Source organism: Siphateles boraxobius, unplaced genomic scaffold, assembly GCF_051911475.1.
Source record: "Siphateles boraxobius isolate OS27281-9 unplaced genomic scaffold, OSU_SipBor_1 65, whole genome shotgun sequence".
Taxonomy (NCBI): Eukaryota; Metazoa; Chordata; class Actinopteri; order Cypriniformes; family Leuciscidae; genus Siphateles; species Siphateles boraxobius.
In genome coordinates, this window is record NW_027509192.1 from 4691127 (window position 1) to 4763215 (window position 72089).

The window sequence follows — 72089 nt, forward strand, 5'->3', positions numbered from 1 at the left end:
TGGCTCAACACAATGCCTTTTTTTCCCAGAATGCTGTGCATCTAAAAGGCTTTTATTGTTTAATGGTGCCATCCCCATGACGAAGAAGTCCCAATGGGGTTCTTTATCTCTCTATGGAAGCCTCTGCAGGCTTAACAGGCCAATTAGACACCAGCCAGTTTATTAATAAACACATCTGCAGGGAAGGTGGGCCCTGTCTTCTCACCACAGGTCTTAAGGAGCTGCCGCTGGATGCTGACAGTCCCCTGCTGAAACTGAGTACCGCCGTCCTTGCAGTTGCCCTTTAAACTGATCTTAGCCTGTTTGTCTTCTAGTGGAAATGATTAAGGCTTGTATTTGAGTTGAAAGCTGGGGAAATTTGGGTGCTCGAGACCCTGCCCTATTTCAAAATTAATCAAAAGTGTCCTTCTCAAACAAATATCAATGATAATATTGTAGTCAATAAAACAAAATGCATTTGATTATAATTAACATGACAAAACTACAAAACTAAAGTAGCCGAAATTCACGTTTATTTTACCATTTCTGTAAGTCTGAGGTGTCGTTGCTATAACACATTGCTATGGGTTGCGTCACTTGCGTCAAGTTGCGTGTGTCTTGCTTCGGTCTTGACTGACGGGATCAGTCTCCATTTTCGAGGGTCTAAAACTTCGGAGTAGTGTGTGGACGGCAGGCATAACCATGGCAAAGTTATGCGTTTTAAAATGAAAATGCACTCGTGTGAACGTAGGTATCCCACAGTCTGCTCAGGAACCGATGCTCTCGAGCCAAATATGCTTTTTTTCAGTGAGTATATGGCTCGACGGCAGGAAAAAAATAAACCAAATAATTTTTAAACCTTTTTTTTTTCAATAATAAATGTGTCGATTCAATTAAAAATACACGTATCAAATATCACATAATTAATTGAAGCATGTTTACATGTGTGTCATGTATAATACACCGACCCATTGTCTTCTGGCACAAAAAGTTCAAATTTCAGTGGAGCGGTAATTTTCCGGTCTGAAAATTTCATGGACAGACGAATTTACATTTATAAAGCGATCCGAATCTGCGTCTTTGTACTAATGGATGTTAATTGATTACAAAGCACTGCACAAAACCAGCACCAAAAGTAGCATTAACCCTCTGGGGTCTGAAAACGTGCCGGCGCGTTTTGCTCGATTTTTTTCACATAGCAGCAAAATAAACCTAAAATACTCTGTCATTTTTGGTCATACAGACTTAAGAAATATGAAAAAATTAACTGTTAAATTTCTACTTTTTTATGTGTCCAATTACAATCGAAATAAAACATTCTGTTTTTGTAAAATAAAGAAAATTAACATGGTGTGCTTTTTGGCTCTCTGTCACAGTGAGTTTTTTTTTTTTTTTGAGCACATCTCTAAACTTGAACAAAACTCAGCAACTACTGTTCACCCAGGCATGAGCAATATATCTTTATAATCATTTAAGTTTGTACTTTTAAATGATCTAATTCATAACAAAAACAAATATTCTCTGTTTATGTAATCTATATGAAAAGAGAGAGATGTCAGTCGCTCTCATTTAATCTCATTATCTTTTAATGTGACACGCCCACGGAGAGCGCATGCTATTCAAACGCAAATGATCTGAAGCAACACATGCAAACGTGTAAACGCCCATCAGATGAGATCAGCACACCAAATTTATTCAGATTACAGTACTGTACGTTGTCTTGCAAGGCTGTGAGGAATAATCCTGGGAAATGTACCTCAGAAGTGCTGGTTTAAATTAATTTCGAGAAGCAACGCATCCATCTGAGAAGTACGTATTTTTTTTAATTATTGTTCTAATCGCGATATCCTAGTGTATGTAAACCGCAAAAAGACGGTTTAAATATGAATCGCGTCTGTGTGTGAATGAATGAACTGGACAGCTTTTACCAAACTATATTGCTATACTGAGATGAGTGAAAATCGACTGAAATATGTTGAAATAAAATGTCTTTGTATTAGCAATGTATTAAACTGCAAATTAGTATTTATATGCCCTAATATAGGCTATCATAAAAACAACAAACGATATGCCTATGTTACAGATGAAATATGAAAGACAACATTTCGTTGACTAGTTTTGGATAGATTATAACGTTTTTACTGTAAAATAGACTACTGCCACATCAAATAAGCTTTTGTTCACCAATCTCTGCTCAAATGTTAAATATATTAGGCTATGTTTGTTTTGTCAAAAATAAAGTCATTAACTAAGATGTTATTATAGTGTTTGTTCCAATGTAGGCTTTATTCAGACTAATGAATCCTTAACTTTGAAATACGTATGATAAAATGTATACTTTAGTTTTTAGAAAGAAATATTACACTTGAAATAAGAAATATTTTAATTGTTGCTGTAATTGTAACCTTTTTAATAAAATAGCAAAGAATATACTTACAAGGTAGATGTAAACAAAATCTTAAAAGATCAATATAAGCCTTCTCTTCAAATTATTTTTATTGTGTTTTATTAGTGACAAATTTGGGGAGAGGACACATATCCAAAACTTTCTGAAAATACAGTATGAGAATTAACTACACAATTACTAGAAATTATCACCTTGGATATTATACAATTTGCAAGCAAAAATACAAGTGGAAAAATACTATTTTTTTCTAGATGTTTCCAACTGTGAACCAATTGTGTAGTATATATATATATATATATATATATATATATATATATATATATATATATATATATATATTCTTTTGTCCTTGTATTCTTTCTTGTGGCTCAGTGACACCTGTGAAAGGCTCATTATGCAGGCTCATTAAGCAGGTATTTTGTCTTGTCAGGTGTAAATCAGACCATTATACATGAGTCACGCCCATTTCGCATATTGCCTTTCCAAACAAAAAGTGTTTTACAAAATTTAAATCAATGTATTGTTGTATGTGAATGATTGGCAGGATGATTTTCAGATCATTTTGAAGCAAAAATTCTAGGCGAGGACATCCATTAGTCAAAAGTCTTGTGGACACATATTTAGTATGTGTTTTGTGGCCTTATTTCAGAAACTTTAAAGGAGAACTCCAGGCAATTTTTAAGTTAATCTTGATCGTTAGACCTTTGTGAGTACTGACTATAGAAAAAAAAACGAACCGGATTGGTGATTGCTACGCGGAGCTGCGACCGCGAATGCCCAGAGCTCCCACTCAGCTAAAACGGCAGCTATGGGGGCATGGACATAAAGAGCGTTTTTGAGCCTCTTAACAGACACAAAATGCAATTAAAATGTCTGTCCAACATGAACAGGGACCCTACATGTGAACAAGATGCGTTTAGCAACTTAGCCATTGTTTCAACTCACCTAAATAGTCTTTTAGACGGCAAGCTGTAGTCTCGCGCTGCAGTCCCGTGCTGTAGCCGGAAAAGGTAAACAATGTCCAGGTGGGAGGAGCGTTGATCATGTGCGACGAGTTATGATCAGAGTTGCTTACAAGTGAAGAAGAAATGGTTCGTGTTTGTGCCTTTCCGAATTGTGGCAACCTAATGCGAAAATATAAGAGCTTAAATTTTCATCGTCTTCCTTTCCATGACCTCGAGATTCTGCAGTTGTGGCTAGTTGTACTTCAACTTGATGTGCAAACTCCCGTAGAAGTACTACGCGCTAAAGATTACCGCATTTGCAGTGAACACTTTGACAAGGATGACTACACACACTCAACACAGCGGGGCGGTTTGAAGAAAAATGCCATTCCATGTACGAAGACTCGTCACACATGATCAACGCTCCTCCCACCTGGACATTGTTTACCTTTTCCGGCTACAGCACGGGACTGCAGCGCGAGACTACAGCTTGCCGTCTAAAAGACTATTTAGGTGAGTTGAAACAATGGCTAAGTTGCTAAACGCATCTTGTTCACATGTAGGGTCCCTGTTCATGTTGGACAGACATTTTAATTGCATTTTGTGTCTGTTAATAGGCTCAAAAACGCTCTTTATGTCCATGCCCCCATAGCTGCCGTTTTAGCTGAGTGGGAGCTCTGGGCATTCGCGGTCGCAGCTCCGCGTAGCAAGCACCAATCCGGTTCGTTTTTTTTTCTATAGTCAGTACTCACAAAGCTCTAACGATCAAGATTAACTTAAAAATTGCCCGGAGTTCTCCTTTAAGTTTTAGTTTTTTCAATAACCATGCATAAACAATATTCTCTCAAAAATACAAACATGTACATACATGTTGCTCACATATTATGGTAGCCCTGTTTGTGCTAAATAGAGTGTAATGACAACTTTAACATTAATATGTTTATACAACTAAAAAAAGCACAAATGTCAGAGCATGTCAGAACACCTCCAGGTCCCAGAAAACACCTTAGACCCCAGAGGGTTAATGGTAAGTATAGTATTCAAGTCACTTGTATTTAGTCTATATTGATACACCGTCTACCATTTGATCAAACTATCATCAGTTTGTTAAATGAAGCCCAGGCCTACAGGCCTATTATGTGAAGTGTAGGCTGACAAAAACACGCGAAATGGTGACTTTATTGTTTTCACATTGTTTATAATTTTGCAGCAATAGTATAATAGTACAGTACTACTGGTCAAAAAAATTGCACACACATTACTTTTTCTTTTTTTTTTAAAGAAGTTCCTTATGCACATCAAGCCTGCATTTATTTTTATCAAAAATACAAACAAAAATTATTACAATTTAAACAATGCTCAATATCAAAAATACGTAAAACGTTATACGTTTAAAATAAGACACAGGAATGGCGTCGGCCATCTTGTCTGAGGACTCTGGAACGGCGGTGGCCATCTTGGCCAAGGGTTCATGGGCTGGAGCCGATGTGGGTACTGCCCACAAACTCAAAATCGCTGTGGCGACTATGATGAGTGCTGTCTTTTCCAGAACTGACTCAGGTTCGACAGGCTTGACGTATATTCATGCAAAAATTCATATGACTCATATCGTAGTTAAGGTTAGTTCCTCATTAGTACATGTCTTAACTCATCATTAGTTCATAGTAAAGTAATTATTAAGACATATACTAATGAGGAACTAACCTTAACTACGATATGAGTCATATGAATTTCTGCATGAATATACCATCTTAACTTCACATTAGTACATGCTTTTTAATTAATGCATTAATTCACATTTCGGGGTAAACTAAATCAAACTTAGTTCCTCATTAGTACATGTCTTAACTCATCTTTAGTTCATAGTAAAGTAATTATTAATTCAGGTATTAGTACATGATTATTAATGTACTATTATTGTAAAGTGTTACCCAAGACAAGGGGAACACAAGACAGGAATCATGACAATAGTAAATGTAAACCATGGTAAACAAAGTGAAGTCATTTTCAAAGCTGCAATGACACAGATCATAATACAGACTAAACAATAACATTAAAATCACAAGCTTAGCCCTTACCTGACAAGCAAGAAGCGGATTTATTTCCCTGTAATCAAATAAGCACTGGGTCTACTTTGACCCCACTGACAGTTCCTGACAAAAATGTTGCCAAAGGTTGGAAAAAAGAAAAAAATATTTAATGATCATCATCAATCAAAGAGCAACCAAAGAGAGTGTTTTAGACAACCCAGAAATGTCAAAGTGTTCTTCAGTTCTGGAGCTGCAGCAGGGAGGTCGGGATTTTAAAATATCGGCAAGCTATTGGTTTTCTAATGAGGTGCATGTGAGAAAGTTGCTAAGGAAAATAGAACATTTCTTATGAAGGCAAATGGTAATCTATCATATGAACACAAATCTATCATATGACAGGGGCAAGGTGCCATTAGCAAAGTGGACTAAAGCTACAGTGAAAAAGTTGGATAGGATCTGGTACCTGTAGCCATATTTGATGTTACTCTTTATTATTTAATGTATTGGAAACTATTTAATGTATACTGTCATAACTACATGATTGCTATATACACTTGGACGGCTAGTCACTAAGTGCATTTACATGCATTTTAAAAGTTAGATTTCTATCTTTTAAAATGTCATGTAGACACTACTTCAGCTAAAATTAGTCTGTTTTTTGCTAAGTTGAACTAGCAGACCAACGTAAAGTGATTGTAGCTCAACTTTGCTCAGCATGTATACACAAAATAGTTGATCACGCTTTGGTGTCTTCATGTATAATTGGACAGAGACGATTATAACAGCACATGTAAACACACTTACAGTCGGAAATCTCATTGGTTATCAACACATCTCACTTGCATGAATTTGTCACATTACAAATGGTCGCCAACTACTCTACCATTGACAGTGAATGTCAGGTCGGATTGTCAGAATGAACGCCCCTACTGAAGTATTATACCTACCCAAAATGTCTATGAGACAATTGAGAAACTTCTCCTTATGAAAGAACATTCACTTAGTTGAAACAAACCAATTCCATTCTTTAACAAACCCTGAACTAAAGGTTTCCTCTTGTTCACAGTGGACACAGAGCATAGCATGCGAGACAAATTGAATCTGCACAAATGCCAGTTGCTTCCTGCTGGCACGTTTGCCCCATCAGCACTCCTCTTGGTTTTTATCCTGTCTCGCACGACTCAACTCTCAAATACACGTAGCAAAACACTCCCTTTTCAGCGACTACCATGGTGTGACAATCCTGGGCACGGTTTGTTGGCACTGGAGGCCATCCAACCCGTATCACTGACTGCCGCAGACAAAAACAACAGAGTGCCGTGGAGTGAGGGGTGTCACTTCCTGTCAGAAGGCCAGGAGAGAAGAGCATGGAGACTGTATAGATGTCAGGAATGTGTGTAAACAGATAAAAATGGCTGTTATGCTACTCAGAAGAGGTCTAGGGAGCAAAGCGTACTACTGTTCAAGTAAACTGCTAAGATGCCATAGGCCATTTAGCACTGCGGTAAAAACAATGCTGTCAACCTGGATTGCACTGATGGAAATCATAGCCACTCAGGTAGTTGACTAAGTAATGAAGCCTATAACTGGGACAATTTGACTGATTTGCACCTAAGCTCTCATTTTCTTTTCTTTTTCTTTTCTTATTTTTTCTTTTTTATATATAAATAGTTGTATGCCACAACATCTGCCACCTTGTATTCTGAAAGTTTGGATTTCAGAGATATTCTTAATCTACTTGTAAAAAGTCTCACAGCTTCCTGTCCAAAAATATAAATATCATTATTTGAAATGCTTTGTGAAAAGAGCTCACGCCTTGTGTTACAACTCGATTGTGTCATAATATTTGGTCTGTGCACTGGACCTTGCAGTGGAAATGGTCTAATATACATACCTCTGTATATTTTGTTCCCTTTCGAAATGGAACTCTATGCTGTATGTTTTAGTCAAAACAACACTGACATGATGAAAAAAGTAAACTATTTATGTTAATGTATTTCAGTAACATTTTACAATAACATTTCATTTGTTAACATTAGGTAATGTATTAACGAACATGAAAAAACCACGAGAAATACATTTGCTACTGTATTTGTTAATCTTTGTTAGTTAGTTTTATTAACGTTAGTTAATACAAAATCGTTAGTTCATGTTAGTTCACAGTGCAGTAACTAATGTACAAATACAACTTTTGATTTTAATAAGGTATTAGTAAATGTTGAAACTAACATTAACAAAGATTAATTAATGCAGTAGAAGTTGAGTTCATTATTAGTTCACCATGTTAACTAATGTTAACTAATGAAACCTTATGGTAAAGAGTTACCTTTATTTCTTCATTATGTTTTATTGTTTACTTGATTAATTACTTGGAAAAGCTTAAAACACTGTTTAACTTAGGGAGACATGCCATTGGTTTTAAATACATTTACCTTTAAATTTAAAGTAAAATACTGGCAGCAGTACTTCCAACCATTTACTGAAATTTTACAGTTTCAACACAGTTTTTCCATTTTACAGCTGTGCTGTAATTAAATATGTACCTATATTTAACTTTTTAAAATAATGGATCGTTTTCATTCCAACAAAATTCATTCATAATTGTTCCATGTCCCTTTCTGTTTATATCAATACACCAGTAGGTGTTTTTTGCTTCCAATTTGTCTATAAAAAATAACATCTGGGTTTTTAGACAAATCTGTTGTGTCGTTCACAACAGAACAATTGTGAACAATTTGTTAATATAAAAGATTTGTTCAAAAACACACTGTTTAAAGATATCCCTCACAATTGAAACAGTACTAGCTGAATTTAATTTTAGCTTGTGGGCTCTCAGTCCTGCTGCCAGGTTGTTTTGAGCCAATCACTCGAGCTGTGTGAATGCCATGTGACTAATTACATTCTAGCCTGGGGAAAACATCATGACAGTGCTGATTGGCCACAAGAACACACACAACCTCAGGCCCTTTATGAGCAACCATCCTGAGCTGTAACAACAAATGCAACATTAAGGTAAAAATATCCATTAATTGCTTAATGGATAAAATGGATAAAAGCAAGAATAATTAAACATTTATTGTGATTTAGAAATATCTATAGCAATTTAGAAACAATTATATAATTTAGTTTGTTAGAATACATGTCTACTGTTGAATGATGAAAGATGCCTTTTTTTGCAGCCAAATGGTGTAGTTACAGCATATACCAGCAGGGGCTAATGAGTTAATGCTAACCAGCTAAACCTTGATGACAACCCTACTGCATCCCAATGATGGATATGAGAGGAATTTGTCCTGGGCTTCAATCACAGCTCTCATTGTAGTGCCTTCATGTAGATCAACACTGCCTCCCAGGGAATCCGGAGGAACTGCAGAACAAAGCTTCTCTCTCTTTCTATCCCTTGTGGTGAACTGCACAGGGAGAAGTCACAGAGCGACATGCTGAGCAAGAGAGAGTGAGAAAGAGTCATGAATCAGCACCCGGGCCAGGCGTTCACACGGGAAACCTTCAAAGACAAGCCAATGAAGGGATATGACTGCAAGTGCTTACTGAACTTATGATGTTCTTTAGATCTGTATTTCAATAACACACAGAAACAGAGAGAGTAATAACTGAGACAGATTAAGAGAGAGATGGATCAATATGGAAAAGGCTGTCGTATGGATTGTTTGGTGGCCTAATTAAATCAAATTTTATATGTTTTTTTCTTTGCATGACCGTGTTTATGGGGTGCATTATAACATGTCTCCGTGTTTTTTTTTTTAAGCCTTATTTTTCATAAATTTCACCTTTGTTGTAAGTCGCTTTCTCCTCTGTCATTTGAACGACCGGTTGACTTCCTGATTCTATGAAACCACTCCCTCAGAAACAGGCAATGGGCTCAGATTGGTTAGTTGGGCCGCTGTGTTGCAATTGGCTAAACTGCGTGGCGGAAACTTCACGCCCATTACCTTTACAGGCGAAAGCTGCATGTGCTCCGATCAAATGTAAATAATGGTGTCAATACTGCGTATCAGCTTGAGCCAGAATCGGACCCAGAAAGCGGCAATGAAAAGAGTCAAGCAGAACCTCCCCAAACACGGCTCTTACAAAACGTTTCTGAATGGTACATTTTTGAATCATTATTATTATTCTATTCTACTATTAATATATAAGAATTTCGATATGCTTTTACTTGAAAATGCTACTGCTGCTTGTTAGCTTTTGAGATACGGTTTTCTCCTGATTAAATGTTTAATATAACTGAATAAATGACTGATTAATACCGTTTTTTAAAGTTATTGTTTTGTCGATATAATGAACAACCGTTTATCTATTCACAAAACTTAGTTTACTATGTGTATCGTTTTCTTTAGGTGTACATGTGGCAACTGTGTTAAAAATGCCAACAGAACGTGAAAACATCTGATAACAGCAGCTGAAGTTTGCTGTTGCGATTACATATAATTTTTTGAACTTTATACACGTTTGTCTTATACACATAAAATAGCAAAGAACTAACTAGCTACAAACAGCGTTGGCATTGGTTTACGTTCTTGATCAAATCGAAAAATTACGTCATAAAGTATATACATGGAAAATACATTTACAAAATTAGTACATAATTACAAATTCAGGTCCAAAATGTTTGTACGCGTTTGTCATAGACACACGAAATAGCATAACTAAGTGACTAAAGCCAGCACGGGCATTTGTTTACGTCCTTGATAAAAACTAAAGCATTACGTCTAAAATTACAGATGCAAATACATTTAAAATGATTAAGTCTTACTTACTGGCTGTGGCCCAACAACTGTTGCCTCTGGTTTTAAAGTTGGAACTGATTCATGCTTCAGTAACAGTTTGTTGTTGAATCCGGCATTGAATTTGTGGAGATTCTGGAAGCTGTTTTCCGTAAAATGCGCAGCACAGAGAGCTAAATTACGATTGTAATTTTCAGGAACATAATCAAACATAAATTGTAGCCATTGTTGACGAACTACAGCGTCCGTAGGAAGCCCGAACACAGAAGACCTGACAGCTGGGTGAAAATAACACACTTTCGACGGCATGGCTACTGCTCTCCACTATAACTCTTCCTCTTCGACAAAGCAGCAGAAATTTGGCCACGCTCCCTTATTTGAATATTCCAGAGGGAGGGTTGATTATGGGTTAATTACGTATAAAACCTGGGAGTATTTCGTTGTAGTCCCATTCGAGTCGTTTTTGTAGGCATTAAACTTCCTGATTTTTAAAAGACGATATCTCTGCTTACGTTGAACTTTCAGCGCAGAAACTTTGCACATACTGTTCATGCACCAATAACAACATTACACACTATTTGAAATGAAAAAAGTGAAATCGCAATCAACCACCCTTTTAAGAATCTTAAGTTTATTATCTTAAGTTAAGATGGATACTCGGGGTGGTGGCATGGCCTGACGAGATCAGTCATAGGAGAATGTGAAAAAAATGGGTTTCAAATGTTCTTTCAATCATTTTGCAATCAGAAACAAAAACATTTAGACAAAATAAATGGCTATACTGTCAAATTCACTTCCTTCTTCGTCTGTGTCTTCACTACACTTCCCAGAATCCCCTGTCATCATCACCTGCACCTGTGACTCATCACCCTCATCATCATCATCACCGTCACCTGTTGTCCTTGTCATTATCTGTGTATTTAAGTTCCCCTCTCACTCCTTTTCATTGCTGGTTATTGTTTGAGCACACGCTCACTGTTTCGTGTTCTTGAATAAACTTCTGCTATTTAGTATCTTCGCCTGATCTTCGTCTTCTTCCACCCGGTGACGTTACATATACACTGTATTTGTGAGACTTTTTCACCAAAAGAATATTCTGTCATAGTTTATTTAAATATATTAAAATATATATTTAAAATAAATCAATAATATTTTTACACATGTATTATTTTGTCTGAATTGTTTAAAGAGTCTTTTTCATCAAACTTGTCGTAATCGACATTGACACAAATGCTTTTGTGTCCAGTGGTGGAAATGTAAAGTAGTACTAATACTTTTTTACGTTACTTAAGTACATTTTTCGCGTATCTGTACTTTACTGAAGTATAATCAATAGTGCATACTTTTGACTTTTACTTCGTTACATTTTACATCAATTATTTTACTTTCTACTCCACTACATTTCTACAACGTTTCGTTTCATTTTCTGATCAGTTTTACCCCTGCCAAAACGTCTTCCTGACCGTCCGTCCGTTGCACGTTTCTCACCAAGTTTGGTTGCCATAGATATTAGTGAATCCGGTTCGTGAACGAATCGTTCTTCTGAACCGGTTCTTTTTAGTGAACCAGTCGAACCAGTACATTGAATCGGACTGAATCGTTCGAAACAGTTCTCGTCTTGCGTCAGCGCTGATCCACAAGTTACTAAAGTTACTTACTTTCAGACATGCCTGACAGTCCCTCTGACTCGAAATAAACCAATATCCCGGATTATATTTTACCCCAGTGAATCCAAAAGTTCACTGAGACTTGTTGTGCTGAGAGAACACGAGCAGCTGATACGTATGAGCATGCACGCACAGGTACAGCAGTTCTCGGATCACCAGTACAGAACCGAGAACTGTGTATTTTGGACGTGTTTGACATAGAACCAGATGAGCTGAGCATGTTATGCAAGTACTTTTACTTTTAATACTTAAAGTACATTTAAAATCAGGTACTTTTTACTTAAGTAGGGTTGTCATTGTGGTACTTTTACTTTTACTAAACCGTCCCTGGTTATTTGTACATTTACTTAAGTACTGAGATTCAGTACTTCCTCCACCACTGGTTGCGTCACGTTTAGTCTTTTATTTTGAAGTTTAATTACAGTCATGGTTCCTGGGGTGTATTCCAGAAAGCAAGGTTAACTTACCGTCAGATAAACCTTGAACTCTTGGTTGGATAACCCCAAACTTGCTTACTCTGGGTATGTCGGTTCCAAAACACCTATGTTGAGTTAGTTTAAATCAACCTCCTATTGGTAACCCAGAGTTACTGCGTGCGCACGGCGAGTACATAAAGACATTTTCAATGGATCGCCGATTTCAGGAGTCACCATGGAAACCAAGGGAGAAAAAAAGCGAGCTACATACGATACTTCGGTGAAACTGAGTTGGAGGTTTTAATGCTTGCTTATGAAGACTATAAGCCCATTATAACAAAAAAAAAAATAACAAAAAAAAAAAGCAATACTGCTGCATCAGCAAAAGAAAGTTGGCTTGGCAAATAATAATGGACAGAGTAAATGCGTGAGTTTAGAAAATTATAAATGGGGTATTTTCCCCTGGTGAGTCACAAAATATGGGAAAATACCCCATTTATAATTTGTGACGCAAAAATTCTTTGGGGGCATGTAGTAAAAATAGACAAGTATTTACTTGTTGGCCTCCATACATTTCTTAATATTACAGTAGTAATGCGCATAATTGGCTAGTTATATGTTGGCTTCTTGTTTTATCAGGTGTAATCCTTCTGGAGCCAGAAGAAGTGTAAGCCAAGTCAAAATGAAACACAAAGACATTCTCCAGCAAGGTAATATTTTCTAAACTTACTAAACTTCTTACTGACGCCATGTAATTTAGTATTAAATGTAATTTAGTTTTCTATGTAGCCAATAGAAAGAAGGCTGAGGCCAGTAAAACAGGTGGGGGTCCACCTCCCCCTCCCCTCACCCCAGCTGAGGAGCTGGCACTGTCCCTTAATAAAGGGCGACCTGTGGTTGATGGGATTCCAGGGGGCAGTTCGTCAGACTCAGCTACCAAGACAAGTAGCTTAGTAAAATGTAGGTGTACCATATTAATACTTATGTTTATTAATAATATTTATGTTTACATACTGTTTTTGTCAGTGTTTTAATAAAGAAAATCATCAACACTGTCACCATTTTAAAAAGGCATTTTGAATTCATTTTACAGTCATTGATTCACTTGTGCAGTATGCATCCTGCTTTGACTGCATATACTGTATACTGTAATCGTATTACTAGTACTTAGATGTTCCTAATGTCCTTCTTTATTAATTGTATTTGTTTAAGAATATACATTGAGTATTGAATATGCATGATTATCTTATTGGTTTAATTATCTTGCAGTTGCTGATGGCCACATTGTATTGTTGGATCCTCATGCAACTCTGTCACAGTTGTAAGTGATTATTGTCTTTAGGTTTCTGTTTGCTAGACCAAGCATCCCTCCTTATTTTCACTGTAGGATGATGATGAAGAGACCACTTCTGCTGTGACAGAAACAGAAAATGTGGGGAGGTCCATAGAGGTATGATGCATACAATGCATTCCCCCTTTTTTACATAAGAGAATAAATAAATTGTCATTTTACAGAATATGGCAGGAGATTTTAATACAGATGAGGGTCCATCTACCTCCACACAAAATCTTAGCAGTGTAAGAAATGTTCTGCAGTTCTCCTTCCTCATTTAAATATTTGGTCTGTGTTTGTATTAAAGACTTTTTCAGTCTTTCTAGTTGCCTGCCATAAAACTGTATAAGGTCCACCTTCAAAAGCAAATCAGAAAAAGTGACATGGAGATGGACCTTATACAGCTTCAAATGGAGAAGAAAAGGATTAACCTAAAAAAGGCCAGACTTGAAATTGAATTGCTGGAGCACCAACTTAAGGTGGGAAACATATGTGAACATTAATCTGTCATTTGTTGTTGAATGAAATCTAAAGCAATAAATACAAATGTATTTTGTTACAGGAAATAAAGAAACAATGAACAACACTTGACTGTTAACTGGTTTTAATTAAAGTGATTTTGGCAAATCATGTCTCATACCACCCTGCTATCTCTTTGGTCTACCGGGTTCACTGGGTTCCTCTTGGCCACATATTACCTAGTTAGTGGGGACCAGTAATGAGGGTGATTTAATTGTTTAAACACCCAAACATTTACCACCCAAAAAATCTATTGTCACCTGCACATTGATGCTATGGATTGACTTCCTATTAACATAGTCTCCTTCATTGACTGAAGGAGCTTTAATGGGAATGTGGGTTCCATCAATGCACCCAATCACATTTGGGAACCCTGAAATTGAAAGTTATATAATTAGAAACATTTAAAATTATTGTGACTGTATAAAGTAGGGTTAGATTAAGTAGTGCTATGTAACTAAAATGGTCAGGGCACGCCATGTTCTGTCACCTCTCTGAAACAAACTAACTCTGGAACATAACCTCTTCCGGAGCAGGTTAAGTTCAGAGAGGGAGTTGCTATGACTACTAACATACCCTGAAAGTTACCTCCGTTTTTGGAACCGAAAGTTGAGGTTATCCGCTTACTTACTCTTAAACATACCCGGGTATGTCACATAACCTGCTTTCTGGAATAGACCCCTGTTTGTCTTGTGATTCCTTGCCCTCATGTGTCCATGTCATGTGCTTCCCTAGTCTCATGTGTAATGTTCTGACTGATTCCCTTGGTTCATTTGTCACTTTCTTATTGGTTTATTAGTGATGCACCTACTGTATTACACTGGTTGCCAGCAGCAGTTGTCGTCGTCATCTTGTCTAGCTTCATCTTTGTTACCCGCTGTTGTTTAGTTTTAGTTCATGTTTCAAATCAGGTCTTTGTTTATTTTGTATTTTGTTCATATTTTATTTAAAATAAACTGCACATGGGTTCTCATTTCAACTTTCCTTCAGTTGAAATTTGTTACATGTTAATACAACTTGCTGAACCCTGAATATTCCTGTTATAGATTTACATGCTAATGGTAACTGCAGGTAAGCATTTTTATTTATTTTATTTATGTTTAGTCAATATGAATTGGTTGAAATTCGATTTCTATACCCATGGTCAACAACCTCTGTTGAGAATATTCAATGATGGTTGAGGTAAAGAGAGGTTCTCTTTTTCTGTAGCTCTCGTGATTGTGTGAAGCTAGTGTCTAATTCGTAGGGAGAGTGGCATACTTAAAACATTGTATCGGGTTATGGTTAAATTCTTGTTCCTGACTCTCTCTGACCTTAAAGGTGCTCTAAGCGATGTTGGCAGACGTCACTTCTTGTTGACGTTTAAAGTATTGTCAAACAAAACGGAGGCTAGCTAGACCCTCCCTCCTCCTCATCCGCGCACTAACCCCCCAAACCCTTCTTATCGGTTATTGGCTGGAACAGTTTGTTATGTTTCGTGGTGTGGATTAGCCCAGTTTGTTTTTGTTGCCGTTTTTGGAGCCTGGGGTATCTGCAAAGAATGTGTTTTTTACAGTGTGTTCAGGGGAGAGGCAGCTAGCGGATAGTGAGGATATGTTTGCTGTATGTGACCAAAAAATGTTTTGGCCTAAAAAATGTGTGACATTAAAGAGCACCTTTTGAGCTCTAATCTCCCCTTTAGCTCAACATGTTCATCTGAGGCTTTGACCCGGGGGATATACTTCGGGAGGGATCAAATCCAGGGATCAAATTGATTGGGACACTTTTTGCCATTGAAATGTCTGGGGAAAAGTGTCCCAATCAACCTGAATTCACCCTACATGGGCCTCTACACCTGACCACTTTATGTTAATAGGTTTGTTTACATTGTTACATTTATACTTGGTCGCCTAAATGTCTCTGAGCAAAACAATTTATATAAATTATAAATTTGCTTATCCCTTGCTATGTAACAAAAGCAACAGATATGAGCTGTTTTTTATATCAGCTAATTTCAAGATCAGGGGATTAGGAGAGAGTGACATAAGCACTGGTAACATACTTAGTCTCAATTCTTTTAATGAAGATGTGTTTTTGAGCATCTGCGACTTAAATCTTATTTGCGGCAGTTTGCGCGTTGGTTTATTGAAGAGATACTGAGGTGCTACTCTGCGGCTATGCCTGTTGCAGTAGCGCTGTCATATCTGGCTATAACGTCATGTAGCCTATAACATGCTCTCAAAATGATGTTTTATTAACAAAGTTCGGGAGGAGCACGTTCAGATAATTAAACCTAATTAAACACACGTGGAGCACATTCAGATAATCAAACCTAATTAGACAAGAGTGGTGCTTAATCAATGAGTTAATCGCTGTGTATATATACAGCAAACTAACCTCCGTTCATTGACAGTTTAACAGCATCCCTCCACCACCCCATCTCCTCACTTATAGTCCTAATACTCTTACAACAATGGGGGGAGTACTCTGGGTTCGGGCAAAATTCCGAGCTCGGAGCCCTCCCCCCGGCACGCCAAATACGCATAATCTTTACTCTGTTTAATTGATGTAAGTGTGAACTCGTGAATGTTTATTTATCTTTTTACATTTTGGGAGGAGTAAAATTGACACGTGGTTTCAACAACAGATGCATTTACACTTGTCTCGTTTTGTCTGGAATACATCCCTTACCACCTTCTGAAGTGGTTTTAGTGATCAGATTTAAATGCATCTCAAAGCGTTTCGGTTGGGCATTTAGGTCTTTTCACAATCGGATCGATAGATATCTGATCAGAGAAAACAAAAAGGCCCTATGAGAAGAAAATGGTAAAATGTTACCTGAAAATGTTTCCCAGTGTCTATAAGATTCACCCATCACTGTAAACACTAATGCTCAAAATAATCAATTCAAGGTGGTAAATTCAAGGAAAACTTAAATTATGCAAAGTAATTCAAATTGGCTTTAGTATTTAGACCTTTCTGTTTATTTTGAGTTCACAAAACTGACACATTTTAAGTAATTGTATTTATTGAATGAATTGTTTCTTTGTTTTGAGTTTTATTAACTAAGTTTCATTTAATTTAGACAAACTTAAATTTAACTGGAACTGGGCTGGGAATTATATTCCCCAGCATTCTTTTTAACGACTTACTAATGACTAATTTAGACGATGTTCTATTATGTGGGGGTTTTGGGGTAACCATCATTATGACGAGTGGAGTATGAGCCTGAGATCAGATGTTAAATGTTCTGTTTTGTCATATGCATTCAGCAATTGCAATGCTAATGCCATCAAAGCATTGTTTTACCAATAAGCAAGTTAGAATTTACTGAGTCAGCTAGTTAAACCTAGCCAAATTTCCATTACAAAAATATTTGTTGAGATTACATGGTAATTTAAAGTTAATGAATTACCTTATTCAAATATTTAAAGAGTAAAATGAATGAGAACAAAATAAAAATCTTCCAGTTCTGTTAGCTTGAATTTTGAACTTTGAATTTCTTAACTTTAAAGTCCCCCTGTCAATAATCTTTTTGAAATTTTATCACCAAAATTACATATTTAAAAGTTTTTTTCCTGTGATGTTTTTTCTTCATGCCTTAAAATAGCTTGAATGTAACTACACCCTTGTTTCATTTAGTATATGTGGATCAATGAATATGCAAATAAGCCCCACCTCCACTCACTCACTCACACCAGCTCAGAGATCCATGCGCTCAGCTTACAGAGGTAAACGCTGCACAATGGTATCTCTCTTTCCAAACGTCGGACACGTAGCGGTAATTAATATGATTAGCCTTTTGCTTGACTACGTTATCAAATGTGTTGCTAATGTTACACAAACGATGTTCCAGTTCACCATCTCAGAGTCAGACAGCTGCCTTCTAACATTAAGCATAGTTCATCATCAGTGGTGGTAAGTAACGAAGTAGAAATACTTCGTTACTTTACTTAAGTATTTTTTTCGGGGATCTGTACTTTACTTGAGTGTGTTTTATTTGCATCTACTTTTACTCTTACTCCACTACAATATTAAAGACAAAGTTTACTTTTTACTCCGTTACATTTCCCCATGCCTGCTCCAAGTATTTATCACACTGGCTTTCCAAACCAATGAAAAACTTGGTTTTATTTTGAAAAAAAGAATACGCAAGCTCTTTGCCAGCATACGCTCATATAGCAGTCAGTTCGCCATTGTGGAAGATGACCGCAGAAAGAGGTGAAGGTGCAGCTCGTGACCTTGCTTGATTCTCGCGAAGCAAATAGGACATTGACACCGACAGACAAGACAGATTAGGTTACTTCTGATATGAAACAAATTCTCAGCTCTCAGATTCTGTCAATTTTATTACGAAATTTAAACAATAAATACCGTTTTGGAGCTTTTAAATGTGACGTGACAGATAGCTAGCGCCTGCTATGGGGTGCCATTAATCTCTTTACTACTAGTTAATTGTAAATAAACACAAATGAACAATAATAGGTAGCCTATGTTGAAAGATACAGTACAACTTACCGAAATGTATATACCTTATACATAATATCAATAAATCAGTGTTTTTCAACCTCGGAAAGAGGTCAATAAAACAGCTGGAGAACAATATGTCACATAACGTTACATTTACCTCAGGAAAAAAAACAAAAACATTTAATGACCATAGCATGTTAGTTGGCTAGAAAAATTAGTATTTTATAATATATTTAATATTAGTATAAATTAGTATTTTGTTAAATGTGCACTATATATGTATTATATTTTTACTTATATCATTAAGATATTATATAGTTGTTATTATAATAAAAATCACATGTATTTTTAACATGTAATAATACCAGCTGACAGCCAAGGTGCTTCATTGTCTCTTATGATTGCAAATCTAACAAATTCTTAATTGCAGTATCTAATAATTTGTTCAATTAAAACATTGCATATCACTCCCAAAACAATTTATCTCTTTAATTATTTATATTTACAGTTTGAATATTTACTTTTTACTTTCGGTACTTAAGTACGTTTTAAAATGGATACTTTTGTACTTTTACTCAAGTGATGTTTGAATGGAGGACTTTCTACTTTTAGTCATTTTTTATTTAGGTATATATACTTTTACTCGAGTATAATTTTTGAGTACTTTTACCACCCCTGTTCATCATAGCATTGTAATATACATCATACACCCACTATATTGCTAAATCTACACGATTTTTCACATCAACAGAAAAATATACCAAGATATAACCTGGCTTCTCTTGAGATTGCACTGCTCCGGTTAATGATATGCTAAAGCCCTCTGGCACATTGACGTGATTGGTTACATGGTAGTTTGTGAAACACCAGCTATTTCAAACCATGTCTTTAGATCATTGCAGTTTTAAAGAGAAAATAGCCATGTGGTTGACATGAATTTGCACATGGTTTGTCTTAAAGCATATTAAAAACAACAGACATATAAACAACATTAAAAACTTCCACCACAGGCGGACTTAAATTTTTATGTAACTGATTACCTCAGATTTGAGTTCTGCCAACTTATTCGGGTTTACAGTGGACTAAACCGTCAACATGTTAAATCTGAGTTGATGTGTTTTTGTATGCAAGTGTCTTTGTGTGAAGCACTTTTGTGTGTGTAGTATTTTTATGATGCGTAAATGTGCTTGTTTCATCAGAGACACTTCATAGCCTGCATTATTTATCTAGGTCTCGGGCGTATGCTTCTCCGTGCTGATTTCCCAGTGACATTTCAAGAAAGAGAAGGAAATAAAGAGAGATACCGAGGGACAAATAGTAAGAGAAAGCTAAAGAAGCAACAAATCACTCTAACACGAGCAAAGCCTCTGCAGATGCAGTCCAACCAGATCAGGTGGATGTGGCAGATGCAGCAGGCGTCTGGATCAGCAACGTCTTTCTGACAGACACCTGACAGAGCACATGAAAACATGCTATTGACTCAAGCTTAATGTACTAAACATGTCATACAGCAGCCATCAAAATGCACATTTACACATACACATTTTCTCCCTGAAACGACAGGTAAACACATATACTTTTGCTCAAACACTCACAGATGATGTTGTGAGAGGTAAGAGGTAAGTTGTCAGTCTATGATTCTACCTCAGGAAAAAAAATTGATTTGAACTCAGAGGTTGCTGAACGTCTTGGCCCCACTCTTTCCGTAACTCACACGCGCCCTCACTCACATGCTTCCTCGTTCTCCCTCTTTCATCTGTCAGAGCTAATGAACAGATGTTGCAGGGCTGTTGAATGTAGGATGATGGACTGTGCCTCTGGCGGCCGAAGCCAGCTGGGGAAGGAGAGAGAGAGAGAGCGAGAGAGTTTTATGATTTTTCAGCCATCCAAACCATATAAAAATGTGAAAAGGCGGATCCTTGAAACAGTTGCACCATTTTTGTGTGCGGTCATGTATATTTAAAGGGACAGTGCACCAAAAATTTTCATTGCATTTTTACCTTCATGTCATTCCAAACTCGATTGACTTTTTTTCATTCTGTGTGTACACACTAGAGGGCTGCATTGGGATTGAGTCCCGCCGGGTCCCGCGGGACCCAACGCAAATCTCGCGGGAGCGGGCGGTTTGAACTTTGCTGCGGGCGGGAATGGGCGGGAAAAAAAAAAACCCTGCGGGATCGGGAGGTTGCCTAACGACATGATGGAGATGTCAATGATGTGGAAAAGAACCTCAAACTGGGTATTTACAGCACAAAACCTGAGCAAGGCAAGTCTGACATTTACTATTCATCTTCCTGATCAGTGCATCAGAATACATGCAGGCCAGGGAAACGAAACCAACAAACCCATGAATCTCTTTAATAATAGCAATACAAATATGCGTTTTTTTCCTGCGGGACGGGAGAAGACACAAAGTCAGTGCATCTCTATTATTGTACGGGAATAAATTCTCCGAGTTTTGCGGGAGCGGGCGGGAGTGGACATACATATTGCGGGAGCGGGCGGGAGTGTAACACATACGTTGCGGGAGCGGGCGGTAATGGTCAGAAATTCGGCGGGCGCGGGCGGGAGCGGGATGAAGAAAACAGTCCCGCGCAGGACTCTAGTACACACAACTTTACTGTAGAAGAATATTCTGTCCACTTTTTTCATATTTTGAACTTTTTCATGCAAATGAAAGTGAATGTGGACTGTCAGACTCCAAAATTCACTATAAAAGAGCATAAAAGTAGTAGATTCGATACGTTTTCCAAGTCTTGTGAAGTCATACAATAGCTTTGCATGAGAAACAGACCAAATCTGAAGTAGTAAGTAGTAGTAACCAGTGAAAAACGTCCACTCAACTGTAGTTTTAGATTAAAATTTGGTGCTATTGACCTCAATGAAGTTTGCTCACAAGACACAAAAGAACCAATCATCCGTGGTTAAAATTGTCTCACAAATAAATTGTTTGGATTCAGAAGGCTTGCAATATAGCCTATGAATCCTGTGGACTAGTTTAATGTGGCTTTTTTGGACAATTTGGTGTTACATTTGCAGTCTTCATTCACTTTCATTGTATGCCAAAAAAACAGTTAGGATATTCTTTAAAACATTTTAAACATGTATATACAAATTTAAGGAAATAAATAAAAAATGTAGAAAAATGTGCGTCAAAATAAACGTCTAAAAAAAAAGCTAGAAAAACCAAGCAAGGAGAGCAGAGCATTAAGTTACCTGAGGAAAAATCCTAATTCACCCCATCATTTCAGCCACTGTGCTCCATCTCTCCTTCTGGTGGTGTGCTCCATCACGACCCGTTCCCTGCTCTTTCTCCAGGGGAAGGTGGACCACCGCCAGCCGCCCCATCGTCAGAGAGGTCAAGAGAATGCAAGAACCTGCGCTGTCTGCTCAGGTTCAGCTGGGACAAATGTTCTCGCACCCTGTGCTACTTCAAAAATGCACTAGAAGCATGTTCAGAGATCACTGACCCTGCCAGTTTTCCTTGACCCCCATCGGCTCAGATCTTGTTAGCTCCATATATCCTTGCTCCGAAACGCCTCATTTATATTTTGCACATGAAAGCGCAATCGTGCCAAAGTCGTTCCTATTTCCTCCATCGTAGAGTACAGGGAAAAACATATCTCTGGAAATGAAATGAAAACAGATTGAGATGTTGTAAACTTGTGGTTTTGTTGCATTTGTCATTACGAGCATGGTTTCTTCTCAGGGCCTTCTTGCCGCTGAGAGGTCAGTTCAATTAGTTCTCACTCTCGAGATCTCAAGAAGAGTTTCTGCTGAGCTCTGGGATTGACACATTTTGTGGATGTGTTGATTTTCACACACGTCACACACCCATAATCAAATGTTCCAACACCCACACTTCCAATCTGGCTTTCTGTTATGTTCCATGAAATGACTAACTACCTACGAATTCTCTATTTATGTATGTATTTACTTATGTGTGTATTCATTTATTTGTTTTATAGTTGTTACTCACTTCCTGCTATTGCTTACTTCCAGCAAAGCTTTCCTTTTAAAGAGTCAAAATAAAATCAAAATTGACCTTATTTACCTTTCTGCTCACACTGCTGATTCGATTGTGAATGATTCAGCAGTGCCTGTTACTCCAAAGAAAGAAATGTCTTTGTAATTGTTCTTCAAAATGCAATAATTTTCTCCGCCTTTAAAAAGGCTTTTCTCTTTGGGTAATGTCTGAAAGTTTTGATTTTGTAACCCCGCCCATCTTGTAGAACATAAACCATGCCCATTTAGCTATACTGAACTGACATGGAACACCCATCAATTCACATGTTCCAACTGATTCCAGAGAGATGTCTTACCTATGTTTTTTCTTGTTAAACTACTGATATTGAAATGTCACATAGCAGAAATAAATGGGTTGTCCATGTTACGTTGGGTTTAAAGGCATTGTTTTTGAATGATGCTGTGCAGTTGTGTTGTAGAGGGTATTTGCTATGACTTTGACTTCTAAGGTTGTCTGGTTCTGATTGATCATTTATAATTTGATCCATTCATCACTGTGGTCTGGTGAGTTTGTGATATAGGACAAAGCCATCGTGAGACATCCAGTATAGCACCGGTGTGGTTGTGACTTCCTTGCAGAGAGTGAAAGAAATGGATCAGTAGAGGACAAAAACTGTTCATCTAATACTTCCCCCATGTCGGCATATTAAAGTCAACATGAACTCAAAATTGACCATAATTGCTTACATAATACATGCTCTTGGTGTTATTGCGCACAATTCGTCAATTCAGATTATTCTAAAGTGAAAAAAAAACATTTGTCAATAAAATAAAAGGTAATAAAATAAAAGGTTTTGCTAGTTTTGTCTAGTTAGCCATCTGTGGACAAAAAACATATTTCTCTATTGACAGCCATTTTTAAAAAAAAGCTGTGTATTGATATACTGTTTTAATACACTGTTTCACTCGGAAATATTAGGGATGCTCAATGAATTACATGTGCAGTTGTCCAACATTCATTTGATTGTTTCACAACAATTAAAAAGTCAAACTAAAGAGTTAAACATCATCTTCAGCAAATCTCAAAATGTATATCAATTTATTTACTGTAAATTATAATGTTGTGATGCCTAAATGCGTGTGTATTTAAAAATATTAATTTCAGTTTTTAGTGTTTTATGTTTGATTTATTTTGACAGTGTAACTTGCTTTTTTTCTGAGTGAAAACGGTTTCTTCACAAAAAAAAAAAATTCAGTGTGCAATTTATCGTTTATTGGCCATTGCATGAAATTAAGCTTATTAGTATAAGGCCATGATTTTGAAATCATGCATCCCTGGGTTATATGTCAGATTTTGAAACTTTAACACAACTTTGTGTACTGGCATGATGAGACTTCACCTGCTAGTGTATCTCTCTCTCTGAAAGAGAGGATTATATAAACTGCAGGTTAAGCTACATGGTGCTGATCAGAGATCAGTATATTGAGACAGTTCAAGCATTACTTACCTCCTCCTTTCCCTCTCAAGTCTCCAGAATATAAGAGGAACTTGACAGAGGGGAGTTTGTTCATGTCCCTAATTCCCAATTCAATATGAAATGCAATTGCTTTGTTTCGCATAGGGGTCCCAGGTTACCCATCCTCTCGCATCTGCAGGAAGGGTTTAGATGGACCCCTTCCCTTACTGTCAAAGGTAGAGACGGGGGAATAGATGTGGGAATGTTGGGGGCAAGGTGGGCCGCTCTGGTATGGTGGCAAAGCCGGAATCCAGGTCAGGTGTCTGGAAAACACAATCTGTCTCATAGCAACAGGGTTTGCTTACAGGGACTGGCCATGCACTTCAGATAAAATACCCTCCCTTTGCAACCTTAATGTTTCTCTCTGCCATTTTGCAACCTTTGGAGAACTTTAAAGGTCTGGGATAGAGGTCAGATTGAATGTATATCCTTCACTGAGGTAAACACTGAAGATTGTTTATGGATGGGTCAAACATAGTATGCTGGTCACAGAAATGTCATTCATATTTTGAAGAATTGAAACTGTAACTAAAACGGAAGAATTGAAAACTGTAAGCCAGTAGTCTTCTGTTCAGAAGGTCATGAATTGAGAACTACTTAACCAAGGCAGCCATCCACTGAGGACATCTACACAAAATGACCTAGTTTTTAGGTCTGTTACGGTCTTTTGTCCTCAGAGAGTATTAGGGTAATAAAACAATAGTACTCATCTGTCAGATTAATTCAAATCAGACCAACGTATTACTCAAAATCTTCTACCGCAAGTTTTCTTCCATTTCTTCTCCTTTTCAGCACTTTCAATGAACAGGGTACAAGGAACATAAACTAAAAAATTTTTTTTTAAATGTAACGAACGATCAGTGAAAAAAATATGCTTAAAGGTGCAGTAAACGATTTCTTAGAAATGCTGTTGAAAGTGGATCCGACTGAGCACCAAACCACACTTGTGGCCAATCAGCATGAGGGGTCTGTCCATTCATGATGGGGGAGGAGACAGAGCAAGAGAGATATTTGAAGAAAGATTGTAGAAAGAGAGTTAAGAGCTGAGAGACATTAACAAAAGAGAAAAGTTCAGAAGAATATCACTGGAAAAATAAGGGTTATGATCAGGTAAAAGCTTAAGGACTGGTGTTAATAGTAGAAAAGCTTTCCATCACTGAAGAGACTTAAGCGAGAAGGCCTGAAAAAGGACGCCGAGGTTCTATAGTTAGAGGTTCTATAACATTAAAGTTTTGAGTATCATTGTTTTTCTGGTGCTCATGTGCTCCTGGCAACTATTAACAAACTCTTGCTTGTACATACACTTGTGTACTGTATATTTATATATATATATATATATATATATATATATATTCCTAGTCATTTGTTCGTCATCTTCGCTTTATTTTTCGCAAAGTGTTATTTTGCTTCGCTTCAGCTATGATAAGGAAGCATCTACTCTTGCATCACATGTGTGTGCATTTGGGGGCTGAGCAATGAATTGTGTGTTTGTTTTGGATGATTTCAAATATCAACAGTGTTTCGCTTGCTGCACCTGGTTAATTAATAACCTCATTATGTCAAAATAACTATTAAATCAGTTGTTTTATTTTACCAATTTTACCATTTTACCACTCTTACCAAAATTTGGGACATTTTTATTATAAAAGGCTGATATTTTGGGACAGATGACAGAGATCACTAATGCGCTGATGCAAAAAAAAAGACATTGGATGGCATTGGACACCAATGTGTATAGTATTTGTGGAAAGCATCTTTTCTCTTTATTTTACCTTGTTGGCAAAATCTATACATTTCTCTCTCCATGTTTATAGACACGAATGAAGAAAACCAATATGATTTTGTCATCAACATTCAGAGAATATACATTTTCTTCTCCTTATTGAAAATAAATCTAGCTTTTGTCAGTTGTTCAATTTGTGGCCATAGGATCCCATGAAACTTGTGTTTTGTCCATTCGTTGAATAACCTAGCTTTTGTCTGTCGTTACTTTTGTATCTGGAAATGTACAACAAGGCATGTCTCTACAATACATCTATATTTGCACAGTTCAGGTGAACATGACACAACAAAAACTGAATCTACACTTACAGATACATTTGCATATTGTCTGGTCATGTTCAGGTCATGGAACCATCCACAGTCATTTGTGTTTTCCATTCAATGTCTAAAAGTTACATCCGTTTGAAAAATTGTAGACCTTGGGATGTGGCTGAAAAGAAAGCTCTCACCTAAATCACTGTAATCGGCGCGACTCCACAAGAACAGGCTTGGTTTAATGACGTGTGAGTATCACAGAGAGGATGTCTCTTGAAATAAGACGACAACATCTCAGAATGCATTAGCAAGGTAGAGAGAATATGAGGTGCTAATAAAATATTTATAGGTGCATGCAAACAAACTGAGACGTACAGACAATAACCCCCTCCTGCTTCTTAACTTTTAGCTGTGCTCTCAAAGGGCACATCACTGATAAGACTTTGGAGAGCGCTAATTCTTCCTGACAGAATATGCCATCGAGCTATTTTTTTCCTATTTTTGCTCCTCTGACCCTGATTATCGTCATTACCGCCCATGCAGCTGACAAGGAGACCTTAAGGGATATCATTTTATATTAAACCATGTATGGCAGGAGCCTAGATATTTTACAATTAAATCCTTGAGAATGTGAATGAAGTTGAGAATTCAGGAGTTGAAGTATCTCAGCTGTAAGAGTTAAAATGTAATTATATTAAAATATATAATGAAAATTATTATATTATCATTATTTTTTACAAAAAAAATAATATTTTTATTGAACAAAATCTGTTTAAGATATTGCCAAATATATATAATTGTAAGGCCAACTGACAACATTGTAGCACGTGAAAATAATACGTTTATGACAGAAAAAAAACCCTGTTTAGTTAGCTTTGCTTGGCAGTAATTATATCAGCAATACATAGAGCAATGCAATTTAATATTGATTTATTTCTTCTGTGGAGCATAAAAAGTCACTTTTTGCTGTCATATTTGAGCTAAACGCAACAGCAGAGGACAGTTTTGTTCATTAATTAACAAGTTAAATCTTGCCTTTTCACACACATCTATCGTACAATTTTAGAAGATTCGTAATATCGCGCACAAGTCATAAAGACCAAATATTTTTTGGTGATTTGGAGTTTGAAGTCCTCAATCATTTTTTGACAGAGGCTTAAAAAGTATTTTTTTAAATACAGTTGATTAACAAGAAGATGAGTAAATGATGACAGAATGATAACTTTTCAGTAAACAATTCCTTAAGGAAACAGTTTATTTATACAATGATTATATTCCTCATTTTGACCAACAGAAATGCAGCTTGAAGTCCTGAAGATCACATATAATTGGTTACAATTCCCATTTTTCTGAGTTGTCTAGTTATGTCCAATGATACTGTCTTGCTCCCGAAGGAAAAAGTTGAACTTTTAATGAACAAACTCATTAAAACAGCAATGGCTATTTTCAGAAATATCCCATTTGGACTCTCTTGCACCAGATTGAAGCGCTTTTCAATTGCACACAGAAGTCCTCTGACGTGCCTGAGAGTTTTCACGGCCTGCTCTAAAACCACATCATTAAAGCAAGAGCTTCCCACCGGAAGGGAAGGAAACCCCTCTGGACGGTGGCATGGGTCCAGCTCACCAGGGGTGACCGGATTATCTCCCGAGTTCCCACATGTCCAGATGTGTCCAGCTGAGAAGGGGCAAGCTCAGATGTGAGGGCTTCGAAATCTTCCAGCGCTGCCAAGAATTTTCGAGTGAGCACAAATGTGCTATCTCCTTAGCTGCGAGGCTTATTTGTGGCACACAGATTGTCATTTCCTCCATTCAGCTGTCACATAAAACAAGGAAATGTAATTGGAAAGGGAAAAGATATTTGTCCACCCACCACAGCAAAAAAATAGATGTAATTAAACACACTTTAATAACATATAATTATCCCATTATGGCTACAATATACCTGTCATGCTCCGATCAGGGACAATTTTGCTTCTTTAGCGCTTCTGATGCATAAATAGTCAGCCTTCAGGGTGAAAGTCAGTCTTTCACAAATTAATTTATGAAAAGCAACAGTAATTTCTGGAAACATCGTTCAAAATGAATGCTTTGTTTATACTATGCTGTGAAAAAATATGTGCACCACATGAAAAGTTGAAAGAACTTTTAATTACTATTAACTTAGTAACATATCGATACTAGTACTTTATTCTGAAAGTATTGATGGATAAAGGTGATACAATTTAACTAATCAAACAAGAAAATATGAGTTATTTAAAAAATATCTACAGAATCTTCAGTGGAAAAAAATTAATACACCCCTAGATTTAGGAACTGTGCCCTTTGGCAGAAATAAAAACATCTTGTAGGAGTTTCTTTTAATTGTCCATCTGCCTCAGGCCCTGTTTACACCTGGTATTAAGATGTATTTTGGTCGATCGAATCACAAGTAGACGAGGGAGACACATTCCCGTTTACACCTGGTGTTTCAATCCGTGTGAGTGCGTGTTAGAATTCAGGAATGGTGAGAGAACATTCTGCTTGGTATGTTTTTCATCTTCAAACCAAACTTGGGACTCCAGCCAACAAAGTTTAAATCCCGTCTGGGAAGCACGCATCCCATAATGTTAACTCATTAAGTCAGTATGCGGAGAGTAGGCGGTCTTTTTTGGCTGTTCAAACACATTCGATCACATGAGCGTTTACACGAAAACAATCCAGTCTAATGCGTTTTCGGTTACCTTTCGAAGTGGTCGAAAGAGGACAAGCTCCAAATGTTTTAGACCCGTTTACACCTGTATTTAGCTTCTCCCTCTTGTGGTCCGATCGATCAAAACGCATCTTAATACCATGTGTAAACAGGGCCTCATATTAACTAAACAAAATGTTAGCCTCTACAAATGTCAGCCATTAGCCCAATTTTGACACTGAGATCTAGAATTTGACTTGGCCATTGCAAATCCCTCCATATTTTTCTTCAGAGATATTCCTTCATGGATTCGCTTGCATGGATTTTGGTTAATTGCATGTCAAATGTCCAAATTTCAGTTTCAAAACCTTTACACATAGCCTCACATCCTCAATACCCCTTTGGTACAAGCAGCAAAACATCCCTAAACCATAAAATATGCACCACCTCGCCTCACAGTTGGTATGTTATCACTTTCTAAATGGTGCATCTGATTCTAAATGTATGGGTGAACTAAGTATTTCCAACAAAAGAAAAAATACAAAAAACGTTTTTGTTAATTTAAGCAGATTACAAAATGTACATTCTAGGTGTAATTAGTTCAATTATATTGCTTTTTCTGTAATAGCATTGGTAAAATTCAATTACTCTTATCATGGGTTATGCTAACTTTTTCCACAGCACTACATACGTCTAAGGTTTGGCTTCCTTTAGTTCGGAACAGACTGAAGGAAAGCAGTTCATCGGGGTGATGAGGACAGACACCAGAGGTCAACGTCTCAGCCGCCCAGCTTGATTGCTGGACACTTTCTTCACTTGGAAGGACAACTGGGGTCAGGATTTGAACATCAAAAGAGCAAGCTGTGCTTGCCATCGTGTCCCATGGATGTCAGATGTGCAATTCCCAATTAGCCGTCAGAGCTGTCAGAAGTGATCACAGATGCCCCATTTTGCGGACCGTGGAAGCTATACTCATCGTCTAGCTGGAGTCACTGTGTTTGTACAGTGGTTCAAATAATTCCATGCCATTCTGGGACTTTGACCTATTGGATATTGAATAAGAGCTGGCTTTTGCTTCCTTTTCCTCTCTGCTAGAAATTCACAAAGAGTCTTCTTCAAAGCAGAAATGATTTCTTCTTAATTTCCTGCTGTATCAAATGTTGAGTCGATTGTATGTCTAGACAGCACGATATACATCATCGATTCTTGCGCATGATATCCATCATGTTCCCAAACAGGTGAACATGTTTCCTTGACCGAATCTGGCATGCTTGTGCAATTATAGATCAACAGATGAGCGGTTCTTCGTCATGCCACCTAAGGCCAAGAACATACTTTAAGCAAGCACACAAATGTAGATGCAACATTTCAGACTTGAGTCAGCAAAAAATCAGACTGAAAGAGCAAGAGACTTGATGAAGGGTTGTTCTGACTTGGGCAGTAACCATTACCAGTACCATAACTGCATAGCAAGAGCTGTGAACCAATTATTTTAAATGCCACAAGTTAATTTAGGCATCACAATATTATAATGTACAGTATGAGTACTGAGATTTGCTTAATATTACATTTATCATTGTTGTTAAATTATTAGTTTTAATAATTAACTTTAAGAGAGCAGAGCATTGGATGATGGTGCAGATATTCTAAATGTAAATATTGGTGAAATGAGCATGCATAATTAAATAAAAATTGATAAATTAAAATGTATTGTCTAAGCAATTAGCATTAACATATTGCCTATATTCAAACATAATTTATGAAGAACTGCCAGTAGTTCAATGTTACTCATCACATCAAAACTTCCTCTTTTCTTCAAAAAGAAAATGAAGGAATTGAGGGAAATGAAAGAGAGATAAACAAGTGTTGATTCAAAATATGATTTACCTGGTTATTCATCTGCAAAATTAGGTATCACACCATCTCCTTTGCTGCAGCTGTGTAGTGATGCACAGAGGACACAAAGAGAGAGAGAGAGAGAGAGAGAGAGAGAGAGAGAGAGAGAGAGAGAGAGAGAGAGAGAGAGAGAGAGATTTGAAGTTCACAGGTCCCATCAACAAATTTTTACCAGCATCCCATCAGCGGCCAAACGCTTCTGCAATGTCAGCACATTCATGCTTGATGTCTCTTTCTCCTCCTCTGTCTCTCATCTGTGTGTCTTTCACCCTGTCACTCCATGCAATTATGTGCATCCGTGCAATGAGAGAGAAAAATATGGAAACCGACACATACAGTGCAGCAGGGCTGGAAACATATGCAGTTGCATTGCTGAGTTTGTTTAGTCGATATTGTCCTTAGAGACTGAGCTGTTGAAGTCACCTACTTCTCAAAGAGTTCATGAAGGAGATTTTCTCCTTTCTTGTCACCACAATATCCTCAACGTCTATTTTTCAGCATTCTGCACCTTTAAGGAGTGTTGTTTCATTTCCAGATTTAATTCCAGCTTCCCCACCTGGGAAACTAATGAGGTGTCTTTAAATTAAATTATTGCAACAGCTGCAATATGTTTTCTGCAGGTAGATGTGCTTATATAATGAGTTTGTTTTGAGCCTGGCTGCTTGTGTTATTGTTCAGTGCTCGGGACGTGTCAAAGGTTGCTTCCGGGAGTTGAAGGTTACAATTACAGCCGAGACATGTACGACCTTCTCATGCATTATTTTAAAAGATGTTCTCATATGTTAAACGTTTGAAAAAGAGTGCATTTTTTAAGGACTAGTTTATTCAAAAATTCTCTCATTATTTACTCATCTTATTGTTTTTTTCAAACCTGCTTAACATCAGAAGTCAGGCAGAATATTCATCCTGCTCTTTCCAATACAATGCAAGTCATTTTCTCATTTCATGGCTCTCAAATCTCATTTGCGGTCATGTATAATCAAATAATGCATTAAGATGCATTGCACCAGCTTGATTCCAAATGTCACTGGTTCTTACAAGGGATACACCAATATTAAAATTCTGGCCAATAACGATACGGTTAATTATTTTCATGTTATGGTCGAATCATTTTAATATCTCTCCTATTCAATTTTTCAAATATTGTGTGGACATAAATTAAAATTAAAACATAAAAATTAAAAGTTGTAAATTAAGGCAACAACATTAAAATGTACAGTTAAAAAATTGATATTCATTTTGAGGTTTTCTAAAGAAAACATTTAATTGTGTTATTAAATTATTAGTGTTTTTGGTTACATTTTTATGATGCTTTTTTGAAAGTTTTGGAAATTCACTGTCATTGGAAAAGAGTTTCAGGTAAACATTTTCTTTTGTGTTCCACTGAAGAAAGAAAACCATATTTTGGAGTGACCGGAGGGTGAGAAAATAATGAAAGATTTATTCATGAATTATTCAGTGAAACATCTGATAGATTCACCTACATATAAACATCTCAAAAACATCACATTGCTTTAGCAATACATAGTAGAACAAATGCTCTCAGAATCACATTGTCAAGATATAAAGTTGTTGCCGTTTTAAAAGAGAAAACCCTGGGAACAGTTTCCATGTGAATCTTCTGTCAGATCACTAACAACTGACTATGCTTCTGCTTTACGAATATATCGCTCAAAACTATTCCAACAAATCTGACTTCCTATAGCGATTCAGAACTAATAGCAAATGGATTCATTGGAGCTGAAGGCAGAGGCTGAAACACATTGTGTTTATTGTGCAATTTTTACGCGAAAATTAGTTTTTACATGCATATGATACGTGCTTATTGCGTGTAATACACACGCCTCCCACAACACTAATCCTAAGCAAACGTATAATACATACGATACAATACAATACAATACTTATCCAACTTATCCATTCGTATCATATTCACGTAAAAACATAATTATTTTCGCGTATAAATTGCACGATAAACACAATGCGTGCTATAGAGATGCATTTAGTGTGACCGGGTTGCTAGACCAGTCATCTCCTTGGTGGGACGAGTGTAAAAATGCTTCTCCAGAACAAGCAGCTGCCTTGTATGCCTCAAAAGGGGGTAAACATAATCATTTACAGTAATGACACTCATTCGAAAAACTCTCCCTGTGTATTACAGCCACAGGAACTGGATTAGAGCCACTGAGCCACAAACACTTAGAACAGAAGCATATTCAGTAATGATAAATGTGCGTTTAACGGGTAATTATTCACAAGTGAGCTGCTACACCTCAGTAGGGCTTGTTTGGGAAATGAAGCCAGGCCTTGCGGTGTGATACGGCATTTTCTCTATCTGTCTCTCTCCATCCTTGTCTTTCTCTCTTTCACTTGCTCTCTATCTCTCTCTTTTTCCCTATGTTTCAGTGTGTATGTTCAGAATGGAATCTTAGCATACTCCTGTATAAACTGCAGGGCTAGACATTAAAGCTTGTCCGGGACAAGTGGATTTTTTAGAGAGAAGATTTTTTTACTTGCCCAACCAGATGTCAATAACAACAAAATTACTAGGGAATCACCAAACCATGAGAATGATTCTGATTTTATTTCATTTAGTGTAATAGGAGGCGATTGATAGTGGATAATATAATGTACTGACAGTGACATGGTTGCGCTTTTAAGGCTCGCGCAGCCTCTCAAGGAGGAATCGAAACAAATAAGTGCAGCACACACAAAGAAATTCAGTTAACATACCGCGTGGGAAAAATCTAAATGTGGAGCTTTTATGTTTATTACTTACTCAGCAACATTACATGACCAAGAGTGATGTTTTCCTGAATACAATCACAATTGAAAATTTAATATTAGTTAGTATTAAAGTTACTTACATTTTAGATGCAATATTGACTGTTTTGTTCTATTTCAGCAGTAAAAAATTGTTTCAAACAAAGATCACAGAAGAACTATAGCACATCTCACAGCAACACTCAATTGCAACAACAAATTGTGTTTCAATTGAACGCAATGGTTAAGTCAAAGATTCAATGACCCATTCATAAACAACTGCCTCATTTTTGAATCAATGACTAAGTCAATAAGATGGCCACTTCTTATTTTTAGGATTAAAAAAATATTTAAAATTATCCCACAACATTATTTAATGTGCAGTTGTACGGTTTCTGTGTAGGTGATTTAATTTGACAGCATAGTGTCTTATTATTGTGATTTAATTCATTGATCAAATTTAACAATTTGAAATGAAAGATGAAGCACACACTTAATAAGATTAGGGAAAACATGCCCCTTATAAGGGTAAAAAAGCTTACAAGGCTTACTGTTGAGCCCGGGACTGTATTCTGTCTGCTATAATTAAAATAGTATGTGTAACATCGTTTCTAATACGAAGAAGAACAAAATATTGCATTATAGTATATTATATACTGTTTCATGAGTTTATAATTTTCACCTTTCAAAGCTCTTAAATGTCACTGGTTCTTACGTGGCATACACCTAATAACAATAAGCTGTTTATTATTTAGTTGATTATTGCATTGTGGGAGCAGTTTCCCATGCAGTGTGTTCTAGTTGTATAATGCACATGTTGGCAGATATAGTAAGTCATTCAAGTAGTCCATACAGGAAATGTGCATACTGTCCACAATATACACACTGCGAAAATAGAGCAAGCAGTATTGCTTTTTCAAACATACCTGTATCTCTCCAAGTCACCGTCTCACTGAGTCTTCTCTTCTGTACTCCATCTCTCAGCCAGTGTCTATTGATCTCTGGCCCAGGGATTCTCAGCAGGATGGATGACACTCAGCCGCAATAATGACAACCATTTCTTGTCCCATTCTGCCCGTGCTAAGCGTCACGTTGAGAAGCGAGAGAACAGGGGAGCTAAGAGATACAGATAGACAGAAAGAGCACTAGATGAAAGTGTCACCGAAATGAAAGCTTACTCCATTATCAGGTTACACCAACATTCACTCGGGCAGCTTAATCTCTCCCGAACGGGGGATGTGTTTTACTGTCTACACACCCTGGAAAGGGGAGGAAAGCTTTATCTACAGGTCGAGCTCAGGTGGGGTTCACATAAAGGTCAGGATCAACTTCAGCCAGGCGGACAGTCATAAGAAACATTCAACAGACAAAAAGAGTGACTATTCGGTTAGAACTGCAGCTGCCGAAGCTGTGTGCACTGTGAACGTCCGTTTATTGCTGTTATCAATATTATACAATTCTAGAAGTTCAAATGATTCCCAATTTGTGCACACTACACCAGAAACCAGAGAGAACACTGTGTTTATCACTCCTATAATAATCAGCAGACCCCATTTTCATACTGTAGCCTACATGTATGTATATTGTGAGCAGATGTAAGTACACAGTACATCTGCAAGATTTATCATGTCCTTCTGTGACCCTGAACTGTAAATTTCTAGATAAAAATCCAAACAAACAGTTTTTAAGTATTGGATTTGGGAGTGTGCACCTGCCACTAGCGTCCATGAGGCATCAGAGTGATGTGATGTTAGCAGGGTTATTCGGAGGTTACCCGAGCATAGTCAAATTCAGCTGCACTTTTCTCCATAAGCGACCTTGCTAAACCGCACACCATACTTTGCCGTCACATGATCATATAGCATTGAAAGGAATGGGAATGTGGCTTGCCAGATCAATTTGGAGATGTTTATGGGTTTTTTATCATATGACACGTTATAAAATTATAGGTGGCAGGATAATTCAGGTGCATTTCTCCTGAATTACTGTAAATGAATTATGCATGAATGTGTCATGGCAATAACAGATGAGAGAGAATAACTAAATGTCAGCAGACAAATGTTTTGTCCTTTAAGATTTTTTTTTTAAATTTAACGTTTAAGGTGGTATAAACACTGCTTTAAGTGAAAGATCGTACTCTTGAAAGCTCAAGGACTCTTCTGGCAGGCGAAATTGTTTCAGTCCAAGTGCATTGTGGGATAGAACAGGGTTGACATTACTTGAAATATGGCATTGCTGGGATTGTGTTCACTCGACTCACATAGCTGTGGTTGTTCTTGGATATATTGCCTGAGCTTTACAAATAAAACTAAATTACTACTTCTCTTTTTCCTCCAAAGTCAACATAACATTACACACACTTGGTACTTTCCTCAATTCTCCAGTAACCTTGTTCAAAAGAAAATAATCAAAAACTAATAATTTGCTTAATAATATGGCCCTGAAATCTTTCTTTTTAGGATGATGTAACAAAGGTATTTTTCTTTAACAATAATTACAGTAATTTTAAGCAACTGTCATAACATGATCTGGCCCAGCCAGCAATTTTGTATAATGCAGTCAAGTTCCTCTCTAACTTTTTTCTTGCCATATATGCTGTTTCACTCAATATGGTCTCATGAGAAGTTAAAATAATTCACATGAAAAATAACAAAACCCAAACCTAAACCAAACCATAAAGAAACACTAAAAGACATATTTTATGAACCATAAGTCGTACAGTATAATACAATTTTGCCATTATTTATGAATTATTGAGAGAACTTTCAATGCCTCCAATTATATAAGCAAAATGGGTTGAGAATAAAATTTTATATTGACTTTGAGAAGATTTTACGCCTAAATTATTATTGTTATCTGAAATGGAAGCATAATTTCAGTCTTGTCATTTAGCTAATTTCACACTAACTTACAACAACACTAATGTTCAACAGTGTGTCCCAACCTGCAGCCACACATATCCCTATACACAGCAGAATGTGCAATTATGTTGTAATACAGAAATTTTACAAATTGGAACAGGCACATCAGCATAATAATGCAGTGTTATACCCATATGCCGAGAGGCAGCATGCGAGACAGCACCATAGAGGGATGATAACAACACCAATGAAACGACGTGGAATTTATGATTACTTACTCAACAAGCCACAACATTAAACTTTGAGGACAAATCACTGAATTATGAATAATTTGGATGTAAGCGATGCATATGGTCTCAATGTGCACTGATTCTGGCTGACAGGACTCTCTTGGTTTATTTAGATAAGTACAAAAGTTTTGACGAAAAATACAAAACATGCCGTGTTTCTCTAACATTAAAGAATGGAGAGGGAATTCAATGATAGATGGAAACAAAACTATGTTATGTAACTGGATGTCAAGATAAATTTGGTTTTCATGTTACCAAATCTCTTTTGAGTTTGATTTGTTGCATCTTCTCCTTGAGAACATTTCTAATGCACAGACATTTACTCAAAAGAAGGATGAAACATGTACCATCTATCCTTTATTAAGATCATTTCTTTTCCCCAATGATTTTGCGAGAGACTAGCCCTTTATAACAAGTGTATTGTCTGTATTCTTATTCCATAGTCAGCATTAAAATCTGCTGGCTAGGCACAGGTAAACAGAGCTCTTAATTCTGAGTGTGTGTATGATTGATGACCGTAGAGCCTGCTAGGTCGGAAAGCCATCCTGGTGTGTCATGCAATGAGACAAGTCGATCTACAAAGATGTATAGAAACCTTCCTTTGTATCGGACAGTTGTCGTTACTGAGAATTGGCTGTCGATCGGAGTTAAACCAAGACTGGGCAACATTTATATTTCAACGTGATATCTAGAATATCTTAAAAATGTCCATCCTAATTTTTGCATTCACACTTTCATGTATCTTTCCATTCATATAGTAATACATTATGAACATCAGTCATCATGGTGCGTACCTCGTGTTACTCCAGCAGCATTTTTATTCATTATTTTCAACAAATTTGAGATAGACAATGTAATACAGAGGATATTAATGGAAAACATAAACTGCACTGAAGCCATTTGTTTAGGAGACTCGCATCGATTTGATACATGTAGCAATTCATTTGTAGCAATTCATTTGAATTAATGTAGCGATTCTTTTCAACAGTATGTAGAGAAATGTAGCAATTCTTTTTGAGAAATGTAGCGATTCATTTGAAGAAATGTATTGATTCTTCTTGAGAAATGTTTAAATTCTTTGAGAAATATAGCGAGTATTTTCAAGAAATGTAGCGATTCATTTGAAGAAATGTAGTGAGTCTTTTCGATTATATGTTTTAAATTATTTTCAAGATTGTAATTATACATTTATTACAGTTTAATTATGCATTTATTAGAGTGTAATTATTCATATATTAAAGTTTAATTATACATGTATTAGAGTGTAATTATACATGTATTACAGTTTAATTATTAATATATTACAGGGTAACAAACTGCACTGAAGCCATTTGTTTAGGAGACTCACATCGATTTGATACATGTAACAATTCATTTGTAGCAATTCATTTGAATTAATGTAGCGATTCTTTTCAACAGTATGTAGAGAAATGTAGCAATTCTTTTTGAACAATGTAGCGATTCTTCCCAAGAAATGTAGCGATTCTTCCCACGAAATGTAGCGATTCTTTTTGAGAAATGTAGCGATTCATTTGAAGAAATGTATTGATTCTTCTTGAGAAATGTTTAAATTCTTTGAGAAATATAGCGAGTATTTTCAAGAAATGTAGCGATTCATTTGAAGAAATGTAGTGAGTCTTTTCGATTATATGTTTTAAATTATTTTCAAGATTGTAATTATACATTTATTACAGTTTAATTATGCATTTATTAGAGTGTAATTATTCATATATTAAAGTTTAATTATACATGTATTAGAGTGTAATTATACATGTATTACAGTTTAATTATTAATATATTACAGGGTAACAAACTGCACTGAAGCCATTTGTTTAGGAGACTCACATCGATTTGATACATGTAACAATTCATTTGTAGCAATTCATTTGAATTAATGTAGCGATTCTTTTCAACAGTATGTAGAGAAATGTAGCAATTCTTTTTGAACAATGTAGCGATTCTTCCCAAGAAATGTAGCGATTCTTCCCACGAAATGTAGCGATTCTTTTTGAGAAATGTAGCGATTCATTTGAAGAAATGTAGCGATTCTTTTTTTTTTTTAGATGTAGCAAATCATTTGAAGAAATGTAGCAACTCTGAGATATGTAGCGATTCTTTTTTAGAAATATAGCGATTCATCTGAAGAAATATAACGATTCTTTTTAAAAAATATAGCGATTCTTTTTAGAAATGTAGCGATTCATTTGAAGAAATGTAGCAATTCATTTGAATGAATATAGAGATGAAATTGAATAAATGTAGCGTTTCTTTTTAAGGAATATGGCGATTCATTTGAATTAATGTAGCGATTCATTTGAACAAATGATCCGCTTGCAGAGCTTCAGTTAACACCACAGTGGATTAAGGATTTTATTATGTGTAGCAGAAATACAAAAAAGCACAAAATCATTTAAATATCCAGTAAAGACTGCAGGGAGCAGCGGTAAGGATGTATTTGTGAACTCTTTGTGTTCTGGGTCATTTCTGTCATACTTTGGTCCGAATTTTAGTTTCTTAGTTGAGGCAGAAGGCCCTTTCGAGTTTCCTGAAAAAAACAATGAGTCTTCAGGGATGAGGTTGCTGTGGTAACATCGCTTCATCAACTCTAACATTTGAACCTTTGAGGCAGTTTCATTATTGGCGGTCACTCCAGTTATTTTGATGTTTTAAGTAAATCTGACAATGTGGTTTTGTTATTAAGCTCTCTGGTGCACAGAGGGTACAGAATCCTGAAGAAAGATATGGTCTTATGATTAAACACAAAAGTACAAAGTTTGTTTGTTATGACATTGACATCACTTTGCCATTGATTTACGATAACAGACAGTCCAGCTTTATTATTAAGTTCTGTTTATTATTAGCATTACCGTGTATTGTTCCTGTCAATAAATAGTGTGCAATTATTCTAAGATAAATTTTTAGCAAAGCATTCGATAAGTTCCTATTTAAAACGATTTTGTCATAGATTTATTAACATTACGATTAGAAAAGAATGATCACATGATCCTTCAGAAATCATTCAAATGCATTCTCAAAAAGAATCAATCATAATCATTTGATTGAAAAAAAATAATAATTTCTTCAAATGAATCAATACAAAATAAGAAACATTTCTTATTATTGTCTATGTTGAAAACATTTTTTGCAGAAACCGGGATACACTACCATTCAAAAATGCAATTAAACAAAATTATTTAAGATTTCACAATGCTGTTCTTTTGAACTTTTTTCATCATGAAAATATCATGGTTCCTACAAAAATATATAAACAGCAAAAATTGTTTTTAGCATTTGATAATAAGAACCATTGTTGATAATTGAGCAGCAAATCAGCATATTGCAATGATTTCTGAAGCATCATGGGACACTGAAGACTGGAGTAATGATGCTGATAATTCAGCTTTGCCATCACAGGGATGAATTACATTTCAAAATATATTAGAAAGCAGTTGTTTAATAAGATTTCACAGTATATTTGTATTGTATTTTCGATCAACAAAATGCAGCCTTAATCGGTGAGAATAAGAGACTTCTTTCAAAAACATGAAAACTTTTGACCAGTGATGTTAATTGATGACATTACCGTTTTAATTAGAAATCTCAAGGTCATTACATCACATAGCATAGTTAGTATATAACCATTTATTATGGATCCTTTCTAACTATAGTCATTTGACAAAAAAAATGCAGTTTGCTGTATTACGAGGTGTGACACATCTTACCCCACTCTCTCCATAAGGGCAGAGGGTGGGGGGACAAAATTGTCTTTTGCAGAAGACGGCAATGGTTCCTGGCCTCTCTGAAGCTCAATGCCAATATGGTGAAGCTAAAAAGATGAGGAGGACAGAGACTTAAACTCATCTCAGAATGAGTAAAAACCAATTAATGAGTCATTCGTTTCACATTTACTAAGCTCCAGTCACCCCACCTACACACTGTTCATGTGTGTGTCTCCAGGAGACAGCCAAACATGAGAACACATTTGTCTTGATGTTATTTTAAGATTAATGGGACATTAAATGAAGTCCACTTTAATAAAACCACAATACCAAATTAAAAACTGCAATGCTCTATAACACTATAAAAATGAACAAGGACCTCAAGGCTAATTGCACTTTACACTAAATGACAAATATTACATCCACTGATCAAGCAAATGGGTGAAAAGACATTGTGGAGCATTTTATGGACGAGCAGTAAATAAATCAATGCTTGTTTTTTTACAAAACTCAAGCTGTGCATTGTTCATATCAAGCTCTTTTAGCCACCGGAGACAAATTGGCTTTTCCATGCCTCTCCCCCTTCCCATCAGTTTCATATTAGTATCAGCTGGCTAAGAGAATTGCATCTGAACTTCCAGTTCACCTTGTTACTTCTGCTTATCCCAGCCTTCCTCGTTTTCTCAGCTTCCACATTGCTTCCTCTGAACTTCAATCTGATCAAATAAGGGAGGAAATAAGAGAGACCGTCTCCAGCGGCAGAGGTATAGCATCGGCAGCGAAATGCTTTTTGAAGAGCAACTGCGTGAGAGATGCTCTGTGGCATTTTCTCGTCTGACCCCGCCGTGACCTTTATTCACATGAAGACTCCATTTTGATTACTTTTTTGGGGGTTATCTTGCGCTCTGTCATCTTGGTTGCCTGTACCCTTTATAACTGCGCTGATTGTGTTTGCCAATTTGTTGCCAGAAGGTTAGCTGTGATAAAAGTATAAAATAAAATAATTCCTGTATGTTTTTTTTTCATAATAAAACATCTCGGTTATGTATGTAACCCTCATTCCCTGAGTAAGGAACGGAGACGATACGTTGTGACGACTAATGGGGTTTCGCTTAGAAAGGCTATCAACTTCGAGTATTACAAAACGAGCCAATGGCAAGGAAATGCCCCACCTCTTGGGTATATAAGGAACGCAGTTATGTTTCCAGCGGTACACGGTGGTGATGGCGCAATGGATAAGACACATGCCTTTGGTGTGAGAGACCCGGGTTTGAATCCACTGTGAGACACCAATGTGTCCCTGAGCAAGACACTTAACCCCTAGTTGCTCCAGAGGCGTGCGACCTCTGACATGTCTAGCAATTGTAAGTCGCTTTGGATAAAAGCGTCAGCTAAATGAATGAATGTAAATGTACATCGGAATTGGCAGGGAGACGTAACGTCTCTGTTCCCTATTCAGGGAACGAGTATGTACATATGTAACTACGACATTGTGACGACTAATGGGGTTCCCAGTCTAATCACGCCACCTCGGCTGTCTTCCAGTGCCATGGGTAAGTCTGAGCTCCCTGTTGTGAGACTAGCACTGACGAAAGACTCCTACTTAACACAGGAATACCAAGGTACACTGTGAATTATATCTCAGAGGAGATATGCAACGCAATGCCTACCCAAAGGGAGGACTTAAAATACACATATGGCCCGAGAGGGGGTAACATATAGAGAAACACTGGAGCATCCAGCCCGTAGTGTGGAATCTTTCAACTCCAGGGGTGGGAAGGCGGCTTTCCAAGGGAAAGACACATGCTCGATACACACGTGGGGGTCGCCCAGGGGGATAACCTTGCACATGGAGGCACCTAGCCAACGCGTAAGCTGCCGCAGGCATAGACTCTGGCGTTGACGTCAGCAGTGCTGGAGGAACTCAGGGAAAATCACCTGAGGAGAATATCGCACATATCCAGTCCGAGGAGTGGAATGGGGAGCAAGCGATGACAACGAGCCACTATTACCGGCCACTGGGGGTGAGTACATGAGAGGACACTGGCTCTACTCGGAGATTGTAGAATCTGGCGAATGTGTTGGGTGTCGCCCAGCCTGCAGCTCTGCAGATGTCTGTTAGCGAGGCGCCATGCGCTAGAGCCCAAGAAGAAGCTACACTCCGGCTGGAGTGGGCAGTCACACCAAGGGGGCAAGGTCGAGCTTGCTGCTGGTATTACAAAGCAATGGCGTCCACTATCCAGTGTGACAGCCTTTGCTTGGAGAGAGCCTTTCCCTTCAGCTTCCCATCATAACAGACAAAGAGCTGGTCTGAGGTCCTGAAAGCACGGAGGGCACGTACTGGACAGAACAGTGCCAAGGCTGGGTCTGCCTCCTCCAGAGGCAGTAAACATCATCAGAGAAGAGAAGAGATGTTGCTACAAGAGGGAGGGGAAGTTATTATTATTAAAGATCACAAGGTCACATGAATTAAAAACATGACTTGCACAGATAAAGTATTTATAATAAATACTGCAATTTTTAATTTTGAAATATTTCAAAGAATTGTCCATTTTGATTTCATTGTGACTTTCTATAAATCGATTAAAATATATATTCAGGTAATTGAATGCTATTAATAATCACAATTTAAAAGTTAAATGTTTGGCCATTGTGGTTATTTTCGTTTTGTTGTCACAGGTTCGCCATTGTTAACTGTATTTAAACTTTGTAAGTTTTCAAATAAACATAAACAATACATTTGTAATATGGCCTGAGTCATAGGTCTCAGAGAATCAGAGATTTGTGAAAATCAAACAGTGAACTTTAAAATAGCTTCTAAAGCCATTTTATGAAAGTTGCTCCATTGAATCCAATGTAATATGGTGAACATATTTAATGTAACATTTTCTGCTTGTGTTTAAAGGAAAAATTCACCCAAAAACTGACACTTTGACGCTTCAAAAAGTTCATAAAGAGATTGTGAAACTAATCCATATGAATTGAATGGTTTAGTCCAAACTTTCTGAAGAGACTCGATCGCTTTATACGATGAACAGATTTAATTTAGTCTTTTATTCACATCAAAGTCTTACAGGTTTGGAACGACATGAGGGTGAGTAATTAATGACAGAATTTTCATTTTTGGGTGAACTAACCCTTTAATGTGTGTTAATGACTGATTGAAGCAGACAGTCGTTTCTATTTATAGGTGTGCCTTCTATAATCTTTCTCGTTTCGCTAACTAAAATTCAACATGATTTTTCCAGTTCATTAGAACCAAGGAATAAAGATCTGCTTGTGACAACAAAGGAAATAACAGATTATATCTCCCAGTCTATTTCCCTCATCCACATTGTTTAAATGTGCACAGCTCGAGTAAAGCTGACATTGAAATCCATGTATGCTGACAAACTTGGGGAGCAGAGAGATGGTCTCTGTGCATATATTCTCTTGCTGATAGGCAGATGTATAATTGTATGTACAGTCACCATCTGGCTGTGGCGATAGTCTGAGGCAGAGCAAAAGGTTTGTTCAGAGCCTGCTGTTCTGCCAGACCACAATTCCTTCATATCTAATGCATCTTGCTGTTTTTCTCTCTGGCCCTATATCTTTATCATTGGCATGCTTTCAATAGTATGTATTGTGCACCTCAGGTTTTTCCTGTATAATTTGGACTTTTCGAAATCATGCCATATAATTGCTATAATTCAGTGCCAAAATATCTATTGTTCACACCTCCTCAAGAAACACAGGATATTGAGTGCCTTGGGCATTTTTCATTTTCAAACTTTTTACCATACCTTAATTTATTTTTAAAATTAAATTTATATAATTTATTTATTTTAAAATTCCTCATATAGATGTTGTTTTACCCTTGTCCCAGGCTTTCAATCTTAAAATATGAAATTCATCATAAACATCATACATATTTTTTTTATCTTTAATAATCCAGATGAACAATGAAACAATCACATCATTTACAAAACTATGTAATGATTTATATCACAATTCAGCATGTAATTTCCATCGTAATTTTTGTCTCAATCAGTTTCAATTCAAACTGTTACTTTATCGAATTATGGTAAAGGGTGAAAATATTGTTTTATTATGTGTGAATTTAGGATACTTAAAATGTTAGCTATGAAATGATGCTCAGCGAGGTAAAACTGTTGGTAATTTTATTCCAAAAATATTTAAAATGTAATGTAATTTCCACCATAGATATCTATTTTGAGGTCAGGTGGGAATGACATTTGCTGTTCAATATTTAAAAAACTGCACAAATAATTAACACAATTATTCTGTGCAGCATGTGTATACAGAATGTTGGTTATTCTTGGTGGAAAGATAAACTCTTAAATAAACTAAGAGTGTGTTAAAAATGTCAAAAGTGCTCATAGTAAAAGAAACACCCTTCTAAGTAGAGCTTCCATATCGATAGATCTGAAATCTCAGCACTTGATCTGTTTTCAAATGGAGTGGTTAAAAAAAAGTGGATTGGGTTTTAGACTCTCCATTCTCCTTCCTGAACACCAGCCAAGATGTGGCAGCCTTTAAGACGGTGGTTTTATCAATACACCCCTCTCAAATCCACCTCTCCCCTCACAAAGCTTCTCTCCCCAGACTCCAGCTGTAATAAACCACCAAAAAAAGGAGATTCAATCCACACCATTAAAGAATCTGGGTGGATAGCGTTTGTATGGACGTGCAGGGGGGTTTTACACTGAAGGAAATGCTGTGAGAAATTTGTGTCTGGAACTGTGTGTATTTATGCGTGTTTGGATTGTTGGGTTCAGCAAAGGGCTTTTATGTTCTTGAGTTGCTATTAGTTGCTAACAATACTGGAATTTCCAACTTCGATAAGATACCTTGAAAAATATAGATATTCGATACCATTTACGAATCCATTGGGTAACTGCTATATATACTGCCATACAGATAATTTGTTATTATCTCATAATTGTTTGATAATTCGGGTAATTTTGTTGCAATAGCTTACACACCGCTTACGCACATGGATGTTTTATTTGAATCATTGAACTAGATACTTACAAAAAAAGTAAACAGTCAGTGATAAAATTAGAACAAATAAACAAATTGCAAAAATAGCACAAATAAATACAATGGAATAAAAAGACATAACATATGAGGAGGAGGCGGAGACTCTCAGAAGAATGAAGGAGAAATCACTCAAAATGGCAGCTGTTGGAAGTCAACACTATTACTATTGCGTCGTTTACACTTCATAAATGATACTTCAAATCGTGCAACTAAATGAGGACATACTTTTCAACGTGATTAAAAATACAGAATCCCACAACAACTCAACAACAAAAATTTATGAATTTGACATTGAAATAAACATAGCTTTAAGTTTATCAGGAGGGTCTAACAGTATGTTCACGTAAGAAATATTACAGAAATGATAGTAATCAAATGTAAAATAAATCTGGATAGTTTTCATTGTAAAACATAAATACAATTAAATTTTCAAAAGTTATTCAGTCTTTTGTTCTTTGATTAAAATGACAGTCAGCAGCAGGAATATTAGACTGCTGTCACTTTAAGAGCTTATGCACGGATCCTGTTACACAACATACGATTTCTCTCAACTATTTACATTCTAAAACTGACTGTATTTACCTGAATACTCGGCAATAAGGACATTTTGACATAATTTTGAATGTATTTGACCGTTCAAGCACAATAAGTCACAAAAAAAGAAAAATTTTACTAACTTTACTCATTCCCACAAACCTGTGGGAATTAGTAAAGTTATGCGCAATACAATTATACTATTCAACTGGAGCAAATGAGGCAGGTGTGTGCCAATTTGTCGTTGGAGAGAAGAGAGAGTGAGAACTGGTATCGGTATATTACTGCAGAAAATTAAAAAAAAATGTATTGGAACTGTTTCAGATATATAAATACTGCGGGCTAAATACAATTTTCTGCAGTAATGATACATATCGAAATGTCGATATTTTGACAACACTAGTTGCTACTGTAAATTGTATTTTTGGAGATTAATCTTTTTTTTCTTTTTTTTTTTTTTTTTTTTTTTACATACTCTTCAAACCAGTGAGTTGGTTTCTGGATTCTTTAAAGAACTGCTCTGAATCCAAATAAGTTAAGCTTTATCAAGAGATTTTGAGTCAATTACTACAAAAAATAATGTTTCCCTCATTAAAATAGAGGTTACAGCAGGGCACTTATAATTGGTGATATGTTAAAATAAGCACAGTGAACTTTGAATGTAGCAACATGATTTAAATGCGTGCTATCGTGAGCCTAGTGTGATACAGTGTGAATCACTTTGTGACCTTGTCTATGCAGAGTTTTATTGAATATTTCCAACACCTGGCGTGTGTGTGTGTGTGTGTGTGTGTGTGTGTGTGTGTGTGTGTGTGTGTGTGTGTGTGTGTGTGTGTGTGTGTGTGTGTGTGTGTGTGTGTGTGTGTGTGTGTGTGTGTGTGTGTGTGTGTGTGTGTGTGCGCGTGCGCGCGCGCGTGCGTGCGTGTGTGTGTGTGTGTCGAGGTTTTCAGTGTGGCTTTACAGTAGAAGTCAAAGTAGTTTAAGAGCATCTACTTTGAACATGTCTGTTGTTCAAACATCTGTTGTTCAAACATCAATGTTTCAATAATATATCAAGATGTCAATAAAAGAACAAACATGCTATAAATGTGAGAAATATCAAAGCTTTTGACACGCCGTCACAAATTGGAAGAATGACTAAATCTGTCATCTTATTGCACGCAGAAAGACTAGGATCTGACCGGCTGCAGCTTACTTCCTTGATGAGGTAAATCTACATTTGAACTTGAAATTCTTGCACAACATGATCAAAGTCAAACAGTGGCTTATCGGTTGCAAGGATGTTTTTATTTGAAATCCTGAAGTATTGTTTTAATAATGTCCTTCTACAAAGTCATCAGCTTATAAAAGATACATCACAGAAAACGCTGCAAAGGTCAGTGCAAATTAAAAGGGAAAAAAGTACATTTGACCATGGCAGGGTTGTAGGGGCACAGCCTCCCGATAAATCTTTCCCCACATTAATGGAAATGGACCACGATCGGAGTTAAGACTATGATCCATATGTGATAATAAATCCAACAGCTGCTACATTTCCTCCACCTCTGATTCCAAAGTACATTTACTCAACTGAGCTATTAATAAATGTATATGTAATTTGTGCAAAATCCTCTACCTTTCTCTTGATCTCTATTCCAGTGAGATGTCTGAAACCCGAGAACGTGTCTCCAGATACAAGACCCAGGACGAGGCTTACCGCTCAGTGTGCAAGGGTCCAGTGGTCCCCTTATCCGGCAGTTCAAGGAAAATACTAAATTTGATATAATTGTATTTCTCTCTCCATTTTTAATTCACTCTCCCATTGGACTTCTACCATCTGGGTCAAGGGCATCAACGGGAAGGAAGTTGCATAGACAGATATAACATAAATCTAACATTAACGTGATGTAATTATCCTAAATATGTATCATGCTAATGTTCGCTTTATTATAATTCACCTCTGTAACTTCATACAAATTTTACTTTAATATTCTTGCTAACTTGCCTGCAAATTTGGCACTCACCCTCTTGAGTGTCAGGGACACATCTACTAAGGAGATGTTTAGCATAATGTCCAAACTTTTCTTTGTAGTACAATGAAAGTCAAGCCAAAATGAAACAAACAATACAATAAAAAACTTTACAAAAGTGGTTCATGTGACTTTTGGCCTGTTTCCAAGTTATATTAAACCATGTAATAGTTTTCTATGGGGAAGAGGCTGAACTTTAAATTATTATTAAAGGCAGGGTAGGTGATTTGTTCCAGAGGTTTTTTATTTTATTTATTTTTTATTTATTTTTTATGATGGTTGATAGCAATCACTAAGTTAATTTTTTCTAAATATATTTATATATGTGTCTGTGGAAGACATTAGATCATAAAATGTCAGTCCAATCATTGCATTCTGTCTGAATGCATTGATATGTCAACGTATGTATTTTCATACCTCTGCGTACTCATCACACATCATCATGCAGACAACCGTCAGTCACAGAGCACCGTCATCAAAACAGCAGTCACCTTTTACAGTTCCTCCTGAACCAAAACAACGAGCTTAAGCTGCGTTCACGCCATAACTATTGTAATTTGGAAGAGAGTGAAATCCGTGACATTATACTAAAAGTGGTCCGTGACTCGAATTCATGTGTTTCAGTGGCAACACTATCAACGCTGAAATGAATATGCAGCAGTCAGGTGGTACAGGTCAGTGCTCTTTAATTTTTATATAATAATGTTCATTATTATTGTAATGTTCTGTGCTTTGAGACATGAAGTAGTTTAATGAGAGACGCTTTTGTTTGCTCCTTGCTATATGCGTTCATGTGTTTTGAAGGAGGCGTGGCTTTGGAGACGCTTTGAAGGGAGGGTGGGCTCTTATGCCTTCAAAGCTAGCTTGCTATTTTGCTAGCCTCTCCGGAAATTGCCTACCCTACTTTTAACTGAAAATCTTGCTTGGTAGTCATGGTCAACATTTACTTTCATTGTATGGAAAAGAGAAGTCTTGACTTTCTGCTATAAATATCTCATTTGTGATCCCCAAAAAAAGACATTTTTACACTGCGGAAAAATTTGGCTTTGAAACCATTTTCAGTTAGACAATGCTAGCAATTTTTTTTTTTTTTAAATTAAAAAAAAGGCAAGTAACAGGAGTTAAACACGAAATTTCTAAGTAGAAGTCTGGTAATGTTATATTTACAATTTTTTTATAGTGAACGGGCGAGTAAACGATGATAGAATTTTTCTTTTTAGGTGAACTTTCCCTTCTCACTTCGACAAAGAGGCTAATTGGTATTCATCCCTGCATCCAGCCTGTGTTTTTTGAGATAGTGTTTGTCGTGTAAACTTTAACAGTACTTTATAGTGCGAAGCCCTATTCTGGTACTCATGTTTGTGCTTCAGGCTTCGAGCGGCACTAGAGGCAAAAATTAAGTACAAAAGTTCCCTGAGTCTGCCAATTGAAGGCCATCTGAACTTGTTTTTAGAGTGTGTACATGTTTTTGAGTGACAGTTTCTGTGTATGCTGGGATAACATTTTAATTGAGGGCGCCAAAAATATAGTTTCGCTTAAAGCTCGGAAACCTTGTTGCTCGGATACTATTTTGACACAAACCGATTCAGATATTAACTTAATAGTATTCATAGTGGCTCTGGGTTCTTTTTTGTCATATTATTATGATCATTTTTATTCACTCTCTAAATTGTCCTTGGGAGAAAAAGGAGATTACAGTCGACTGCTGACCCGTGGCTTGTGAATAAACATGGCAAAACAATCACAGCTCTTTTAAAAAAAATGCAGAACACTTCGACTCATGGGGCCCCAGGGGCCCCGGAGTGAGTAATGGACTCGTTAAAAATGAATTGGAATAGAAATAAATTACATTGTCCCCTACCCTTTTATCTTAGTGCATATTAGCAGAATCCCTTCACGAGTCGGCTTCTTAGGACAAGGCTCATTTTACAAAATGAATCTTAGCATTGTGGGTTATAGTTATGAAAATTGTTGTAGCTCTTGAACATTTGGGCAGATTCGGGACTGCATAAATGGATAATTCAGTCCTGTAATATGTATTTAACTTTTTTTGCAGTAAACTGGCATGACTCTAAATATGAAACGTTGTTTGAACAAAACGCCTTTGAAGAAACAAGAAACGTGGAGCATTGATTTCGTAAAATATGTTGGGACCAACAGAACAGGCTTTGACCTTTTCAGGAAAGCTTTGGTGATTTGTAAAAAAAAAAAAAAAAAAGGGAAAAAAGTATTTTTGTTCTGTTTTCTTTTAGCTTGATTTAATGGGCCCTTTCTCCACCAGGCACCATACGAATGAACTTTATAAAATGGAAGAATAATGATAAAGAGAGAGAGAGAGAGATTTTAAACATGTCAAATACATTTTCTATTGGAACATTATTTTATCAAATGAATGTATAGGTGATTTTATATACAATCTTTTTATGTTTTGGTGGGATGTCAATGTCAAATTCATCAATTTTTGTTGTTGAGTTGTTGTGGGATTCTGTATTTCAATCAATTTGAAAAGTATGTCCTCAATTAGTTGCACGATTTGAGGGTATCATCTATGAAGTATAAACGATGCAATAATAATAGTGTTGACTTCCTACAGCTGCCATTTTGAGTAATTTCTCCTTCATTCTTCTGCGAGTGTCTCCGCCCTCCTCCTCATATTGTGTCTGTTTGCAATAATGGCAATGCATCCTTCATTGACACCTGTTCCCTAGGCCATGTATATGTTAGCTCAGATTAGACTTTAGGGTCAATTTCGTCACATTAATGTGACATTACACTGACATGGACGACCCCTGATAGATGATACTTTGATCTTGGACAGTGCTACGGACCTTGAAGCGAGTGAAGAGAGAAAATCAATCGTTCTTTCTGGCAATCAGCTGTAGCTGAGACAGCTAATGCAAAACATAATGACCTTGTTCCGAGATAAGCACAGGAAAGAGAGAGACAGAGCGCTGGAGAGAGAGACAGGACAAGATGAAAGTGGACGGTTACTGACGGTGGTGGCTGCCAAGAGTCGCTCCGATACAACAGGAGTTCAAACTGATTAGGGCCTTCTCTAAAGGTCACCCACCAATTGATTGGAAGTTGAATTTCTTTCACTGGGCATGCCAACTAACCTTTTACTGCTTTGCTGAGGATGAAAGTTTAAAAAATCCTTGCGTTTTTCAACTTTTTTTCAAAGAAAAAGCACCAGGAGAGTGAAGAAAACAGATAACACACAGCAAACACACTAGAGACGTCCTAGTGTAAAAGAGGCAATGTGTTGTAGCAAATGTGTAGAAATCCACATTGGAAGTTAACCATTGGATTTCCATTGAACAATTCAATATGCCTAAAACCTCAAAGCAAGAACTTTTAATGATCCACAAAATCACTTTATCATGCATGTTATACAAAATATAGAGTACCATTCAAAAGTTTGGAATCATTATATTTTAAATGTTTTTAAAGTAGTCTCTAATGCTTGATTAAAAAAACAGTAACAATTTGAAAATAATGGTTTTCTATTTTATATATATTTAAAATAAAATTGTCTTCAGTGTCAAATGATCCATCAGAAATAATTTCACAATATTACTGTTTTTCTGTATTTTTGATCAAATAAATGCAGGCTTGATTTTCTCAAAAAAATGTATCCAAACTTTTGACCGGTACTGTATACACACTGTAATAATTCTTTTTTTTAATCCTAAATCTTTATTTCCAGATATCAATTCTTAAATTTTCAATGTGGTTTCAGACTTTGTATCCCTGTGTTAGCAAACCCAGTCAGTTCACAACATATTATAATTTCCATCGATAAGAGGAGACTGATCTGTACCCATTCACCCAAATCTAAGGCTGAAGACGTACCATCATGCCGCCGCTATCAGATTCCTCCTCCTCCTATTGTCTCATGGGACAGCAGACTGCAATAAGTCTGAGTTTAACCTGAAAGCACTAAAAAAGATATATTATCCCCATAGTTTGATTATGTAAGAGTATGAATCACTCAGCGACGTGATGTTGGCCGTTGCTGCAGGTCGCCGCTACCCATCGGCGTGCCTTGAGCCTTCTACGGGGCAGGACACGGAGACTAATGGCGACCTTTAGGTGGCCTAACGAAGTGAGGGGAAGAGAATTGCTTCTGTCAGCTTCTCTTTTCCCTCCCACATATACTCACATTAAAACAGAAGGGGACATCCAGGCTTGGTCCTTGAGAGGAAGGGTGAAGAGAGGGGTTGAGACCTGAATTGAATTTTACTTCTACTCGGAGAGAAGAAGCCGTCTTAATTCACATAGCTGACATTAGACTGACAGTTAAATGGTGGCATTTGTTCTGGTGATGATATAGAAGGCATTTCCTGAGTGTTAGCAAATGAACAGTTTGGAAACCGACTTATTCCACTTTCTACATTGTTATTATAGCTTATTCTGAAATTATTGGTCTGGGCTTTGTTAATGGGTTGAAAATTGCTAACCAGTCAGTAATACTTTGTATCATATGCCATCATAAACACGGAAGTGTTTATTTATTTGTTAGCTGTCATGTTGCAATATTAGCTGTATAATTATGTTTTTAGCTTGTGTCTTTTAAAAAACAATTGTTTTCTGTAAAACTAAATTTAATATTTTAAATTTTAAATGTAATAAATTAAATATATTTCTCTGCATTTGGTTACAACTGAATGCTGCTTGCCATTTCTTTGTAATTGTTTGTGAAATTTACTACCAATTTCTGAGTAAAAATGGTTTCTGTGCCAAAAGTAGGCTATATATGTTGGGAAAATGTAGTCTAGAAATCTAGACGCACCCTAGCGGCAGCAAAAATATTTTGCAGAAAGGGTGGTCTAGCATCTCTCCATTGACTTTTTAGCTGGAAAAACTAAACTCTGGTAAGGCCAATCACATCATGTATAGAGTTGGTTGGCGGACTTAACATAATGACGGCAGAGTTGTGACGGTTCCGCGCTTTGTTCCGCGTGATTTCCCTGCTACTTGAAAACAAAGAAGATGCTGCTGGCGAACAGGAGTCTCTCGAATCGGCTTTGGCCGCGTCTCTGGATGACTTGGAATTAAGAGAACGTCACTCAAGTCATTCTTAAAAAAGGAAGATGTGTTCAGAGTTTTGACGACCGGATACGGCAAAAGTTTAATATATCAACTAGCTCCACTGGTGGAAAAACGCAGGGGACTCACTCAGCCACAGCCGTCCGTTGCTTTGGTTGGTTGTAGCGCTGTCCTATTGCGTGCAGAGGGAATTTGAAAGACAACCGTTTATCCCGCCCCTCGGATTGAGGTATGCCAATTGTGAGTTCCCAGACCTAACATCTTGATAGGTCTGGCTTGCCAGGCTAGGGAAAATGTTGAATGCAAGGCAAATACATTTCCAATGAAAAAACTAAAAAGGCTAAATATTTAGTGCCGGGACACCAATGGTGTGAAGACCCAATTGGAATTGCTCCATATATTGATGTTTAATATTCATGAGGTGTGGGATTGTTATCCAATTAGTTATCATGTGGGTGGAGCTACTTGGCAACCGCTTAATTTCATTTTAAGTCATTGATGTTGTGGTTGGTTAAGACTGAAATACACATGAAAACTTTTATTCTGTTCCATGTTGCATCATTTTGCCTGGTTTAAATATGAAACTCCCATTTTTTTATCAGTTCCCAAAGTTTTAAGCAAGTCCAGCCCTCTTGTAGAGCCCCTTTCACTCTGATTATGGAAGTAAAATGGACTGCAAACACTATTTATGTTAATTTAGCATGATATGCCAGGAAAGTCGAACGTAGCATTTGTTTTGAGACCTTTATATGAAAGTTAATTCATAACCATTACTTGAAGAGTCTCACACAAAAAAAAATCAATGATAAACAATTGTATTGTTTTTGTTCGTGACCAGAGGTGTGTATTCAGCACGTGCAGCACCACATGCACTTTACTTTGCACGGTTAGCGATGGGATCATCCAGTGTGTGTGTATCCATGCATGTAGCCTAATTCACCCCTCATTCTTTCCTCACTTCTTCTTTCATACCCGCTGGTAATGTGAGAAAAACGACAGCTTGGGGTCTGATAAAATTGACCTTGATGTTAATGAGGTTCCTTCGTACTGAGTGCGGTCTCTAACACGCGCACACACATACGCACGCGCGCTGCTGACATCATTGCCCTGTCAACGCCACCCCACTTACCTCTGTCAGTCTCAAGAACACGTCGCAGCCCACACTTGTCACACTCATTAGTCCAAGCGAAGAGATTTACAACCCCCTTGATGTATCCCACAATCCCCAGCTCACATCTGCTCCATTTGATCTGTCAGTATAAGCCTCTCTCCGACATACTTTTTCCATGGCTGTTCAAGGCACACTTGAGAAAACATCATCTGAAAACAAATTCACTGTCATCTATAGACCGCGGGTCAAATATCATCAGACCCTCTTGGCCGCTTTAATTCAAGATGGTTTCCAATAGAACTGTCATCCAGCATTGGCGTTCAAAATAGACTATTCTTGTGTTTGAGGTTTACAAATCATGTCATCATTTAGAGTTTCTAGCAAGCAGCGTCATCTGTTTTTTGTCTGTTAGGATCAGTGTTGGGCAGGCAAGTGAAGAAAATGTAGCTAGCTAAGATACCAAACATTAGCTAAGCTACACTTTTAAAAATGAAACGTCCTGAAACTAATTTTGCGTCCCAATTACTTATACTATGCCCTAAACGTACGTTCTGTTTTTGTGAAGAAAAAACACTTGAGTGTGTAGCAGAAGAGTATACAGCTTTGGGACGTACAACTGCGTCTTCAACGGACTGCTTTGTCACTAAATTATGTGCATCCTGTCACCGTATAAACTGCCTTGTCAATCATCTTGTCACAGTTAAACTCCTCCACATTCAATTAAATTTAATTTCCTACCATATCAGAGAGAGAAATTTAGTGTTAATCTGCCAGTCTTTCATTGTGTGTTTGCATAATGAGGCATTTAAAAGTTAATGACCAAACATATCTTTATAAAAAGTTCACAATGCTGTTGCAGATGAAATATAATGTGGATAACATTGAACAAATATCTTTTCATCAGGTTAGATACTGAAGATTATTCACTCAAACCCCTTTATCTAAACATCTGGTCTCGCACATCCTCCATGTTTGTAGTTTTTTTTTAAAACGTTTTACTTTTGTTTGTAGTTGTAATCGAATCCTTGTCCAACGTGCAATGGGTTATGGGCAATATTAGCCATTTCAGTGTGTACGGATCTGCACTTTGGATTCCAACCGGAAAAAGTAGACAATCCGGGTATCTTTGGAATACTTATTTCAACATAAAACAACTTTTGTCACACTAATTGTAATTTCGAATACTATTTAGGACAGATATGCAAATTGGTACGCAGGTTCTTTTTTTGGTAACACTTCATTTTACAGTCCTGTTTCCCATGTACATACTATATACTTATTATAGTAATTACAATAATTGGGTAATTACTGGGTAATAACTAGGTACTAACCCTGAACCTACCCCTAAACCTACCCTTAACCCATGTACTTACCTTATATTATCCAGTACTTTCTAGGTAAGTACACTGTAAGTACTGTACTGTAAAATGAAGCGTTTTCCATTTTCTATAGCGATGCCCTAGAAAACCCAGTTTAAAAAAAAATTTATTTGTATGAAGAACATTTTTAAAGATCTAAAGAACCTTTTTCACTATAATTACCCTATTGTGGAATGGAAAGGTTCCATAGATTGTAAAAGGCTCTTCATGGAACTATATGGTAATAAAGAACCCTTTATTTTTAAGAGTGTTTGCTGAGTTAGTACTTCCGTTACAAGCTACATAGCAAAAGTTGGAAAATGTCTTCCCTTGCAGTGCAGAATCTTCACAAACTAACTTGCATTTTTCTTTGCTTGAAATTGTAATATATAGGATGCATTTGCAGGTTTGTTGCAGGTGATTGTAGGTGAATATCCACTTCTTATCCTGCATTTTTTTAATCTCTGTTATACTGTTATAGTTAACAAAGTTTAACGATGTGAAAAAAATGATGTTTTTTTAAACCTTTTGAGTTCCACTTAGAACCCGGAGGATAAGAACATTGTGATGTCAAAGGACGTTCATTGAAAGCCTTAGAGATGGAATCATCCAGATGAATGTTCATGTGCTGTCTGTCTACAGGATTCTCTCAGTCGTAAACTTAAGCTCAGTGATATAGATCTGTGAGTTTATTTGTTTTATTGTCTCTTCCTGGTTTCTGGTTTTGACTATTAGTTTGCTATTCGAAAGAATTTCAACCTGTCAACAATATTACTGGTTATATTAATATGCAGTGACTGCTAAGCCAGCCGGTTTGTAGGTTGCTTTTCCAGAAAAGTGGAAACTTGGGGGAATTTTTATTTATTTTTTAAGCTTTTTAATTAATAATTAATTACACATATTTTGGGGAGAAATGTGCTAAAAATCTCATTAAAAGGCACTTATGTGAAGAAAATCTAATGGGCTTCTAATGGGCTTCCTTTTATGAATTATATAATTTCTTTTAATTTTGGGCGTGAAATGTGAGCTGTGTATCACTTGACTGTATTCCTCAACAGATACAAACCTCAAGCAATCTATTGTGGATCACTACACCTTCATGCTCAAACCATTACAGATCAAATATGTCATGGACAGACTTAGAGTAACATACATAACTGAACTTCCATGTCTGACATTTTGTCTCCTGACCTCAACATCCAAGATGGCTTCAGAAGGAGCCTAGAGCATTAGTGCACCCAGAGAGCATTACCTGCAATTTTCAGGACAGAACAAGTCAAGTGTGTAAAGTTCAACAGAAACATCATAGAAAATGAACCTGGCCGATGACATTTTAATCAGAACGGTCCTGCCATGTAAAAATAGCATTGTTGACAGAGCTGTGTAATTTATTTCCTGTGCTGTTTGTGTTGCTCTAACACATTCGCCGAGCTGCTCATTGTTACACAGTTGACAAATGAACATTTTCTTGTTCAGCTGAAGGTCAAGAGATGCAGATTTGGTGAAAGTTACAGTAAGCCAAACTGGTTGACGTCACGTCATCCTATAAAACATCCCTGTATGGACTATTTTAAGTTCAAAATGCAAATTAAAATGTTTATTATAATAATAAAAGAAGAACTGATCCTATATTGTTCATAAAAATGCTTGTTTATGTATTATTTTGAGAGAAAGGCTGAAAAGTTAATTTTTGGGGAATATATGTATGGGAATATTTAAAACTTTTTCGCGCAGCAATGTGCACCACAGTTCTTTCCAATACAACAAATCATGAGGCAAATTCACTGAACTGCCTTATTTGCTTTGCTGAATACCTGCGCATTTTAGTTTAACCAGGCGTAAATATGCAAAAATAGTGCTGCACTGTATATTCAAAGTTTTAAAAACCACAATACCCACATCCTTTCTATGTAAATTAGGCTTATTATACAGTTAAGTGTGCCTTGTTCACAATCCCAAAGCTTTGTGCCAAAGCAGATGCAAAATAGTATTAGATAGATAGATAGATAGATAGATAGATAGATAGATAGATAGATAGATAGATAGATAGATAGATAGATAGATAGATAGATAGATAGATAGATAGATATATCATTCTCTCATCTTCAGTTGGACAGTCAGTACAGATGACACTGTAGACATTAGGCCTATTGCCCATTTTTTGGCCTGTGCTTCCAACATCAATCATTAGCTCTCAAAGGGAGTTGTACGCTTGCACTTTCCATCCGTCACTCTCTCCCTTATGCCCGTACCGCTCAGGACGTTTTAATGCACTCTCAAAGTCAGACATTTCAAACGTTGGCAACGGGAGCCTGACAGAAGGAGAACAGAAAGGGAAGAGGGTATATCGGACGATAGATTATGCGTAAAATTGTCATATTTCCATTCGCACATGCAATCTCGGCGGGCTGCAGATGACATTTTGACGCGGGATTTGCTTAGCGTCGTCTCTCTGTATATATACATGCAAAATACACAAGGAGGGAAAAGTAAAATACCAAAAGGGGTGAGAAATAGAGTTTGAAATAAGAACGTAAAGAGAGTACGTGTGTAGAGTGACCGTTTTTTTTAATGGTAGATCTACTGTCCTTGTCACAGAGGCACTTGTAGATGCTGAGATAAAGCTTTCAAAGTGACAGCTCAGATGCACTCTGCAGTGGTAAAGGGCAGAATGCTGAAAAGCACAATACATCTGAAAAGATGTTTTCCATCTGGCGGTGTAAGACAGCCCTTCGACTTTAATTTAACTGCCTGAGGGAATTCTAGTATGGATGATAACGCATCTGTATGCTTGTGGTGGGCTAACGTTAAAATCTCTAGAACTGAGGATTTTAGTGCGGCAAAGCCTGGGAATGTCCTGAAGGGTGATTGGTATCTTACTAACTATGCTGTTGATGGTCTGATGCAAAGATAATGACACATGATTGCAATATAAAACCCCATCAGCTAGAATGGGGCCTTGTGCTGAGAGCGACGTGTTTTAATGAACTTTAAGATTAAAAATGTGTAGTTTTGGCCTTATTGACGCTTTTATTGATATGGAGATATAAAAGAAAATGACAGAGGATTGGGATGAGGAAATCTTCAAATCACATTAGTGCATGAGTTTAATGTGTCATAGTTTGTTTCTTCTTTTAGCTTGTTTGGCATGAGGTAAAGAAAATAGCCAGATTTTACCCAAAATTTTAATAACATATACATATACTGTAATACATACATTATTTAATAAAAATATGAATAAAATATGTATGTATGTATATATATATATATATATATATATATATATATATATATATTATATACAGTATACATAATATTTTATTTTATACATTTATTTTTAGACATTTTTTATTGCATGTAAACATACATATAAATACAGCTGATATATACATTTACACTGGTAATCTTAAATATTAGCAAATCTTAAAATGAATAATATATATGTATGGGACAGAATATTAATATTGATTTCATATCAATATTCTGGTCCATTTTGTTGCATATACAGAAAAATATCTTTCTTAACGCTGAGCTGTTTTAGTCCAGTTAGCATCTGGAAGTTAGTCCCGGCTGTCCTATTAGTTTCTGCTGATCCTTCTTTTTTGTAATCAGTGGATACTTCCAGACACGGATCTGACAGTTAATATCGCTTGCTCCTCACCTCTCGGCTGATGGGAATACATTTTTTTTGTATTCAATTACAGCAAATGACTTGCGCGGATCGATGCCTGCTCCCTGTTGAAAAGAGCATTCTTTACTGACTACATGTTCATACAACACACCAGGCATCAGAATGACTCCAGCCGCAGCGCACTATTTGTGTGGTCTCCTCTCTCGGGGGGAAGATTACAGCTTGTATCATTTTTACGTGAAACATTTTGATGAGAGGGCAATGGATCAATAGGCTTTGGGTTGCCTAAACAGATCGAAATGGACTAAATGTTCCCATTTGTATCCTGCAGACAATGGCTCTGCATCCACCTTGGAAGAGCAAAGCATTGATCCAATAAAGAAAAGCCCAAACGGACTCCCTAATTTTATTTCATTCACGTGAGGGATCTGTAATTTTGAGCCGCGATCGTTTGTAGGTTCTGAAGGGGTTGAGCGAGATGGTGGAGGTCAACTTAAGTCAGCCAGACAAATTGTGCTATTATCAGCCGAAGAGGACAAATGTTGAGAATTCAATCAAGACCTTTCGAAAGTAATGGTATAGTCAAAATGACTTGTTCCCTATGAGATGATTAGTGATGGCCTATATGATGTACGCAGAGCGACATACTTTTTTATAAACACTTTTTGTTATATTAGGTGAAAATCTCTTCATATCCTGATAGTAATCAATTATAAAAGTAGTCTGAATTTTAAAACATGTACACATATCTTCTGTGAAAGTCTCAGGACCAAAATGTTCATCCAATCATTGCATTCTGTCCAAATGTCCAATACCTGCCACCGCCTTTTGTTTCTCCTAAACTAAAGCAACAAGCTTATGTTGCGTTAATGCCATGTCGTAACCGTAATTACAAGATGGCAACCAGTGACGTTCTACCCAGAGCCGTTCACTTCCTCAGACTCTAAAAATGTGTTTGTTTTTAGTAGATGTTTTTTTTTTAATTAAGCTATTGGTTAGCATAATAATTTTGAGTGGATATTTTTTTATTTATTTATAGTTTTGCTTTTTTTGTTATCATTTTCAGTTATTAATTTGGCTATTGGTTAGCATTATTGTAAATGACATAAATGAGAAAAGAAGTTGATCAAATGTGGATGATCCAATCAGAATTTAGATTTGCATCTGTATTATATTAATCATTTTGCTTGTTTGTTTTGTTTTTGTATGGTTTTGTTTTCTTAACTTAAGCGCTACATAATATAAAGTTGTGATTTCGTAGATGTCAGACAAGTCAATCATTTGTTAGGAATTTGTCTTTGCGTTTGCATTCATCATTTAAAGTTTTTTTTGGGGGGGGAGGGGGGGTTTGGGGGGGAATACCCAAAAAAGATTTGCAAAAATATTTTTTTTTTTCTAATAGGTTTCCTAGACAAAAATTCATCCATCTTCCACAGGTCAGACAAATAGAAAATCACACCGTTTTGTACATGACATTTCACACACATTTCGTCACCTTTAACATGAAACCATTTTTCAATACATTTTGGCAGATTATGATTTACATATTTGTTTCGATTTTAGTCTGTGTGTTTGCTCTCTCTCTCTCTCTCTCTCTCTCTGTGTGTGTGTGGTCTCTTTGTGCTCTGTGGAGTGATTGAAACGCTGCCCTATAGATTCTGCTGGTTTGTGAGGCCTGTCCGCGCTCTAAGCCATCTTGAAGTTCCCGACACCACAGGAATGTAAAACAGCTCCGTGTGTGTGTGCGTGTGTGTGTAGGCTGGATACGGTGGTGGCATTGATGGAGTGAGTCTTGTGTGTGTGTTTGTATGCATCAACCGCCTGCCCCTGACTACACTGTCTTGCCTTGTAGAGAAAATGGCAATTCTTGCACTCACACTGCACCACTTTTCTTCATTTGACTCTGATTAGCTTTGATAATGTATCTGTGCCATTACCCAGCTAATAAAAGGGGGGAGGGCGGCCGAGGGGACGGGGGTAATGGGGTCTGAGCTCCGTGACTTGAGAAAACACACTGACGAGCTCTCCCGAGGAGTGGTTGAATCACAAGTGACGCATGGGGAGCCTTGCCTCAGTTTGGCTAAATGTAAGAATCCTTTAGTCACTGTTACCGACCTGGACAGCTCACAGCGGGTTCTGCGGAGCCGCGGCAAGAGAGCTGGACCATCTCGATGGGACTATATATCAAGGCTGATGGGGGACTGTGGTTTAAGCCTTGAATTTTCCCCTTCAGGACAGAGTGGAGTTCATAATGTCTAGCCTAAAATGCCTTTAGCTTTCTTCTTCAACAAACGGAGTTGTCAAACATAAAGTCCGTGCTGTGCCTTTGCTCTGAAGTATGAAAAACAATTTCAATTCGGTTTTCACATACTGGCTAATGAAGATGATGAGATAGAAGTCAAAATTTGTAGTGGTCTGCCGAGTAGTGGATTTATTTCTGATGTGAAGCCATTTCCCACTTCTTATTTTCTAATGTCACTAAAAGAAATTAAAATGCCAAAGGCCACAAAACATTATAAATAACTACTGGGTTTGGAGTCGTAGCTTAGTGGTTAGCGCCGCTGTTAGCGAAGCTACTTTGAAACCATGGCTGCGTCCGAAACCTAAAAAAATCCTTCCTTCCGATGGATCAATTCCAAGGTAGGAGGGCATCAAGGCACGCAGCTTCACTTCCTGTCTCCTGAGATAACTTAATCTCATACAATTTTGAAGGCAGCATAGATATATCCTCTGATAGTTGTTTGATAAATGTATGCCTTTGATATCCCACAATCCTATGCGTTCCATTTCCCTGTGACAATCACTTTTGATGTCATTTCTGGCAAGAAATTAATATTGTAGTAATTAAATATTTGCTTAGTTATCACCAAAACTGTCTCTATTTTGCTGTAGATCATTAAACCGTTACGCGCCCTCAGAAGCTTGTCCGAATTCAGTTTTGTGAGGTGCCTTCATGCTCAAACGTTGCCGGCAAAGTTTAATATGTATTGTATTTGTATAGAATTAATTTGTAATTTTATTGTAAAAATAATATTATATAATAATAATAATAATAATAATAATATATAATAATAATTATTATTATTATAATAACAAATACTATAATATATAGATATATGAAAATCTTGAAATTAGATAAATGGAATGTGGTTTATTCAGGAAATTACTACAATTTGGAAAAAAGGGTAGCATGTTAAAAGCTACTGTATTTTGTTTTAAAAACAACTGAGCTCCTGTCACACCAACACCAACTCTTTTCTTCTAAATAAAAGTGGAAAAAAAGCCCACATATATTGCAGTTTGGCTTTGTTGTGTTTTTAAAGACTCCCCTGAATGGCCCATATCATCTCTGAGGACAACAGTAAAAAAAGTCTATTTGTCCCATGATATGGCCACAGGAAGTGATGTGAGGCGTGTTACTACTTTTTTTCAATCCGCCACTCCTTCTCATTTCTTCTTTCTTTGTGTTAATCCCTGAGTGTGGCAGGCAGGCGAGCAGCAGGCTAAAACCACGACTCTAAATGAGGCACAGAGAGAGTCAGAAGGGCCGCTGACAGCTTTATAAATGGTTTTTCCACTTGATATATGTTCACCCAACTCTGGTCCAATTTCGTTTAACCATTGTTTTCTTACTGTTGCTTCAGCCCATTTCAACAGTTGTTGCTTTTTGTTTGTGCAAACACTTATTTTGCATAAAGCCACAGTAGCCTCGCAGAGATTAGAGAGCAGTGTAGTTTATGGACAATTTGATACCAACATATTAATTTGACTAATTGACTAATTTTAGGGTTTTTTTTTTAGTTTTTGCCTGGTTACATTTTTAAAATCTTACAGAGGTTTACTTTAAAATCGTCTTTCCAAAATGTAAAATTCACCCTTTCAATAGAAAGACTGAAATTTTATGTTACAATGTTACAGACCACAGAGAGAAATCATTACTAAATGTCACCTAGCACCATGAGAAGAAATCCCAAAATTGAACATTTCAAGTGGAGGTCATTGTTCCCACCCAAGCAAGTTGTAGAACTTAAGCATGTAGTTGAAATGTGTGGAGTGTATCCGTCCCACTAATTCCACTCTTTAATTAAAGCAGGCAAAGGCGAGGGCTCTCACAGCCGCCTGATCTCTGAAGTGTTTTTGTGTCAGCACCAATTACACCTTCCTTCTTAACGCTACATGAATGGCGTTTTGATTGGAGGGTAAGCCCCAGTATTTCAAATGATCCTTCTGAGAGGCCTTTGCCATTTGTAGAAGCCACAGTGCATTTATTTTCCCCTTTCATTCCCATCAGAGAAAAGATGGCATTGAGTGACTGGCCCAATCTGTTCCCTCATGTGAAACATAGAGAGTGCCATGTCTTCACCACCCCCCCCCCCCCCCCCCCCCTCCCCTTTATTTTGAAGTCTGTTCTAGTTTCAATTTTGTCCCCCCAACACCCACGCTCGAAATCCACTACAATGCGTTAGCCAATATGTGTTAGTTGTCTCAAGTTCTTGTGCCTCGGCGTGCCTTTGACAATTGCAAATGTAAAGTTCACAACTGACTGCCTTTGCATCTGCTCCTCGAAGACCGTGCCTGCTTGACGCCGGGAAGGCCGTGAGATTAGAAATTCCTCCGATGTACTTCAAGAACCTCAATTCTTGTGGGAGGGAGTGAGGGAGGGAGGGAGGGTCGGGGAGGAAAGATCAATTGCAATAAAACCTCACCTCAAAAAAGGTGTTGTCGCAGACCATCTCGGGAATCCGACGCCTCGACCAGAGGAAGGCGAGTGGGGCCGTCATCTGCGGGTTATAAATACTTTCACCTCAACAGTCAATAATGACACCTCGAAGGCCCACAGAGCTGTCGCTGTCCAATAACTCAACACGGTGCACATGTCAGTCAGTAAGACACCCTGAGAAAACAATAAATCATTTTAGGTGGAGTTGACGGATAACATGGCAATATATAGCCACATTTTAAGTGATGTGCATGGCTGATCATGAATATTATCAAATTTAACATGTTCATAATGTATTTATTATTTCCTGACGACGTCTTTTAACACAAAAAAAATTCCATTTGAAAGGCCAATTATTAGACAAGCAAACATGAGTTTATGAAGGTGCAAAGAGGCAGACAAGCAGCACATTGTCCAATGACGTTGAGTACAGCCTGCACCATCATGTTGGGAAGATAAGGAGAGCTTATGGGCTTTAAAACAATGAGACGTGAAGCCAGTCATCACTAATGGTTAGGCAGCCAAATCAATGCGCAGAAGCTCTTATTGAATACAGTACAATACTGTGACGTTTGTTGCAGCAAAATTGTTTGGCTGCACACTATCTTTAGTTCAGCTGCAATGATGGAGCACCATTAATCTGTTTTTTTGTGCCTCTCCTCCGACTCTCGTTCACTCTCTCTCTCTCTCTCTCTCTCTCTCGCCATCTCCTTCTTATCCTCCTTATCTTGGTGACTGTGCAACAACTAATCCCGAGGGATTTGAACCTAATGAATCTCATTGATTTGTTCTAGAGGGATGAGGAACAAGACGGAATGGGGTGTTTTGACACAAAAAATTAGATTCACCCTCAAGTGTCTTTTGGGCTCGGTAAGCTTAAGAGGTGAGAGAGAAATTTGGACTTGAGGTTTATAATTAGATTTTCTTCTCGTGAACTCTCTGCTAAGTCTTTTTGCTGCTATTTCGTAACCCTGACGCTCACCTTCTTCTTGCAAAACTGCAATATCCTTTTGGTAGATGTGGGCTGCATGGGAATCTGTTTCAAGTAAATCAACGGAGTCAAACCCTGGAGGCGCACATGTTTTTTTTTCGTTTTTTTGTTTTTTTGCTTTAAACCAGTCGATGAATGAATTACTTCAGGGGGGCATTTTGAATATATATATATGTAACTGGTCCAACTCGACCCGCTCCGAGCGGGATTTGAACCGGGGGAGGCGGGCCTCCTAACAAGGACTCTAAAGACCATAGCCGCTAGCGTCAGTTGCTAGCTTCCCTCTTGAGGTCAGGGTGAGGTTTACATGCACAGCTCTTTCTGGCCTATGTCCGGGCATGCTAACAAGGATGCTAAAGACCGCAGGCATGAACACGCCTCTTGAGATCACGGGAGTGAGATTTACACGCACAGCTCTTACGTCTGTTACATATGTCAGATATCATTTTGGCTGTGGGTTTACTGGCCTTTCATTTAAAAAAACAACCATCAAGTTACATTCTCATTGAGTTAATTCACCTTTGTGGCAAAGTTGTGTATTTAATTAATTCTTCAATTCCCACTCCATTGGTAGCAGATTGTTTGGGGCTCCTCCTTTTAATTAGCTTCCCTCTAGCACCAGGGCACAATGTTTCAATTAGACACTTAATGAAATTCAATGATCATAAAATACAATTACCACCATGGTGCAGCTCTTCACTGAAACCAATTACGGTAGTGGTAACAAGCGAGAAGTTCTTTCATCATTGACGAGATGCAGACAGGAAGAAAGATGCTTAGGGATGTGCGCTTCTCTTCTCCCGCTAGCAGAGTTAGCACTGGCGTAGGCAGGGTAAAATGGCGGAAGGCCCGGTGTGAGTTATTTGCCAGTTGGTGAGGTGATATCTACATGTGAGCATTTATGTGTGTATTTACCCCACAGAGGACATCCAGTTATTTATCTTGAGAAGTGATTATTTCACTCCGCATTATGTCTTAAAAACTTAAAGGTGAAGTGTGTAGTTTCTATGCCCCTATTTCCATGTTAATACTCCCTCCATCTGCCATTGGTCAGGCTATACGGATAGCCCCTCCCCAAACTCGCACCATTGGTTGGGCAAACGTTTAAAAGTTTAACTGCACTCTTAAAAGAAAAGGTCGCAAAAAGAGGGTTTTCGTAGCAATATAATATAACCGTTTTTGGGTTCCCTGAATAACCTTTCAGTGAACAGTTCGTAAAATACTTTTTTTATTTTTGTGAAAAATATTTCAATAATATGAAGAACCATTTCCCACTATAAATAATAATTTGTGCAATGGAAATGTTCCATGGATGTTAAAGGTTGTTCATGGAACCATCAATGCTATTAAAACCTTACAGATGCCAAAGGGAACTGTTATCGAGTCAAATTATTGTTCTAGTTTATGACAAAGACAAATGGATTCTGTCAAAGCTAATTTTTAAAAAGGGATGATGGTTTTTATATATCACAAATTGCAAATACGCATTAGAGGACTTTGTAGTACCTGTAGAGTAGTGTAGCACTCTATCAATTCGACAGTAATATCAAATGTCAAATGCAAATGATGAAATGTTATTCATGCCTTGAAAAGTTTTAGGTGTGGGAGGCAAAAACTTCTAAGCGTCAATGCCTGGAGCCATTTAAGGGACGATCGAATCACTCACCAGCAATGCTTGGCATGTGCAGGGATTTCAGCCCGACGCAGACCGACCGCTGCGGAAAATTGGCCAGTGACCCCCGAGATGGGTCAGTCCCAATTCACAGATGGCAAATTGCGTGGAAGGCATTGATTAATGGGAGAGACACAACTCGTTATAGTCGGCGGTGTCATCCTCGCTCTCTGAGTAGCCCGGGCTCGCAACCTCTCATTCCCGTCCCTCGCCTTTCATCAAGCTAGTGGATGAAATAACAATCTAACAATTGATCTCACCCCCTGCAATTAATGGCTTTCTCTTTGGCGTAATTTGCAGAAGAGAATAAACAGCAACGTAGCTGAGACCCGGCAAATGGAAGTAGGAGATACTTGTGTTCATTCGCCATTTAGCATATGAGGTACTTTCAGTTGATTGTCACTCAAAGGTAATTGGGGTTCTACGTATATCAGCACAGCGAGATGACTATTAGAAGGACATGACTTTGTTTGTAAGAATACATTGGAAGTACGTTGGAGGTAGCAGAATGAAATCTGTTTAAGAGTGGCTATGGCCGTCGATATATTTAAAGTTGGATATATAGTAGATCTAACTTTACCTGCGGAACAGTCATGTAAAGCAAAATATACCTGTATAGCAAATCTTGGCTGCATTATTGTTTGTAGCATCACATCGCAAATTTAAACTACTGTATATTATCACAGAAGTCTGAAGTATATCTAGGGTGACCAGACGTCCCGTTTTTCCCGGGACAGCCCCGTATTTCCACTCTAATTTTAGTGTCCCGACTTATTCTGAAAAAATCATGTTTTGTCCCTTATTTCATCGTTAATATATATATATTTTTTTTTTTATATATAATAGGTTTCGTTTCCGAAAGGCTAAGTGAATATATATGTTACGTTCAAACCGTGTAGCGCGCGCATGACAGAGAGGGAGAGACCTTGTGTGTGTGTGCTAGTGTGCCTAATGAAGCGCCTGTAAGACGCATTAATAGAGGGAATGCATTAACGTCACTTTCCCGCCGGAACACGCCCCCTCAGCCGGACTGAGTGGCAGAAGAGCAGCTGCGTGACTGGATTTAGAAATCAGAATCAGAATCAGAAAGAGCTTTATTGCCAAGTGTGCTTGCACACACAAGGAATTTGTTTTGGTACTGAGGCTTCCAGTGGACATATACAAATACAACATGAAACATAATACTACAAATTATAAGAATAAAAAATGAAAGTATAAATATATGAGAATAAAACTATCACAGTTGGGTTTAGTCAGAATAGACATTTTCAGATTTACAGATTATGAACCTATTTACAGTCTTTTGAATATTATAAATAAATAAATCTACATATAAGTATCACCTGAGTTGTGGGATATTGCACTAAACAGTGGGAGTATTGCACTTACAGGCATATGCCTTGGGAGGAGTGTTAACTGTTCAGGAGGGGAATGGCCTGTGGGAAGAAACTGTTCCTGTGCCGAGATGTTCTTGTGGCCAGTGATCTGAGTCTCCGTCTTGACGGTAACAGTTCAAACAGGTGGTGTCCAGGGTGAGTGGAGTCTGTGATGATTTTACCTGCTCTCTTCCTCACTCTGGAAGAGTACAGGTCCTGGAGGTTTGGCAGGGGGGCACCAATAATCCTCTCCGCAGTCCGGACTGTCCGTTGTAGTCTCCTGATGTCTGATTTGGTAGCTGAACCAAACCAGACAGTGATGGAAGCGCACAAGACAGACTCAATGACGGCTGAGTAGAACTGAATCAGCAGATCCTGTGGCAGGTTGAACTTCCTCAGCTGGCGAAGGAAGTACAGTCTCTGCTGGGCCTTTTTCACAGTGGAGTCAATGTGATTGTCCCACTTCAGGTCCTGAGAGATGATAGTGCCCAGGAACCTGAATGACTCCACTGCTTCCACAGTGCTGTTCATGATGGTGAGTGGGGGGAGTGCTGAGCTGTTCCTCCTGAAGTCCACGATCATCTCCACTGTTTTGAGCGTGTTCAGCTCAAGGTTGTTATAACTGCACCAGGCAGCCAGCTGTTCAACCTCCAGTCTGTAAGCAGACTCGTCACCGTTTCGGATGAGACCGATGACAGTGGTGTCGTCTGCAAATTTCAGGAGCTTGACAGTGGGGTCTTTAGAAGTGCAGTCATTAGTGTACAGGGAGAAGAGCAGTGGGGAGAGAACGCACCCTTGGGGAGCACCAGTGCTGATTGTGAGTGTCTTGGATGTGTGTTTCCCCAGTCTCACTCGCTGCTGCCGGTCCGTCAGGAAGCTGGTGATCCACTGACAGATCGAGGATGGTATGGAGAGCTGGGTCAGTTTGGCTGTGAGAAGACCAGGCATGATGGTATTGAAGGCATGATGGTATTGAAGGCATGATGGTATTGAAGGCATGATGGTAATTTAATAGGGGAAACTGCGAAAACGCAAGTAAAACAAACGATCATCAGTTTAAACTAAAGATTGGACTCAATATAGTGTTCCTTACAACCTACTAAAGATCCAGTGATCCATGGATATTAACATGCAGCCAGGAATCGTGTTTCCTGACATTTATATGTGCCTGATTTTGACACCAGGAAAATACATACAGCAAATTTGCCTGTGAATGCTTTATATAAATACAAAATAGGCAGGTCTAAATACAGGTGATCACTTATCAATGTTATATATATCATCATATCGTCTAGAGACTTAAAACTTGTATAGTTTTTTGTCAGTGCATATTTAAAAATGTCAAATTATACAGAATATACAGTGGTAAATATTTGATTGATGAGTTGTCACTGCAATATATAACTACAATATATAGAGAATGATTTTACCACTAAATTCAGCATATTGGCACAAAAAGGATAACTGCAAATCCACCTTTCGCTGCCTGGAGTCCAGTTGTTTCTATGAATTGTAGCGATCTATTTGCTTCTCTGTTCTGTAGCTTTAGGTTGTCTGTAAAAATATTCCTCATATTTCTTGTCAAATCTAGTTGTACAGTCAGTCTCAAAGCTCTTTCCCGTTTTAGACGCGTTTTTTGTGTTTTTCCGCAGCATTCACACTGAAAACCAATGCTGCCGCTCAGTCTTTTTGCCACTTGTGGGCGTAACTGCAGTCACTCCGGCCAACGGTGACGTCACGTGCATTCCCTCTATACGCATGCGTTCTGTATCTGTCCCGTATTCCACTCCGAGAAATCTGGTCACCCTAAGTATATCCAAATTTATCTTCATGCATACAGTATACTCACGTAAAGTGATTAAAAACATTTTTTTGCATTATTTTAGTTCCACGACAACAGGTTAACTATAAAAATTGCACTGTTTTGGAAAACGAAATGAGCTAACTTTGGCAAAAAGTAACCATGTAACTTTAAAAATACTAGGATATCACTGTTTTTAAAGATCACATTGTGCATGCTCCTTTACAGAAGACTGAATTGACTGAATTTAATTAAACAAAAGGTATTTTACATCTTATTTAGAAATTTGCGTAAATGTATAGGCTTAATACCTATTGTTTCTGTGCTAAAGACTATGTTTTTAAAACATTATATTACTCGTTAGTTATATATTTAAAAAATAATGAATTTGGCACCAAACATAATTGCACAAATTAATTGCTTTCTTTTTCCAAACTGGTTTCCTGAACGCTGCTCCCTTTTCTGCCATTGGTTGGATAAACAGATGGCCCTGCACACACACTCGCATTGGTTGAGTCACTGTTACTGTGTCAGAATAGGAATACTCAAAGAAACAGTGGTATGTTCTGATAGCACCACAGTTTGTTTTATTTATAGTTGTCTCTGCATATTAAGCTGAGGGGAAACTACTTTAACAGAATAAATTACATATTTCACCTTAAAAAGTTTCAGTGTAGTTAGTAGCTCGTACAGTAGAGTATTTAAAAAAAAAAACTTTGTTATATTATGTGTAAAGTTTTAAAGTAGCTTCCCCAACACTACTAGTAAAACAGAGACACTGCAGGGACACAGGTAATGGAAGTGTGGAGGAAAAGAGATTGATTTTTTTATCCATGGACCAAACAAAAAGATCTTTCATCCACACGTTTAGGGACTCATTCAATATTAATCATAATCCAAATCGCTCTCCAGTAACGTCTTGTCTAGTGTCCCCTAGAAAGAGTCATTTTCTACCCTTTAAAGTGCTTTTTTTTTCAGACTGGCTGATGGAAAATTACCCTGACTGACTTACAAAGGAGCAGAGGAGGGCAGCGATATTGGAGAAACATCATGTTTGGTCCAGAACTCTTTCTCATGTCGAGGCAGAAGATGACATATGGTTCTGACTCACTCACCTGCAAGAAGGCCTCTTCCATTGCTGTCTAGCAAGAGTGGGACAACAGTGGACTCTTTAATGGTGACTTATGAACAAACATGATAAACTACAGCTCTATTTTTGCAGTTCTTTGGGAATCTAAAAAGCAGAAAAATGTGGGAAGGGGGGATTGTCATTATTTACTCACTCTTATGTCATTCAAAGAATTTTGTAAGATTGACCAAACAACTTGAACAAACACAGATGATGCATTTGACATTGACATAAACTTCGTCACACTGTTTTCTCGTTCTACTGATCTCCTTGAGCTGACAGCACTGAATTTGCATATTTTGAGTGGGTATCTAATCCAGTGAAAGCAGGTGTAATGTAAGAAAGAGCTTTGCTTGTTGTCACCTTCACCTCCATGCCAGGTTTTATCGAGGATGGCGGAATTTGATTGACGCCGTACTACACCTTCACACATTTTCTCTGACAAAGAATACAGCTGCTTTGCACTCATATCGCCTACACAAATAGAGCAAAATATCTCCGTAAGTGACGCCTCATCTCTGTGCCAATTCATAGATGGTAATGTAGAACTATAAGCCTCTCCCCTTTTTAATGTGTAGGCTTACAAAAGACAAGTCTATTAGCTATACATATGTATTTTTGGACATATTACAAAGAATCATGCTGTTAAAATAATACAAATTCCGTTGAAACAGTTGTTAGTCACTGTGCTAACTTTTACTAGCCTTTTCTAGAAGTCGCAAGGTAACAGAGTAGGAACAGAACATTTATTATTGTGATGTATATCTGAGTGAATTGTTGTAAAAGAAAAAAAATTAGGGCGGGACTTGGTTCAGTTGTTGATTGAATGGAGGCAGAGCTTAATGCAAGTTGCAGTCGATTGTAAGATAGGTTTATGTGGATGAAATGATTGGATAAGTCAGCCATAAGTTACCAGAAGTCAAGTCAACCTTATTTAAATAGCGCTTTTTACAATACAGATTGTTTTACAAAGCAGATTTACGGTGAAGACAGGAAATTAATGGAGCAAAGATTGTTTGGCTGTACAGCAGCTCTAGAAGAAAGTCAATGTCCAGTTTAAATAAGTTCAGCGTGGATTCATTCAAAATCAAAATCATTAGTTATTCATTTCAGAAGGTAGACTTTAAAAAAAAAACTTTTGAATCATTTGTACACAAGATCAATATGCATTTAGAAAATAGTTTAAAGACACTCCCTCTCTCTGAAAATATGCACTCCAAACTCGTCGGCCAACCCAAGCACGTGAAAGGCAGAGAATGCTTTCTGATTGGATAAAAAGTGCAGGACACTTCACGACTCCTTGTTGCTGTCAGAAACAAACTTATTGATAGTGACTTAAAAAAATTAAACAACAAAAATCACAGCTAGCATTAAATAGCAAGAAACTCATGTAAACTATATAAAGTAATTAAAAGTAGAGCTGCACGATTAATCGCAATTTCCATGTAATCGCCCTTTAA